Source organism: Equus quagga, chromosome 11 (assembly GCF_021613505.1).
Source record: "Equus quagga isolate Etosha38 chromosome 11, UCLA_HA_Equagga_1.0, whole genome shotgun sequence".
Lineage (NCBI taxonomy): Eukaryota > Metazoa > Chordata > Mammalia > Perissodactyla > Equidae > Equus > Equus quagga.
The window spans coordinates 21,260,262-21,332,350 of NC_060277.1; the positions used below are offsets into that span (position 1 = coordinate 21,260,262).

General features: G+C 39.2%; 1 long non-coding RNA gene across 1 annotated transcript; it reads left to right on the forward strand.

The window, feature by feature from the left end:
• The first annotated feature begins 16,262 nt into the window (after positions 1–16,262).
• LOC124246481 (uncharacterized) lies at positions 16,263–55,575 on the forward strand. Its single transcript, XR_006890503.1, has 3 exons — positions 16,263–16,342; positions 53,900–54,046; positions 54,884–55,575. It is a non-coding gene; the product is annotated as an uncharacterized LOC124246481 (long non-coding RNA).
• Positions 55,576–72,089: the final 16,514 nt, after the last annotated feature.

Consider the following 72,089-nt stretch of genomic DNA (forward strand, 5'->3'; position numbering starts at 1 on the left):
TGGCTCCAGACAGCTCACCTTCGTTTGTACCATTCCATGTGAGAGAATTCCCTCAGTTAGCTGAGAAAAGCAAGCAGTCTAGTGCAAAGTAAAAGCAAGAACCAAAGAAAATGTGATCTAAGGCAAGGAGAGTTTGAAACAAATACTAATAACAAAGGTCAGATTAATATTTTAAACTGTTATCAGGCCCCTCATGTCTAGGAAAGGTTTTCTCTTGGGGTTTTCTGAGAATTTCCCTATTTGTTTTCGAAAACTAAAGGTAATTTTATGTTTATGTACTAGTAAGTAATGTTTTATTCAGGAATTGGTTTAATCGTGGTTCGTTCCATTTACAGCTCTCCTAACTGCCCATTATCTTCTCATTTTGACATGGTCTTAATGTAGAAATGAAGAAAGAAAGGGTTAAAGTAACAGTTTTTACATAGACAGGAAAAATTGGGGCAGGTTCCTTAAAATTCCCTTTAGACTTTGTGGGAATGGTACAATCAACCACAAAGCCATTCCTGGCATATTTACTCTTGTCCAGCTCTGGTGGATTCTTGGTTGTCACATGGCCTTGGAGAAATGCATGGTCTTGTTTCCGCGCTAAGGCGCCCCTTCCCATGGTGCTGGCTGCAGCTTTCCGATGACCTTTGATGGAGAGTGACACTCACTTCCTGGCTGTCAGCTAACAACATCCTTGCTCCTTCTTTTAAGAAAGCAAATCTCAGGGAATGGACAGTCGGCCAAAGGAAGTCAGGAAGAAAGGCAGAGATTGTAACAAAATGAAAAAAATAAAGCGACTTTGGTAACTTTAGGAAGAATATCAAAAAGCTTCAGATTCTGATTCTTATTTACTACCAGATAAACTTTCACATACAGATATTGGTACAGAATGTATGATTAGCAAATCCGCCATTCATTTTCTTTAACACACAACGCCACATCACAACTGGCAAAGCGCTAGACCTACAATCATAGACTTGAATCTGAGTGTTTAGTAGTTGTTCAAATGATAGTACAGATGTCAATTCTGTGTAGGATAGTCTGTTCTCCCTCAGCTTCACACTCACTCTTCTTTATCCTCTCTTAGACTTGCACTATATCTGCCAGACTCTGCTGCAGGCGTTGATGGGAAATTAGAAGTTTAGAAAAGGGGATAGGAGGAGAAGCTGATCACCCATATTTTGCCCCAAACCATACATATGAGCGTGCATGTGCGTGTACAGACACACACACAGACACACACACACATAGAGACACACACAGCTTCCGGCAGCCCCTCCAGCGTGACTGGCTCACAACTGTGTTTAGAATAATGCCTGCAGCATAGAATGTTCTCAGTGGTTGTCAGCCATTATTATTATTGTTTTATGCACAAAAATGTCCCAGCATTAGATTAATTTTGGAAGGCTGCAACCTCCCTCTGTCTTTCTTATGAGATTTACAATAAAAGGGCTGGAGTTCTTTATTTAAAAACCTATTTAACTTTAGTTATTCCAGCATTCTCCAATCCTATCTGAACACTGAATTCCCCCCACCCCCACACTATGTCAGATACCATCTTGTAGAAGTGGGATTCTACAGAAGATATTCTGGAAAATACTGACCAAGTGGGACATCTGCGGAGTCCTCAGGCAGAACCAGATTTCATCCTGGGACTGCCTCTTTCCTTGTTGCCTGACCTGAGAGGACTGCTAAGCTTCACTGTCTCCCCTTTTGGTTTCTCTATAAGACTGTCAGTTGCTGTGGCAGACACACCTTAGGGTAATTTTGATGATCCCTGCCCTTGTATGATCCCCTCCCCTTGAGTGCGACTTGCTTCTAACCAACACAATATGGCAAAGGTGATGGCTGTCACTCTTGTAATTATGTTTCGTTACGTGAAACTCTGTCTTAGCAGACTGGAGAGACTCTCCCGCTGACCTTGTGGGAACAAGCCACTACAATGTGAACAGAAAGGAGAGGGTCACACGGCTGGGCACTGCGGGCAGCTTATAGCACCTGAGAGCCTCAATGCTACAGCAGCAAGAAAGTGAATTCTGCCAACAACCACGGGAGCTTAGAAGAGGACCTGGAGCTCCAAAAAGGAACACAGCCCATCTGACACCTTAATTGTGAGAGCTTGAGCAGAGAAGTCAGCAAAACCATATCCAAACTCCTGACCCATGGAAACTGAGATATAACACGTTTGTCGTTTTGAGCTGCTAAATTGTGGTAATTTGTTGCAGCAGCAACAGAAAACTAATACCGTTGCCTACTCACAATCCATTCCCTTTCTTTTTTCATTACCAGCAAAATCTAAATTTCATTCAGAATGTCAAGCTGCCCAGAAAAATACTTTATTTTCCTGAAATCTCTTTGTATAAAAGGGGACAAAGTGACAAATTCTAATCAATGAGTTCTAAGTGGAAGTCATGAGAATTCTCCAGGGTTCTCCTCTTCCTCATTTTCCCCTCTGAATATGGACCTGATGTAGGGAGTTTAGCAGCCATCCTGGGGCCAAGAGACTAATAATGATGACAGCCTTGACCTTGTTGAGCCACATAATCAATACCAGCATCCACCTACGTCTATATATCTTATTATGCAAGAAAAATAATACCCTATTTTTTTAGGCTACTGTTTGTTGGGTTTTCTGTTATGAGCAGATGAATACATTCTTTAATGGTTAATACATGTGATTGTTGTGAAAATTTAATGAGAAAATATAGAGAAAGCATCTATCACAGTGTCTTTGGCCAGGGTTGGCCATTCTCTCTCTCATAAATATGGACTTGTATGGCTCTCTTGCTTCTCTCTTTTTCACCCTCTTTCAGCCCTTCCTGTCTTTCTTGCCCTATTTTCATTTATTCATTAATTCATGCAACAAACATTTACAGAACACATGCTAATTCCCGGTGCTGTGCTATGCACTGAGGATACAAATACAAATAAAACACACGTCTCTATCTTAACATTTCAGTCCTTGCCTCACTAGAAAGAGAAGAGTTTAATGATGTATTATTGATTAATTTTGGTGTGATTGAGTTCCATTTGTGATCTCACCACATATTTGAATTAATGATCCTTTTTTTAAAATTTTTTTTTCTTTTTTTGCTGGGAAAGATTTACTCTGCACTAAAATCTGTTGCCAATTTTCCTCTCTTTCTCTTTTTTTCCTCCCCAAAGCCCCAGTACTTAGTTGTATATTTTAGTTGTAAGTCCTCCTAGTTCTTCTGTGTGAGCTGCCACCGCAGCATGGCTACTGACAGATGGGTGGTGGGGTTCTGAGACCGGGAAATGAACCTGGGCCACTGAAGCATAGTGTGCCAAACTTTAACCACTAGCCCATCAAGGCTGGCTCTAAATTAATGATTCTTAATCCAACTCTGTCAATTCCTCTATTTCCAGATAAAGAAATTCCAGGCATTAGCAAGCAGATGATGAAGCTTTTTCTGGTGTGGGGTTAGAGGGTGCATGTGAAAGCAGTTGGCTGATCATAGATAAAGGAAGCTGTGTTCTTTATTGTCAATAATTTCTAGAGCCTGACACATTTTCTGATAGCACCTTCCTACTCTCCACCTACTTGACCACACGTCATTCTCTCTCCTCTCTGTTAAGTCTACTCCAACTCCACCTCTTTCTGCCTCTCTTTGGCCTTAAAATTCTCAGAAACGTAACCTATGATTTCAAGTACATTTTATTTTCTTAATTGTATAATACCACTGTTGAACTATGAACTTCTTATCTGAGAACGCCACTGTTATGGTCACTATCATATGTCTACTTTTGATAATAATGATTCAAACCAGTAAGTGTAGCAATGGACTTCATTCTCTTTATTAAGAAGATATTTCTATGCCCTTAACTATTCAATATTTATTCTGTTTTCGTTTACTTTACTGTCATTTATGTGTTGATTTGACCTATCTCAGACCACAAGCCAACTGAAGACAGGGAGAGTCTGATGCAATTCATATCATGTTACGTTCCAGAAGGCGATGAATGGTGATAATGGTGGTGATGGACTCTCTTGAAGCTCTTGAGAATCAGGCCTAAGCACACTTAGGCTCTGACTAAAATATACCTAATTCTTCTTTCAAGTACCATCTACAGAGTAAAACAGAAGCAAACCCAAAAAGACATAAAATATGTTGAAGACTATCTTTAGTTTGTTTCAGGTGAACTTAAGATAATGAACATTTGAATGGCCCTACCACGATTTTCCTAAGAACAAATAAGAAAGAGTGAGTGAGGCACACCATTTGTCTGACCTGAGACCAGTTGTTAGCAGGGCTAGGAGAAGCATGTGCAGGAGTCCCAATATTCTGTTTTTGGATTTTAGAGGAATCAGTACCAACCACCCCTTTCCCCCTGCTTGAGTTCAGAATCTTTCGAGAGAGACACACAACCACAAGAGTCAGACAGCTGGAGAGCAAAATATTACCCCGTCACCTCCACTGCTGGGGGACCTGAGGCTTGGTCTCTCAGCGAGGGGGACCTGCAAATTCTTCAGAGTCCCCACAACCCTGACCAGCTGCAGGCCCTCCCTCATAGGACCTCGCCAGGGGAACACTGACAGCATAGAGGAACAAGGCAGGCTGGCGGATTTTGAAGGAAGGGCAGGCTCAGTTCCTTCTGTTAAACTCATAGAACACTCAACTTTTCCTCCCAAGTCAGGAGGCTGAGCAGGGCCAGGACCAAGGCAAAGCAAGTGAGGCAAAGTTGTGTTCATGGAGAGTCAGATTTTGGCTTTATGTAAAACTTTGTTTATCATAGATTTTTTTTTTTTTGGCATTCATTTCGATTTTTAAAAATACTGCATTAAAGTTTTATTTTTCTTGATTATTGAGTTTTTTGGTACCTCCTTAAATTTTGTACCTGAAGTGTACGTTAGCCTCACCCTAGTCCCAGCCCTGCAAGAAGCTCAAGGGGTAACATTAGTGGAGGCCTTTTCAGATGGGAATGTCGGGAGCAGGGGCTATATTCCTACCTGGCTGTTTCTTTAGTAGTCTAATCAACCATACCCTACCACCGCTCTGAAGATGCTCAAGCAGTCTGGGAAACTTTTCTTGCTTCAGTCAAAATGTTGGATCTCTGTTGTGATAAAGGGAAAAACAAAAAGTATTTTTTGATTCCTATGGTCCTCAGAACCAAGTTGTTTTTTAAAACAAGTACTTGCGATGCCTTGCTTCTTCCTTCGTTAAGATTCAGAAAATATCTGAATATATATAAAAACATTGTGAAATATGTCAACACAGATTTGGATTTGTGGAATTTAATGCACGAATGTATCCAAGTAAGTCTGCAGGCTATGTCCATCAGAAGGACGGCCTGTTCTTTGACAAGTGTGTGCCTGCCTTTGGAATTCAAAACACATTCCAGGAAAATCATATCCTAACTGGTTTGGTTGTTTACTCTGAAGAGGGCATTTTTGCACCTCATTTTTCAACTCTTGCGTTTGTTTACATTGAAGCAAAACATTCTCACACAGGAAGAGACGAGATACTCTTTCCCAATCGAGGGAGGCTTCTCTTTCCAGGGTCAGGAACTTCATGTCTGCAAAGCTAATTATCGTGAGATTGTAGACCAGTCCTTCAGGCTCCATGTCTGCGTCTCTGACCCTTGCCAAGGGCGCAGCGCCACCAGGCAGACCACAAGATATGCAGAGGGTGGAGTATAACTTGAATAGCCTCGTTAACTTGTTTTCTGATGCTGATTCTCATCAGAAATCATTTTGGTGCATTTGAGAGAGCTCAGTTCAAAAGGTGGAATAGCCTAGTATCAAAATCTTTACTCATTGAACTGTGATATCTTAAATTCTCCCAGCCAGGCCAGGAATGGAAAGCCTTTCACATTTAGACAAGATGTAAGCAAGCCATCGGACCAAGTGCGTCAATTTTGTAATTTTGTAAGCTTTGACAAATCAAAAACATTATTTCTGACCTATAGCTTACCTTTAAGCAAGATCTAATGGCACGGCTGCTGGACAAGTTTAGTCAATTACAAAAAGTTTAACAATTCAAATGAATTATTCTGAGTCTACAGCTTAATTCTGCATGGCTTTCACTAACTGAATACCGAGATCTGGGCTGTTCAATGATGTGGTGGCCGCTAGCCACATGTGCCTACTGAGCACTTGAAATGTGGCTTGTCTGAACTGAGATGTACTTAAGTATAAAATACACACAAGATTTTAAAGACTTTGTTGAAATGATAATATTTTGGATACAAAGGGTTAAATAAAAATATACTATCAAAATTTGTTTCACCTGTTTCTTTTTCCTTTATCAAAGGGTGCTGCTAGAAAATTAAAAATTACATATGTAGCTCACATTCTGATTCTGTTGGGCAGTGCTGGTCTAGATGCTTTGGAAGTAAACATCATGGAGAGAGAATCTGATAGACTTTGTGCATTTATACTTCCTTTGAAGGGCTCCAGAAGCAGCATTAATTTACACAAAACCCCTGTGAAGAGGAGAGGAAATGCCTCTTACTAATGTTTCAAGGAAAATAACTTCAAAGGATGTTGTCATCATGACTGATTCATAAGTCAGAGAAAACTTTGGGTTTGTGCTTCAGAGAGTAAAGCATTCAGGGTCAGCTGATTCCCTCATTACTAACTCTTCCTGAGGTCCAGATTGAAACCAGACAAATTTTAGGTGGCGGGGAGCGGTGTGGATTCGGGCAGTTAGGGCCAGGTAGTAGCTTTCACAGAATACCTAGCAGAGAGTAGGTCTTTAACAAATGCTTGTTAAATTGAGAAAAGGGGACTTGTGAATTTAGATTAAAAGCTTCATTTAGCCTAATTATAATTGGTGGTATGGAGGGCCATGGTGCAATATGATCATTCAATGACTCGTTGCAGTGACAATGGTTCCCGTTCCACCATGGCATGGTTAGGCTAGGTCCAGTGGCAGCCACAGAGTATGGGATCATTGAGCAAATGCCAGGCATGAGGAGTCTGGGAAATAGGATAGGGACGTAGAGTTCTGAGAGAGTAGAATAGGCCAGAGGTCAGAGGTCCAAATACATCAGGAAAGTATTAAACATACATACTGTGACAAGAATTTCAAAGTGTTGGGAGGTGAAGATTCAAGCACATGAGCTCCAGGTTAGTGGAAGAGCCACTCCCAGAGGTCAGTATAGGTACAATATCTTGAACCCTGAAAGAAGAGTAGGCAATGGTACCATGAGTTAAGCCCTGTGAAGCAAAGCTTGGCTCAGCCAGGTGCCTCTGATCTACTTCCTGCCTGAGCAGTGACTAGTTCCGGGTCATGGGTAGGTCTGAATGTCCCAATGCCAACAGGAGCCGACCGTACTTGATAGCGGATGGGATAGGATAGTAGCTGAACTTAGGTTCTGACAAACTTTCTCCGGGTTTGGAGTTTTGCCATCTAAAATGTGAGTCAAGCTTCTTTAGTTTCTCAGTTGTGGTTGTGGATTGGAGGAAAAGGTCCAGAAATGAGGGGCTTTGATACTGTTGTGGCTCTTCTCACCACTGATTAAGCGAGCAAAATTCTCCTCTGCCAACATGACCACAGATACTAGGCACAGCTACGAGGTGATTGAGATGTGTGGTTAAACCCTCCTTTTTCCTTTATGCTCTTTGCCTACTTGGAGGAGCAAAAACAAAATAAAATGTTTGGCATATAGGAAGTTATCATATGTAAGGACTATCTGCTTTCACTATAATCATCTCTCCAAAAAGCTTAACTGAAATGATCTTGTCTCAAAATGACTATAGGATGTCAAACTTGAAAGCTGCTCTTTTTAAACTTGATATTGTAATGTACAGATTATGCCCAGCAGAGTACATGTCTTTATGGACCTGATCCTGTGATTCTAATCTGGATTGAAATAATGGCTTTGGTGCTTTACTGATTTTGACTAAATGGCAAGATTAACAGTTTAAGCAGCAATTGCTTAAAAGATGTGATCACTCTGTTGCTCTGTGGGAACACATGGGGCCTGCGTGCTATTATTCTTGGTTCGAAATCAAATTGGTGACCCACTTCTAATCTAACAGCTATTCTGGGACCATCATCAATGATTTAGTCATGGAGTCCAAATCATAAGTGCAACTTTCTGTTTCCTCCAAGAATCTGAATCACGCCTTCTTCCTAAATCACTTCTGGACAGACTTGGTCTCTCTTAAAAGATGAGCTTGTCTTTCTCCCGTTACTAGAGATGCGACGAATCATAAAAATAGAAAGGGCTCTCAGATTTGACAATTTCACACTTTTCCTCAGTACTGGATTTGCTTAGCAAATGGACATCTTCAAATTCTTGGTTATGGAATATCTGAACAAGCAGAAATACTTCTACAACCCGTAATTGCCAGTTTGGACCATAAAAGAAAAAAAGCGTAACTTTTTGTGGATTAAAGACTTAGATTTCAAGCATCGACTCCTCCCAGCCCCCACTGCCCAATCCAGCAGTCTTCTAAATACAACATAAATTCGCAAGCACTATAATTACTGTGGTCAATTATGCTAAACCAAGCACATAGTTTTTCCTCAAACACAAGCAAGGAAAAAATTGCCTTCACAACTCATTTTTGGAGATAGGCTAACAAGTTTGGGTCATGTGAGAACTGACTCACTTTTTTGTTTTTGCTTCCACGTTTAAGATGAGTTCATGTTGAAAGGAATCTAACTAAATTAATCTAACTAAATCTTGATTGGGACCAGACGAAAAGAGACTAAAAAAAGTAGGTGATAGTTTTTAAATCCTTAAGATATCTTTATAATAAGTAGACCTCTTGTTTGATAAGTAGTTTATGTCCAGATACCTTTTAATGTAATGTAATTATTTTTCTCAAAACAGCTTTATGGGAGTATAATTTACATACCATAACATTCACTCATTGTAAGTATACAATTCAAAGATTAGTAAATTTATACAGCAGAGCAACCAGTACTGTATTTTAGTTTTAGAACATTCCCTTACCCCTAAATTTCCGTTTTACCCATTTACGGTTAACCCTGCTTCCACCTCCAGCTCTAGACAATCACTGATTTGCATTTTCTCTCTATAAATTGCTTTTTCTGGACACTTCATATAAATGAATTATACAGTAATTATGCCTCTCGTGTCTGACTTCTTTTTGGGAGATTCGTCCATGTTGTAGCATATGTCAGATGTGCTAGCCTTTGATTGCTGAATAATATTCCATTTTAAGGATATGCGACATTTTAAAAATCCATTTACCAGTTGATGGACATTTAAATTGTTTCTAGTTTTTGGCCATTATGAATAACGCCTCTATGAACATTTACCTATATGTCTTTGTGTGGACATATGTTTGCGTTTCTCTTGCATAGATTCCTAAGAAATGAATCTCTTTGTTGTACAGTAAATTTATGTTTAAATTTTTAAGAAGCTATCAAATGTTTTCCAAAGTAGCTGTGCCGTTTTACATTCCCACCAACATATGAGGGTTCCCGTTTCTCCACATCCTCGCCAACACTTGATGTTGTCTGTCTTTTTTTATTATGCAATTCTAGAGGCGTAGAGTGGCATGTCATTGTGGTTTTAATTTGCTTTTTTCTAAGACAAATGAAGTTTAACATCTCTTGATGGGCTTAATCAACTATTTGTATATCTTCTTTGGTGACATGGCTTAAAATCTTTTGCCCATTTTTAAGTTGGGGTGTTTTTTCTTATTATAGGTTATAAGTGTTCTTTGTACATTCCGGGTACAAGTCTTTTATCAAACACGTGATTTGCAAACATTTTCTTCCAGTCTGTGACTTGCCTTTTTATTTTCAAAAATAAAGTGCTGAGTCCAGCCCAGTGGCATATTTGTTAAGTTTGCCTGCTCCTCTTTGGCAGCCTGGGGTTAGTGGGTTTAGACCCTGGGCACAGACCTACATACTGCTCATCAAGCCATGCTGTGGTGGCGTCTCACATACAAAAATAGAGGAAGATTGGCATGGATGTTAGCTCAGGGTCAATCTTCCTCACCTACTCCCCCCAAAAATAAATAAATAAAGCACAAGTGTTTTTAATTTTTATGAGCTTAAAACATTTTAAATTTTGATGAAGTCCAATTTATCAGTTTATCAGCTTAAAGTTGTTCCTGGGCTCTCCATAAACCATAAGGACATGGTCCAAAATCCACAGCAGGACATGCAAAGTTCTCTCAGATCTGTCTTGTGCTCATCACTGCACAGCTTCAGCTCTTGACCTGATTTCGTTTCTCATTCCACATCCCAATCCAAACATATCACCTGCACTCTCTTAATTGACCCTGTCATTTCTGTTCCCTGTTCTTTTGCTCAGCCTGCTCCTTCCACACAGAATCAGCTCCCGCCTCCCTTCCACTCTCCGGCTAAGTTCTTCTCTCTCTGTCTAACTCCTTTGTAACTCATACCCTCTGGAAAATTTCTTCTAATTTCTTCTAATCTTCTCCCCTCCTGGGCTGGGTTGGGTGCTTTTATTAAATGCTCCCTTTGCCTATCTCTATCTTAATACACATCACTTTGTTTTGTAATTTTTCATTATATTGTCTATTTTCCTTATCTGAGAATAAAGCTCTTTAGATAAAGGATGGTGTTTTAATTTTTCTTTGTATTTCTAGCACCTAGCATAACAACATGTTCATTATTAAGTACTTAATAAATATTTATTCAGTATATCCTGTGTTTCAAAAAGTCATCAAGAGCCTGACTTTTAAGAAAGCCAGTCTACTTGGTATATTATGCACAATCAGAGATAAGCATTTTTCAAACCTACATGTTCAGAGAAATAAGGTTATCAGATGGATTCTGGATTCAGCATCAAACTATTTATTCAGTTTATATTCTGGAAAGACACCAAAACATATGCCTTCCACACATTTTCTCTAATACTCAAAACATCCCTGTGCAAGTGAGGTAACTGTTGATGTTTCTGTTTTGGAGGAAAGAAAACTCACACTTAGACCAAGTGACTTGACTGAGGCCATATAGCCATTTGCAATGGGAAAAAGATCAGGTCATACCTAAACTTAGCATGAAAATAAATCATAGCTTTGAAGAATACACTTAACAAATGTTTAGTGAGCATATACTATATCACAGAGAATATTCTAGAAGCTATGAATATAGAAGGGAAAGGAGACAAAATGTTCTGCTGTCATGGAGTTCATATTCCACGTAGTTATATCATTTCCACTAACACAACAGATGATACTCTAACCAACATTTAAAAAAAATTTTTTTTGAGCATTCAACTCACTTAAGACAGTGAAGACAGGAAAAGATAAGAATTTTGAGCCATACAGACATGGGAATACTTATTTATCCTTTAATATTTTCTAGGTAGTACTTGGGAAACAGGAAGAGATTCTCACGTACACGTGGCTTTGCATGCAATGTAGAGATCAAGACCTGTACCGGGATCTGGAGCTGGAATCACCGACTGTTTGGCCATATTTGTCAGAGAGACTAAGCAATGCCTATACGTGTAATGGCATGCTTAGGGAGGAGTCAGAGCGGGAAGAAAAATTGGAAAGATGCCAGAAGGGGCTAGGAAAACAGAAAATGGTGTGGGAGGAGAGGGAACAAGGACAGTCATGGACAAAAGCACCATCTGAGAATCCTCTCCCTGTGCGTCTGATCACTATTATGTGATTTAGGACCTAGCCGAAGGCCTGTCACTGAGTTGGTATTCACTAAGTGTCTTGGGAATATGACTTATTGAAAGAAGTCTATTCATTAATTCAAAAAACATCGGCTGATTGCTCTGATATCCTAGTCATAGTGTGAGGTCTTGTTCCCCGCCCTCAAGGGATACATAGAATATTTGGAGAGAGAAACAGAATCAAACTATTGAAAGGAAAATAGGGTAAATACTGTAACAGAGAGATGAACAAAGTGCTATGGAAATGTTAGAAGGAGCTACTTGCTCTCTCTCAGAACTCGGGGAAGGCTTCACGGAGAGTGTGGCATTTGAGTTGGAAGGGATATTTAAGGCAGGTTCTGGACAGAGTCTGGCCCATTCAGGGGATGGTGAGAATGTCACAGTAGTTAGACAGAGTACACATGGACAGAAGAGGCTGGGGACACATGTGGACCTTGCAGGCCAATCTTGAAGTTTGTATTATAGGCTGGGGCACCTGGGAGGCGGTAGGACCCACATTAATTCACCCTCTGCTCTGCCATCAGAGCTATCTTCTTACGAATGTAAGTTTTATGATGTTAGTACCCTTCTTCAAAGCCACAAAGCCGCTCAACCATCACATTGTATTATGAAATATGGGTTTCCACGTGCTGATGAGGGCTTTGGATAGACACCAACATGAAAGTCTTATTGCAGAAGCACTAATATACATAGGTCATTGAGCTTCTAAGGTGGACTCAGCCCCAGCTCCTGGTATAGTCCCCTGGTGTAGTCCCCTCCCAGACTGTATCGGAGTAGGTCTATGTGACCAATGGAACATAAAAGAAGCGATGGTATGTCACTTCCAAGGCTAGGTCATGAATACTTTGTAGCATATGTCTTTCTCTCTCTCTTGGATTATTTGCTCTGGGGAAGCCATATTTGCCGTGTTATAAGGACACTTAAGTAGCCCATGGGTTGCCCCATGTGGCAAGAAACTGAGTCCTCTTTCCAACAGCCATGTGAGTAAGCCATCATGGTGGCAGACTGTCCAGATTCAGTCAAGTCTTCAGACAACGTAGCCCTAACTGGCATCTTGACTGCAACCTCATGAGGGACCCTGAATCAGAGCCACCAGCTAAGCCACTCCCAAATTCCAGACCCAAAGAAATTTTGAGATAATAAATGTTCATTGTTCTAAGCTGCTAAATTTTAGGGAACTTTGTTATGGAGCAATTGATAATTAATACAGTTAGTGTTCATAAAAGTCAGAGTTAAAAGAAACTCTAGAGATTAAGTAGGGCAGGCGCTGATAATTGGGTTCAACATTTTCCAAGAAGCTTGAAGAGATTTGTGGAGCCCTTCCCCACTTCTCTTGATCAGAGATGGCACACATGTTGAGACCTCTATCATCCCTGATCCCAAGAGATGCAGTGTCGGGTCCAACCTTGCATGTCTAGTTATTGATAAGAACTCCATTTCCTGGCTGCAAGTCCAGGGCTCTTGCCACTATATTGTGCTACCATCCATAAAAATGACTTAATTTAACCTCTTTAATTTATAGGAGATATCCACCCACTTGCTGAAGATAAGTCATTCAGCTTGTTAAGAATTACTCATCTAGCAAGCAGATATTATACTGCTTAAGAAAATGGGAGATAGTTTGAATGCTAATTATGATATGCTGAATGATGGCCCCCAAAGATATCCAGGTTCTAATCCCTAGTATCTATGAATACTACTTTATATGGTACAAAGGATTATGCAGAAGTAATTCAGTTAAGGATCTTGAGACAGGGAGATTATCCTGGATTATCTAGGTAGGACCTAAATGTAGTCACAATGTCCTCATAAGAGGGAGGCAGAAGGAAATTTGTTAAAGAAGAGGAGAAGACAATGTGATGAGGAACAGGGAGAGAAAAGATGATGTGATGCAGGGCCATGACCAAGGAATGAGGCCAGCATCCATCCTGGAAAAGGTAAAGAAACAGATTTCCCTACAGCCTCCAGAAAGAATCAGCCCTGCTGACCCTTTGATTTAGTTCTGTTGTGCAAGGCAATTAATCTTTCTAGGACTCTGTTTTCTCATCTGTAAAATGGGAATAATAAAATACTTATTTCATGGGGTGGTTGTAAGATCGAATAAGATCATTTGTATAAAATGCTCAGCATAGGACTTGGTACATGGAAACTTCTCCATAAACTTGGCTATTGATTTGGCTTAGACAGTAAGACTGCATCAGTTTTTTTTTTACCACCTTTTGAAAACTCAAGTAGAGTACTAAGTAGCTGTTGGCAAACAGAAGGAATTGAATATTTATTAACTATTGTATTGTTACCATTTTATCAGGAATCCTGAAGTCTATTTGCTTCGTCCTCTCTCATTGTCCTTTCCTCAAGGGTATTGACTACAAGATGGCGAGGAAGCAAATAGAGAGAATGATTGGAAAATAACCCCTTGAATGAGAAACCTAAAGAAGATTTTGAAAGGACTTCTTTGCCTGTTATCTGTTTTTGGAGAAAGCCACACAAAACAGGTGAAAAGTTAACCTATTTATAAAGATCTCCGGAGAGGGAGTGCCCACACGCTCTCCTAGTAATTTCCCCAGGTACGTAGGAAGACCGTTCTTGGTTTTCAAAGAAGACTGCACTGACAGCTGTATGTTTTTCTTCACACGCACAGAAAAGGGAATGGTTTTGTTTTGGAAAGCTGCTTGATACACAATGCTACCTGTAAGAGTCTGTTATAAAAGCAGCCATGTGTTAGGTAGCAGGCCACGTTTCTTGAGCAATTTCAGGACCAAGGAAGTTATGGAACAACATAGCTGTATAAACCTTTTCTTTTCCTTATCCTGGGTTAAATTTTAAAATTTCACTAATTAAAAAAAAACATTGTAATAATCATATACACTTATATTTTTCTGTCTTACAACTCAGTTCTCTGTAGATGATTCTATTTTCTATTTTCCAAGGATTTAGCAGTTGTTTTCTGTTGTTAATTTGTGCTGAACACACTTGCACAGATGAAGTGCTCTGCAGTTTCTGTTATGAGCCCTAGTGGCCAGGAACAACATCTACAGCATTCTCTTGTATATCGCGTGGTGGAACTTCTTGTGCCTTGTGATTGTTTTATAATCATACAGATGACACTATAAAATGAAGCCAAAGGAACATTCTTAAAATAGGATCTGATGCAGTTGAGTCTTCATTGGATGTCTCTCCACTTACAGAATAAAGATTGAGGAATAACTGTTGTATCATCATGACAAACAACTGACGTAGTCGAAGCCAGTGATCTTCTAAAGCCCTACAAAATCCTGGGCCTGTAAGTCAGAGATGACTGTGGAAATAAATGATTCTGGCTCACTGACTTTTCATTGGCTTCTAAAGCCGGAATAAGGTTCACCCAAAAGGTTAAAGATCAAGGTCTCTTCTATCTCTGAACATGCCTCAAACCTGGACATTGGATCCCAGTCATTGAATCCCAGGTTTGCCTGCCACCATGGTTAGCAGTACAATAGAGAAGGGAGTGCATTTCTCCTAATTCGGCCTGGATGGATTGATACTTGAGCTAGAAAGGTATTGCACCTGGCACAGGAACACAGTCAGTCTGAAGTCAGCTGACCAGGAGGTCATTCTTGCTAATGCAGATGCTCAACTACCTAAATTGGTAATGGAAGCAGACATCTCCTAATTGAAGTGTTGCTTGGCCAACAGAGATTGACAACTGAGGTAGCGCTCACCCCTACATTAGGGATTTACTGCCTCACTAGTGCCATCTAATGGTGGCAGTTTAACAGTAACCTTAGTAGGTCTTCTGTGACAGCTTTAAAGTCCCTAAGTATAAGCCCTGTAAAAAAATTGCTTTCCCTCATTTAGCTGATCTCATTGTCCGACAAACAAAGGCACATCCGGAAGGTGGTGTTCAACCTCTCTCCAGGTAAGTGGCTCATACCAGCTTTTTGTTTTCGTGGGGAGTCGAAATTTAGTAAATAGCCTGAAATCCTCCCAGCTCACTGAACTCAGTTCACAGGTTCTAGGAAAGAAGATGAAACTTTCATTTATCTTCTCTGTACACATGGATAGATACTGTGCAAAATTGCTTCAGACAAAATCTTGTAGATTTTGATGCATTTTATCTGTTTATACAAGATCAACAATGCTTTCCTACTCTCACAGTAAACACTGAATCCTGTTTATAATAGAAAGGCGGTATCTGCGGGGAGCATACGCAGAGCGCTCCAGGCTCTTTTTTCCCTTTTCTCAGAGACGCCAGAGGAATGTGCCTTTGCATCGTTTTCCCAGCATCCTTAAATCATGATTAATTTAAGGTCCTTTCTCTCCTTGGTTAGGCCTGACACAAGCAACTGCTTTTCTATCACATTGATTTTTCTGTCCTTGCGGATTCAAAGCCAGGGTTGCATCCTAACGGGGTGAGTTCTCTGACAAGGAAGTTTTGCAACCTAATTTACAGCTGCAGTCAAGACTGTCAGCGAGTGCCAGAGGGGAACTGTCACAATCCACTGGTTAAGTATGCCTTTAATAGTGTTTATCCAAGAGAGTTTGTGATTTCTTCACTCTCCCCAACAAATATGTTATTTGTAATACCTATCTTCTCTAATCCACGTGTTTAAAAAATGTCTCAAACGTGTGTGGGCTAGAATACATTTTGTTTTTCTGTGGGTATATTCATTTAACAAGGGCAGTCTCTGAGGAGCTATCAAAAACTGCCTGCCATCTTTCCAAATCATGTCTCTCCTGCAGTGACCAGGACTTAATCCTGAAGGAAAACAAGGTAATCTTTTCAAATAAACATTCTCAAGGATGTTTAGAGGGAACCCAATCACCAGTATGCAGAGCCCTCCCAGTGATTGAAAATTGTTTTATTGAGAGAGTACAATTATAGTAAGATGGAGTTTTTGTAAGCATTTGCTATTTTCAGATGATTAACAATAATAAGCTAAATCGTAAGCAAAGATGTGTGTGTGTGTATGTGTGTGTGTGTGTTCAAAGTGTCACTCGGGATCTTGTTTCTCAATGCTGTTCGAGGAAAATGAGGCACAGAGGGATTAAAACCTTTCAATAGATGGGGGGTTGGTGAGGAACATTGGCAATATTTGAACCTAAGCCCATTAGGTTTTCACAGGGCTAAGCTGCTTCTGGTGAGAGTAAATAAGAGACAAAGAAATATTTGATCATTAAGTAAACAGGGGGCATTGAAACCAATGCAACTGGTCATATACAACTTAGTACATTCTTTCTAGTCTCAAGGAACTCGGCATGCAACAGAAAGAGAAAATGTAGAGTATGGATTGAATAAACAAAAAATTACTTGGATGACATAATTAAATCAATAAAGACCATGTGTGCTGGAGTCTGTCATATTACTTATAACATTATTTTGCATTTAAAAAAATTTTTTTACCTATCTCTTTCCCTCTCTGGTCAGTGGGCTTCTGAAGGACAAACCTCTCTTCTTCTTTGGGTCTGAAGCCCCAGGACTTAAAGCTGATCCTGCCACAAATGACAGCAGGAATGGTTGAGTGAATAAATTTGGTCTTGAGTTTGATATTTTTCTCTTTCATTGTTTGTAAGCCTGATGTTCTTTACCTATTTATCATTTGTTGTTTAAGCTGCCTGTACATTCGAAGCATCTTTTTAATATGCTTTCACCTATACATGACATAAATACCTCACTACCTTGTTAAAAAATCCTACAGGAGGGCTGTTCAACAGAAATACAACGTGAGCAATGTGTGTCATTTTAAATTTTCTAATAGCCACATTCAACAGGTAAAAAGGCTAACAGATTTGATTTAACTCAATATATCTAGAACATTGCCTTTTTTCAGGTAAATTTTTGAAATCTGGTGTGGATTTTACACTTAATGGGCATCTCAGTTCAGACCCAACTTCAGGTTACAATGCAAACTACAGCATTTGGAGTGATCAGTGAGCGTATGTGGCTGCTGTGTTGGTCAGCACAGCTCTGTAGTTCAGATGAGGTGTGGGGGACATTTCCCTGATGTGGTATGCAACCCTTGCTATTATATCCACTCTCGACCCTTTACGTTAGAAACAATCCATCAGTATTCTACATGAAAAATGAGGTCACCAATCATCCTGATTTGCCCAGGGGTCTCCTGGGATACAGGACTTGCAATGCTAAAATCAGGACAGTCCTGAGCAAACCAGAATGGCTGGTCATCCCACATGTAACCCATGCCTGTACAATCAACGTATTTTATCCTCCTGGCCAGAGTGACTGGATCAGACATAGAAGACAGAAACCTGATTACCGATCATGGGATTTTTGTGGGAACCATTGGGAAAAAGAACCTCACTCTCTACTGTGGCTATTGTCTAGAGCTTCAGCTAACCTTCTTTGCACCATGAGGGGAGAGCCTGATAAACAGTAATTTCTACTTTGGAGGAAATCAGAAATAGAGAGAAACTGAGTCTTGGTGACTTTTTTGGGGGGAGGGGGGCGGTTCCTGGATCCAGCCTTGCCTGAACCTACTCTGCCCTTGGACTTCTCAGTAAGCCAAGAAATTCTTTAAACCTACTTCTATTTTTTTTTTCTTGTTCATTTAAACCATTCAGTTTGGATTTCCATCACTTGAAACTAGGACAGTCCTAACTAATAAAATAGGTACCAAAAAAGGGGTGGAGGGAAGGAGTGTAAGAAATCTAGCTGGAATTCTTCAGGCTCATAAGAAACATAATTAGAGGTTGTCTATTTTTCTTTTACACGGTCTTCTAGAGCTATTATGGGGGGTGTGTGTTCTTTTTTTTGCTGCCCAGGAACAGTGGGTACCTTTGTGGCAAAAGGGGTTGAAGGCAGTGCATAGCTGCATGCTGGCAACAACCTAGGAATTAGTGGGGATTTTTGAAAGTGGAAAGCATCAGAGAGCTGCTATTTGTGTCTTCTCCTGTCTGTTCCTCTCTTGCTCTCAGACCTTTGTGCTTTGCTTGTGTTGCGGGTATTTTGCTCCATTGTAATGACTCTCCTGATGAATCATAAGCCTCATTCTAGGTATTGGAAAAATCTAAAGGGAACGAGATTTCCAACCTGTGGGGTGAGGACCCTTGGGAGGGTGTAGAGCTGAAAATCCATCCATCCATTTATCTGTTCTTAATCAATGGATGCTAAAAGTGCAATCATTAGCATGTGGAAGGATTCTAACATTTTTTGACAACTCCAAGAGAAGAGTGAGCAAGCATTCGGTAGATGTATTGAGCTACTAGTATGTAACGTAACAAGATCAAGGGCCCTATATAAAGCACTGGACATATGTTATAGGATAGCATTTAGACTTCACAGCAATCCTACAGGGCTGGCACTATTATCTTTGTTGTTTTGAAATAGAAAAATACAACCATACATATAATTTTCTTCATTCACTATTCATTTAGCAGTCTTCTTTTCTCAACTGTTATGTTCTCAATGGATTTAACATCCAGGGGAGAAAACTGCCTTACAAATATCTGGCGATTATACCATGCATGAGTATATTAAGAAATACTGCTGGACAGAAGAGGAAGAGCTCCTGACAGCAGAGGTGGGGGCGGGCATGGGGCACAGGGGCCAGCAGAGAAGCTCCCAGGAGCATGAGGCCTGACACATTAAAGTTATTTTGCTCTATTGCAAATTTTTTATGTTTTTCAGGAGTGAGTTCCATTATTTTATGAGGACAAATTTTTAGTTTGTTGTTCTGCATCGTAATGATATAAGTAACAGAACTCTGAATCATGCCACGAAAGAGCTGGGTTCTTAACTAGACTTGTTGGATTTACTTCTGATGAGGCCTGTGGGCAAAGTCTCTGAAACATTTGGGGTGAGAGTTTCCTCACCTGTGAAGCAAGGCAGATGAGCCCACTCATCCATAATAATAGCCCTTCCACACTTGAGATGCTCGGAAGCCTTCACATGGTGCCCTCCGTTGCCACCTTTCCTGTCCTTCTGTTGAGTCATTACCTGGAAACTGCAGTTCAGAAGCAAGGCGTTGCAGCTAAGATTAAAGGGAACTCAGTTTACAAGGAAAAATTTCATCTCATTTTACTTTTACCGAAGTCAAAAGATGACCCCATGATAGCTGCTGGGTTTCTTCACTTAAGTATAGGCTAGGACAGACTAGTGAAGATCTGGCAAATCGGGTTAATGACGGCAGAGAGACAAAATTTCACCACAGGTCTTCATCTAGGATTATCGGATTAGGAATTGACAAATAGTGAGTTTCATCCAATATTTACTTAATATCCTGAAAGTTCCCTATACAGAAGCAAAACAAAACAATAACAAAAAAAACCTCACATTTTCCTATGGATATACTTTGGAAGCAGATCAAATTCTTGATCTTTGAACCTGGATTTTCCAAGAAATCAGCTTTCTTCTAGTGTTTTCATTTTGTGGTGCCTGGGAGTGCATTCATGTATGTAGTTATGAAATCAGGTACAGAGAGAGAGAGAGAGAGGGAGAGAGAGAGACTGTTGCATTGTATTCCTGAAGTTAGTGTAATCCCCAATTAAAGATAGAAATCATTTTTAAGACTCTATGAAAAAATGAGAGGATGGAAAGGGAAAAACTGTTTATTAACCATACAGGTGTACTTAGCCTCTCACACTGGATTTTTTTGGTTTCAAAAAATTTCTTAGTATGTTTCATTTTTTGATTTAAGTGAAAATATCTCATCGTTTTATGAACAAACGTGCCAGTTAGTACATATATAGAGTATATTATATTAATATGCAAAGCAATATACAGAATACACAGTATTACACAGTAATATACAGAAGACTCGATTTGGCTTTCACAAAATGGATATTTTTCCTCACTGCAGGTTAAACTTGATATTTTACTCCTCTATAGCTAAGCATGCAATAGTGTTGGCCACATGGTCGCCCAGCAGAGGGGTCCATATACTGACAGTGTCATGATGCTCTTCTAGACCCAACTATTTCTTAAAAGGACGCTGCTGCGAGGAAGTCGTCCGACTCATCCCACTCAGTGTATCAGAGTCCCGGACTTCGTGCACACTCATCTGAAGTCAACGCAGCCAACATCTGTTTTCACTAATTATTGCCTAACAGTAATATAAAAGTCTCTGGTGTTTTCCACCTAACCTTTGCTACTTTAAATGTGGCCAGCCCACCTTCACACTGCCTTGTGATTGGCATATAAAAGCCAATGGAAGATATCATCAAGCATTAACAACAGTCGTCACCAACATCTTCCTGTTTAGCATAACTGTAACTCCTGGTACTGCTACTACCACTACCACGTATCAGCTCAAAGGCTCCACTGCACCAGAAACAGGTGGATCTGGAAGGCTTGCCTTCCTCTCCACATCTTGCCTCCCCCCTTCTGTCTCTTCTCATCCCCCCCCACCCCCACAGCTTAGACTTCTCTTTGCTCATGTGTTTTAGGCTCTTCCTGTTTGGAATCGATCTATATATCAACAACTTGCAAAGCCTTTGAAGGCAAGCTTTTGCACAAAGCTGCACCCAGACTAGATGCACTGTGCCACACCACTGTCACCCACCCTGTCTCCCAGCCCACAATGCAACAGATAACCTGCAGTTAGAAATTTAGGCTGCCTTCTTCCTCCATCTAAAGGAAAATATCAGATTGGTGTGCAAAAAAGGTGGCTAGGAGGTATGGCAGTATGAGCCAGGGGACTATTGACTATGGAGATCTCATTGCAAATCCTTTAAAACATTTGCCTCTTACCGTTGTCTGTTTCCTTCTGAACACTTCCTGCCCTTTAGCACACTATTTCTGTATAACATGAGAAGGGATGATATTTGACCCCACGAAAGGCCATGCTGTTCAGTTCACTTACCTGGAGGCTGGTACAGAGGAAGAGGCAAGCTTTCCCTGAGCTCTGTTCTGTCGGTTCCTGTCCCCTTCACCAACTGTTCCCATGACTTACCCAGACCCATTCCTTAAGGAACTTGACAAGAGAGAGCAGAAAATTCTCCTTTGTTTGTCTTCCGTTCATTCATTAGAGGTAAACTGCAGACCTACTAGGTGAAAAGCACTGAGCTTCACCATGAGGGTCCCAGAGGAATACAACATCTGGTTCCTCTTCCGAGAGAGTCACCTCTGTTCACACATTTCCTGCCCTCTGGACTCACAATCTCATAGGCAAGCTGCAGAAGGGGCTTCCTTCTTCTGGAAACCTTTACTGAATTATCAAAGCTGGGGGAATTGGAATTCAGCACCTTTTCTAGATTTGCTTTCTTTCATTCCCCTAAGCACATCTTATGTGGCAACCCAACTGCCCCACTTAGCATGCCCTGAACCCACCCTGCCTTTTCCTGCCTGCAAAATGAATGGAAGGGTTGCCCTCCACACCCAGCACCCCACTCTCCCTCCATCACTGGGAAATGCACTCCTTCTATTTCAAATATGTCTTCCTTTCATCTTGATAGAATTCTTTTTTGCCTGGAGACCCAGAGAAAGTGACAAAAAACCCAACAAACTTTGGAGTCTAATGGAGCTCATTCTGCAGACTTGGGATCTGCTGCTTGCTAATCAAGTCCTATTGGAAAAGTTACTGGGACTCTCTGGCCTCAGTTTCCTCATCTGCAAAATGGAGATGATAATACTGCAAAAGAGTTATGTCCTTTCGATGAGGTCGTTTACATAAATGGCCTAGCGCAGTATCTGGTGCCCAGTGGGTACTTCTGAAATGCTGGTTAGCCACCCTTCTTGGCAACCTCCATTGTGAAATTCTGTCTTATAACTCTTTGCAGGATTACCTCCTGTGGTAGACTCCGAGTTGCTTCGTAATAGACACTACAGTTTATTCACATGGGGTCCCCTGCGGCCGTGCACAGTGCTTTGTACCCAGCAGATGCTCAGGCATGTTGGATACATCAGTGTGTTCCTGTCAAAATACAAATGGCCATAGGTCTGTGAAGTGCTGGGCTCAGTGGGGTGACAAACGGGCCCGGGTACAAAGCCCAGGTTCTTTAAAGCCTTTGCTGAGCTCAGCAAGATTCTTGAGGGTAGGGTAGTTGCACAGAGAAAGTGGCAGGCTCTATGTGCAGGCTCATGTAATTTAGGGCCCCAGGGTGACCTCTCCCTGGGGTCACACGCAAGATGAATCAGGAAAAGAGAGAACAGAGATGGGGCCAGCTGTTCTCAGATCCTTAGACATTCCAAACACGGGGGAGAAACTCGGTCTTTCCTGACTAATCTTTGCTGATTTATTCTTTGGACATCATTTAAAAAGAACATTTTAAAGTAAATTAATTGAACTCCCATGACCTTTTACCCTACTTATATCATCAAAAGAAACTGGATCTTAAATTTTAAAAAATGCTTGATTTATTTTCTGTCACTTACAAACTACTGAGGAGTCTCAGTTGGTTTTGGGTTTTTTTTTTTTTAAATTATAAATAAAAACTCCAGCCTTTTTAGCAGTAAGTTGAAACATCTCAAGTTTGAAGCCCCCCAATTTTAGAAAATGGGCGTTGAGTGAGGGGTGTCATAGGCATGGATAAATGATAAATGTATAATCTAAGACACACAAAAATGGGGACATATCGGTTGTTTTCAAAACAGCCATTTCCCCTTCTACCATACTGGCCTGATACTATTCCTGAGTTCGCCTCTCTCCAACATGATCTGGGTAAATTCTCATTAGTATAAGGTGATGTTTTTCAAAGTGCAGGTAGTAGTCTATTAACGAGTCGTAAAATCACTTTAGTGCTGGAATCATGATTTTTTTAATTAATGGAATAGAGTAGCATGGAAAATAAAATAGAATAAAAAATATCTAAATGTATTGCATAGTAAGGATGAATTTTATTTTAGGAAATTTTCATTTGTTTTATATATGCATTATGAAATGTATTTATGCCTGTGCTGAGTTGGAGTATATGATGTATTTTTCACTGTGGTCATATTTCAAAAACTTTGGAACAGCTGGATCTGTCTGGCCTCATGGTGCTTTGTTTACAAATTGCCCGGAAATGGTGATATAGTTCTGACCAGTGGGTGGGGGGTTGGGAAAAGATTCTCCACTCAAAAGCATGACACATCGTGGAGCTCCCATCCTTTCTTTCACTGGATGTCGTCGATCTGTACATGCTTCCTGGAACGGTGGCCCCATCTTGCAACCACAAAAGGAGCTCACGGGAGGTCATGTTGAACATAGCAGAGGGGGAAGATGGAAGGATTCTGGGTCCTAGGTTCCTTGTTAAGCTGTGATCTTAAATACCTCTGCAACTATCCTACCTCTGGGCTTGTTATCCTTGTTATATGAGAGAATAAATCCCTTTACTGTTTAAGCAACTTGAGTTGGTTTTTTTATTACTCACCACTGAAAAAATCCTAAAGGATGAAGAAAGCTTACTTTAGGAAAGGTAAGTAAATCAAACCCTGGTTTACAGGTCTGGTAGAAGGAAAGCTTGGACAGGTACTGTGGGTCAGAGGATGAAGGATGTAGAATCCCAGGCCCAAGCACTGATACTGAGACTGCAGGAAAGAGTTGTGAGCACTGACTCAGGAGTTGACTCTCTGGGCCCAAGTCTCTGTTTTCTACTTGTTAGCTGGGTTACCTGGGGAAAATAATTACTTTAGATTGAATGATGGGATATTAATTTGGTCTCATTGTGCTGGGTGGGTTGAAAGTTGAGAGAAATTAGAGGCAGTGAAACTAGTCAGAAGACTGTTGCGACACAATCCAGTAGTGAGTAATGAGGGCTTGTGCTCTGGAGACGGTACAGGAAGTCCATAGGAAGGGAAGGATGCAGGAGATCCTAAGAAGGTGGACTGAGGAAAGACTAGACATGGGAGATGGGACTGAGGAAGGAATAAAATCTAGCTGTATGATTTCAGTGCTGGAAGTCTGGAGCGGGGTGAGGATGATGTGGTGGTGGGGTGGGAATAGGGAGTGAGCAAGGGAAATAATTTCCCGTGATCCCCTTTATGGGATGGGACTGTATTTACTTGTAATTTCCTCATCGAATCTCCCATTTTATGGATGGTATGCCAGAGTTCAAGGAAGTTAAGGAGCTTCTCCTGAGTGACAGTAAATGACAAGGCCAAAATTTAATCCCAGGCCATTTTTATTTCAAATCTCTTGAGAGCCACCCATGACCAGGACAGGAAATAGGGAAATCATGAGGAAGTGAAAAGGTTTTAGTGATAAGACAGAGAGTTCAAACTGTAGATCCATAACAGATAGGAAAAAAAGGATGGACAACGTATATGGCTTAAAGATAGATATTTTTAGAATAATAGTTTTTTTAATTTAAAAAAATATGGGGTGAGAAAATAAAGGCAAGAATTAGCAGAGACAGAAATATGAAGAAGGGCTGGGAGGAAAATTAGGATGGTACAGATGTAGTGAATTCCAAGGGAAGAGTGTGCAGCAAGAGGTGGGGGTCCATCCTGTCACTGCTTGAGAGATTACGGAGTTAGAAGTGAGAAAAGGGCACCGACTACAATAATAAGTGGCTTTCTGGTGACTTTCAAGCAAGAAATCCCAATAAGCTTGGCAAACACATGTGCTAGATTATAGGATATAAAGTGAGCGAAGGGGACTGTGGGCCATTAATGAAAACTCACAGTGGAAAATAAAGATTTGACGAGAAAGGGAAGATCTTTTCTTGTTCAAAGTTGAAAGAAAAATAATTTGAAGATACTTTAGAAAAGGAGAATAATTAAGGGAACAGGAGTCTAGAAAAAATTAGAGTTGGGGAAAGAGAGAGAAGGAAGGAAGGACGAGAAGCAAAGAGAGGAGAGGAAAGAGAGAGCTCCCAGAAGATAGGGAGGGACTCATTTTGGCAAAAAGAGAGAGAGAGAGACAGAATGGAGATAATCTGTGTATAAACTGGTTTGTAATCCAGAAGGGGTAAGTAAAAGCCTAGTGAGTAACATCTAGGGATGGGGGAAGTTACAGCCAGTGACTTCTTCTGGCAACAGCTGATACCTTGAGGAGAAAATAGACTTTGGAAGGAATATGGAATTTGCAGCCAGTGACTCAGGAAAATGATGCGGAGGTATTCATGAAAGCAGCCTCGAAGTGCTGTTGGGATCCCTGCTCCTGCAGTGAGTTCTCAGTGGCACTGTCAGTGGAAAGAGCTCAGAATTCTAGTCACGGCTCTGCTGTCATTAGTTGGAAAGTCTTAAATTTTTTTGCCATAAGGACCTTAGTTTCTTTTATCTATATTATGGGACAGGTTGGCCGTGGCTCCTTACAGTTTTGTTGTGGAAATTCAATAAGATGAGACAGATGATGATGATGATGATAAATAACAGTAATAGTAATGGCAACAGCATCTAAAAATTATTTGGCTCTTGCCATGGTGGGCCTGATACGGTTCCAGCCTTCCACATACATGATTTATTTAACCCTCTCCTCTCATCAGTTCTGTGAGATTCCTATACTTTCTGCTCAGTTTGCAGAAGAAACTCAGATAGAGTGGATTTGGTTGACTAAATTTAATGACTAACAAGTGACAGAGCCAGGATTCAACCCAAGTAGCCTGGCTCCAGATAAAGAATTTCAAAAATATAAAGCCTTATATTTTGCCAAGTATGATTACAGGATAAATAAAGCATTCTACTCTTAAAACAGGGTCGAAAATCAACAGAGGATATTTTTTTAGTTTACTTATTTACTTTGATTATTTAAGGTATCTGTTTTTCTAATCCCCTTAACTCTTTTTTTTTTTTTTTTTTTTGAGGAAGATTAGCCATGAGCTAACTTCTGCCAGTCCTCCACTTTTTGCTGAGGAAGCCTGGTTGTGAGCTAACATCCATGCCCATTTTCCTCTACTCTATTTGTGGGACACCTACCACAGCATGGTGTGCCAAGCTGTGCCATGTCTGCACCGGGGATCCGAACCGGGGAACATTGGGCCGCCGAGAAGTGGAACACGTGCACTTAACCGCTGCGCCACCAGGTCGGCCCCTAATCCCATTAACTCTTTGTGATATTGTACTTCCATAGCTTTCTTTGTTTTTCCGCTTAGAAAATAGCACCTCCCATCTTCACGCAGTTTCCTAAGGAAGATAAACCTCAGGTGTTGTTTTGTGGTATTTATTTCTGTGAGCAGCAGCGTCATTGCTCTGGGAAGGATGTATCTCCTCTGACAGATTGCTCCTAAGAAGCAGGGATGGCAGCTGCTGCCTTGAGCTTCCTGGCCAGCCCTGAGCCAATTGATGGATCAGGCAAAAATGACTGAATTGAAAGGCAGAGAGCTATTTAAAGGGTAGAGAAAATTTTTTACCATATCATAAAAATGTGGAATCAAATTTTGAATGGGTTTCCCTCAGAGTGTCACTTTAACGACTTCTGCCTCAAGGAGTCGTTGAGCTAGATTCCAAGCAAATTGTATTGGGTGAGTGATATTTTTACACCAAGAGCTCTACAGCACCAGCGCTGCTCATCAAAGGCTTGTCAGGCTGTTCCAAACATCCCACCGTGCCTGGGAGGAAATCATTGCTTTCGGTACTGCAACAGCTGTAGAAGCTTATTTGTAATATCTTCAAACTCAGTTGTCTGCTGTTTGGAATTGCTGTAGCTACCTGGGAATTTGATCAAAAGGAAAGTTAAAGAAGTTAAGTCAGGGTGATATCCTCTGTTAGCATCATGAAGAAAAAGCAGCCAAAACACAGCTTAACCACTGCAGTGTACCTGCCTCCCTAAGGGACAGTGCTGCGGGCTCTGCTACAATGACAGCAGGCAGACTTGGAACTGGCCACGAGAGAGTCAACAACTGATAAGTCGGTGCTCTGTATTCATTGGTTTTGAAACCGGTGTAAGGTGTTGTCAGAAGAATTTCTTTTCGGTTTCCACACATCCTATCGTCCACAGCCCCAGTGCCAGATCAATGTTCTGCAGGGTGAACAAGAGAATTCGGAGCCTCTGAAAAAGTACACTTTCTCTTTCTAACCTTGTTTATCTGTTTTCAAGAGAAGCTTGGGTGCAAAAACGGAGTTACTGATTCAGAGCACAGGAACTAGAGGGTAAACAGTAAAAACCACATAGAATCCAGGCAGCGAGGCCAGCGATGTTGACATCAGCCACACGGCAGTCTCACAGACCGTTAGGCACCTCGTGTCACGTCTTCAGTGATACAACAATTCGGGCCCAACTGAAAGAAAATCGATTGCGACTTCGAAGGTCCTCAGCGATCTGAAAACACAGCCGACTCTTCCCGTGGCAATGCTGCCTCCTGCTTAGAGTTTAACTTGCTTCTAGAATACGTTTTTTTAAAATTTATTTCTGCACTTTTTTCCTAGGGTCTACTCCACATTTTTGTCAAAATATGGAATATTATGTCAGACTTAAAAAAAAGCGTCTCTAATGTTAGGCTGTAAACATCCAGCGGACTTGGTCTAGCTCTCGCGGATTGTACTCAGAGCTGGTGGGAATGCTGAGGCTTGCTCTTTTTGATATTTCAGGGGTTCTGCTGACTTTTCTTAGATAGTAGATTTTCTTAGATATTAGCTAGTTTTATGTGTGGAATTTAGTTGGGAATACCATGTATTTTCAGATTCTGAAACTCAGGCTATGCTTGCTTAATAACACATTTTGCGATTTACATTATATTTCTGTCCCCATTCCCCAGACTCTTACAATAGATTTGGGCACAAAGAATTGTAGCTGTGACTGAGAACTCTGACTCCCACCTTGCCTCCATATACTCTATGCCAGACCATAGATCCAGGCTAGACAGTCTTGAGATTGTTCCAATCCTAAAATGGGCCTTTCAAAATTTTCCAGTCTTATTTTTTGTTAGCAGAAAATCTGCAATAACCACATAGTTGTACAACATGCTATATCTTTTTTCATACATCAGTACTTTTGATTTCCAACATTATTACTATTATACATTTTTTATTTTACTGAGGAAGATTCACCCTGAGCTAACATCTATGCCAATCTTCCTCTATTTTGTATGTGAGCTGCCGTCATAGCATGGCCACTGATAGATGAGTGGTGTAGGTCCATGCCCAGGAACCAAACCCTGGGCCACTGAAGCAGAGCATGCTGAATTTAACCACTAGGCCACTGGGGCTGGCCCATGTTACTATTATATTTTAAGTTCCCTATGAAGGCAGAGGCTTATCTTGGTTATCAATGTCTCCTTGATTTTTAAAAAATGTTAATCAGATTGTGGCACTTCCCTGCTTAAAACTCTTTATTGGTTTCCCATGACATTGGTTAAAAAAGCAAATTCTCTCCATGGGTCTAAGAACCTGCCTGATGTGGACTCTGCCTCATTGAAGCCAGCATCCTGGCCCCTTGCTCTCTACTCAAGCAGCCCCCTTCCCTTTTTGCAAGCTCATTCCCACCTCAGGCTCTTCACACATGCTGGTCCCTCAATCTGGAATGCTATGTTGCAGGGATGACTTCCTTTTATTTAAATATCACATCTTCAGCTAAGCCTTCATCAATCATCCTATTTAGCTAGATCCCTTCCTCTCTTCCCCAAGCCCAATCCCCATTTTCCGTATTTCAGCAACCACGTTGTTTCCACAGGAGTACTTACCATAGTTCACTTATCTTCTTGTTTATTGCCTGTATTCTCCACCTGGCCATAAGCTCTACGAGGTCAGGGGCTACGTGACTGTGATATTCCTAGAGCTTAGAAGAGTACGTGGCACATCATAGATACTCAACAACTGTTTGTTGAATGAATACATGAGCCTGGGAAGGATGTGATGATAAATGTACCAAGTATTTGTCATCCTCAGTGTAGAGGAATAGAAAGAGATAAAACTGAAGATGTGACTTGAGTCCAGATTATAAAAGCCCTCAGTTGTATTCACTATCAGTAAAGCATTTTCAAGTGGGATACTAACGTCACCTGGCCTGAGTTTTAGAAAGATTGATCTGACAAAAATATAGCAGGCTTGGTTATAGTAAAAGAATAGCCTTAGGGAAACCAGTGTTAGGTAAAGAGGACTAAAACCAAGGGAAGTGTTTAGATAGGAAGCAGTGTTAATTAAAAACTTTGATAGAATAAAGCAGGTAGACAATAGAAACCTCCTTTTGATAACTAACTCACTCAAAATACATGTTTTTGGGAGTTTGTTATAGAAAATGGAATAAAAAATTACTCTCTGTCCCAACTCTCCACTCTGAGGGAGTTAATTTCAAAGATACAGCTTGATATAGCTCAGCATCATTTCAGTACTTTGTTCTATAGATGGTCTTCTTGTCACATCTGGGATAAGAAAGTTAAACAGTTGTTATTTTGTTCAGATCCTCTAATATCTCCCAATACAGAGTCACATTAATTGAGATGTATTTGATTTTGGAACCCTTTTTTATGAAGTGTTGCAGGAAAGGAGGACCAAGCTGCATCCCTTTGGGAAAGGTCATCTCAGTTGGTGGAGTACAGGATTTTGTGTTGCATCGTGTAGGCTTGAGTCCTGGCTCTGTCCTGGACTAGCTGGGTAAAACTGGACAAGTCATTTAATCACTCAAAACCCCATTTTATGATCTATACAATGGAAATGAATCCCACCCTAACTCACAGTAAATACTCTTGAACTATAAGCTGGTTTACAAACCCTAGTGACCACGATTCACAGACACTCGGCGTCTCCATCTTGCCCCACATAGTTATACGTCAGTATTTTAACTACTGTTTATTCAGAAATGAATGGAAGGGGATTTACAGGTACGGAGGATGGAGGAGGAAGAAAAGGAGAAATAGAATACCTCGACCAGGCTAGTGTGTCCAGGCAATGGTAGACCCGTGGTACAGGGCTCATGGGCTGCACACTTTCCTATAGATCAAAATCATCAGGAAATTAAAAGCACCAGATATAAATTATCAAATATTGTAATTCTTAAAGCTTTTTTTCACTTTTTGGTGAGTTTGTGAGAGTCTGGTGGGTAGGGAAGGAGGGAAAGAATCTTCCTGTCGTACTGTCATTGTTATTGACAACAGTATTTTCACTGTGAGGCAATGCTTTCTAACTCTCTTGGGTCAGGGACTTTTTGGGGTCCCTGATGAGAGGGATGGACTCCAGAAAAGTTCCCATGTACATCTTCACCCCCAATTTTGCTGACAAATCATCTGAAACCTGTCTAGAGAGGTGGTGAACCGTGGACCCCAGAGACCTAACCATAAGGCAGCCACTGAATTTTCCCTGTTTAAACTTCAGTCTGTCTTCTGTTTTGTTTTAATTTAATTTTCAATGAGATTGTTCCCCTGGGTCATAATCAGTCATGAAGGGCTTGACATCATGCAAGGAACTTCTTCAAATCTTAACTCTTCACTCTTCTACTCCTTTCAGTCATTCTACTGGGTAATGGGGTTTGTTGTTGGTGTGACACTGACTAAACGATCAAGTCAAATGTTTTGGATTCCTCCTGGATAACCTGAGGAGCCCGGCTATGTACAGGTTCTATCAGGAGACCATTAGCTTCTCTATGCCTTTCACCACAGAGCAAAATGCATCCCTTTGAGCAAGGCTGCTCTTTTCTATCAGGTGCACCCCTCAGCACCACCCCTGGAGGGGTCCACATAGCACAGAGGAGGGGAGATTACTTCTAGAGTGCTCTCCCATCTGGAGTACCTTGCAATACGTCAGACACCACCAAACCCAAAGAGTGTGTGTACACGTATTTTAAAAAATACAAAGAGTTTTGCTATCCAAAACTCAAGTCAGAAGAATAACAAAAAAAATGCCTAAGTTTTATTGAAATCAGACAAATTTCTCAAAGATTCTCTTGTCTCAGTCATTAGAGTTTTCATTCCTGAGCTAGAAAAGAGATGCATATATCTATGTTTATTCTGGTACCTTTTACATTAATAGATGTTTAACTTTAATAACACCTGTAATCAATTCCCAGGAAGCAAGCTGTTTCCAGAACATCAAAAAGTGCACAGATATTCTTTAAATAAGCTAAGTGTATGAATGGTTGAAATGCTAAAATTGCGGGATTCTGTGTATATGATTATGCTGATATTTGAAGCAACTTTACAGAAGTGCACATAATTGGAAGAGCAGGTTTATTTGGATAAAATCAAAGTATTTATCAGTACAGTCCTCTGAGATGCTCAGATGAAAGGCACTGTAGAGGAATAAAGTATCATTATTATCATCATCATTATTAATAGTTAGCCTGGTACTCTAATGATTTTCTTGAAGTTGCTTTATTGGTATCATTGGCATTAACTTTTCTGTCTTGATTGCAGTTAAGGAATTACAAACTGCTGATTTGTATTAACTTGGGGAACAAAAAGCAAACAAACCAAGCATCACCAAGCCAAAAATCTCTTTAAAAGGAGCAAATTTTCCATGCCCCAAGGATCTTTCATGTTCATTTATAAACATACTCTTTCATATAAATTGACATCCCAGAAAGGAAGGTTGGTCATATCAGAGAAAAACAGAAATTATGCTAGATCTCATAATACAAGATAACACTACATAGTTAGGGTAATGGCCATAGTTCAGGTTGCATTAAATTTGAAATTCAGCAAATTATGTCAAAAGAAATGACATTATCTTGTCCAAATTCAGAAAATCCAGCAGTGACTCTGAAATTGGGTCTTTGGAATGGGGCCATATGGTTAGTTAATCGGATTTGATGCTATCTGTGTGGTGTTCTGGAAAGCAGACTTGCTTTTCCTGCAAAAACCAGGTTCCAAATACTCACATAATTCTTGTACTGAATACTGATATTTTGCTCGACTTTCTATCTTTTGTGGACGTAGACATTTTGAATGATGACGTGTTCAGATAAAGTGATAGTTTCCCTGAAAGAATGATTATACCTCCAAGTGAAAAATCCAACATGGAAAAAAGAAAATGGACAGTAATAGAAAACAGAGAATAAGACTTTTAAAAGAAAATTTTTAATCAATAAAAAAAAGAACATGAAAGAAATCCTCTTAATTACAAACTGATAAGACAAAAACTATGGTAGGAGAAGTACAGAGTAATTGTAGAAAATATTACAAACTGTCTTTCATGAACTTCCTTGTTACTATATGTTGAATGGATGATTTTACTACTCAGAAGCTGAATGACAAGTCTTGGCCGCTGAAACCCAATAGAAAAAAGCTCCTGGTGAGTGAAGCATACTGATAAACTAAAATTTCAAATTAAACCATGTTTTAAGGAAAAAAAAAAACACCTTTAGTTAAGAAATTATTTTATTAAAATTTTCAAAAATAAACCAAAATCTTTTCCTACCTTAGAAAATAAAGTCAGCCTAGTCAAGAGTTTCTTTGATAGTTTCAATACCTAAAAACACCTAATGATCAGTATTTTAAAAATAAGTTTAATGTTCAAGACTGTGGATCTATAACAGCGGTGTTTTTTCAGATTGGAATAATCTGATGCATTCTTCAGTGTGTGCAATTCTGTGAGAACTTATTTTCTTATTTTATGTTTCCATTTCACTAAGTTAAAAAATGTATAGGTATTGTGCTGTCTAGACTCAGGGTCTATTGTATCAATGCTGAAAGATCACCTAAGGAGTTAGTATTTAACTCTTAATGTCCTTGGTCCAGCCGAATGTCGAAATAGCATTTGTCCCAAGATAGCCATTGAGATGAATTCCTTTTGCCAGTTGTAACAAAAGAACTTTTCTTTTGCAATGATAATTTGCAACAGAAAAACCTCTTTATTGACTGAGACTTTAATTTCTTAGGTTATTTAAGAAACTGAGATTTTAATTTGATGTCATAAAAATGAAATTGGGTACCTAGCATTATGGAGTAATGAAGAAAATAATGAGTGGACTTACTACATAAATAAACTACGCTTTTGCTATGTGAAGACCAAAAGATGTCATGGCGTGCTATGCAAAAGATGACTTTACTATAATTGATTAGAGAGAACTAGTGGGAGTTTGGGGACTTCTCTTGGCACAAGGAAGTACAGCCATGTTCAACTGAAACGAGCCTCAGCAGAAGCAGTCGGCGCCACCCTCGCAACAGCCGGCCTGTGAGCAAACACGTCAGGTGTGGATCTTTCTTGCCTTAGTATGGTGAGGCGCCTTGTCAAATGCAACAGCAATAAATGCAGAAGCAAACATAAGAAAAAGATTCTTAAAAGGCAGAGATATTCTTTTGTTTTTTGCATTATTATATTTGGGGGTCACTGTTAAATTTTAGTGACAATGGATTGATGAAAAGATAAGTTCACTATCAAAATTTTCCCTTTTGAAGGCTGGCTGTACAATACCGAGGTTTGAGAAAAGCTGATTGGAGTAATTTGATTTAATTTTTGGACAAACGGTCAAAGTTGTTTGAAAAAAATAAACAAGCAAACCTTGATAACATCTTCCTTCCTCTCATCCTTCTTTGCCTCCTCCCTCCCTTCCTCCTTCTCTCTCTCTCCATCTCCTCCCCTCACCCCCTTTCTTCTTTCTTCCTCTCCTCCCCACTCCTTTCTCCTGAACGTTGAGAACAGCAAGATAACACTCAGTTGTTAATTCTGGATAATCAAGATGTTATTTACCAAACGAAGAGAATTTCTAACACAAATATAAAATATATTTTATTTTTCCTTGGCTGCTTAAGTATCAAGAATAGTTTGAGTTTCAGGACACTTGGGTCACATTTCTTTTCTACTGATGTACTCAGATCCTACTCATGTGAAGACTCAGCAAGTTGATACTCAATTAGAGGTCATTACTCTTCAAAGTTCCAGATATTCCTGGAAACAAATCCAGCTGGAAAACTTAACTCTTTAAAGAGAGAAATTCAGTTCCATTTAATAAACAATATTTGAGAGCACACTGTGCATAAGACATTACACTAAGCCCTGGGGGTAAAAAGATGCGTTAGATCTTATTTCAGCTACTGAGGAACTTAGAATCTAGCGCGGGACACTAACACATGAAAGTGGAACATAAAAATATTTTCCATTAAAATTTTTTTAAAACCTATTTGTATATTTTATGTTATGCTACTAGTGTTTTTTACTACTTTGGAGAGAAGCTGTCTGGCATTCTTTTACTAGAGTTCTGACTTCTGAAAGAGACGTTTCTATTTTACTAGTTTCACAATGTGAGAGAAAGGGTGTCATTATTATATATGATGTTTTTCTCAAGATGAAAATATCCTCAGGCTGGGACTAATGGATAATAGTGAAAGTAAAATCAGTAAAAAGTGAAACTGTGATGAAAGAGAACTGAATCCCACGTGGACACATGAGCTAGTGCTGAACGACAAATGATGACAAACGTCGTTTTCCGTGCTGGTGGCAGAGGGTAGGTCTGAGGAGCTCAGAGAGCCAAGGGTGGTATGAGTCATCAAGGAGATTTTCCTGGAATATTTTTTTTTGTTATCTCTGCATTAAAAATAAATGAATAAACCCAAATAGTTTGGATTAAAAAAATTTAAAAAGACAAAACTATAAACTAAACCTTAAAATAACATGGCCTTTAATTATTTTGCTTTGACTTTTAAAAAATCCTCAACATTAACGGAAGGAGTATTTAAAGCATAGTTAAGAAAACAAGACACATGATGTAGTAAGACAGCTGTGCAGAGCCAGAAAAACAAAACAAAACAAAAAATTACCTTCTTGCTCTCTCTACTCATGCACTAGATGTGCATAAGGGCAGGAATATTTGTGGGGTGGGTGGTAGAATGAAAGTGACGGGCCCAGAATGTCCTCTTTAGATATGAGCTCATAAACTATGTCTTGATGGGTGCTAGTATGATGGGGAAAAACTATGCGATCAAATAAGTTTGAAGAACTTATGGAGAGAAGTGAAGTAAACTGACTTGCTTACTGCAGGACTTCTCTGTGCCTTTAACATGCTGATGTGCTGTGAGAGGACCATGGTCCATAGCATTCCCCAAATACAGTCAACTATGGAATGCTTTTGAAGAGCTCACAGGGGTAACAGGTCCTTGGGACACAGTTTTAGAAATTTCTATGTTAGTGTGGAGCACATGGAAAACACAATTACTGCTCTTTAAGAGAAGAGATATGAAGCCAAATTAATCACCCGAGTCCAAAATGGAGTTAGGCACTTGATATATGTTGTCTCAGTTTATCCCGATCTCTGTGATGTCCTATTATTCCTCCCCTGACATACCCCCAGCCCCCAATTTCCAATTTGTAGATTAGGAAACTGAGGATCTAAGAGATTAAATATAGCATCCTGGTAAACTAGTAAGATTCAGGCTGAGATTAAAATTTATAGACTCTTAAAAGCGTGAACTTGGGAAAGTGTGAATGCAACTGGAATAAGTTAAATAAGGAATGGAGGGCACCACATGATAGAGTCATTGCTGGATTCAGGGGACACCTGAGTGATGAAGAAGATGTGTCCCCTTCTCCAGACCTTAAGGTTTGCTGGGAAAGGCAGAGCCATGAGTGAGTAATTTCAATGTAATGTAAGTGATTAAAACAAGCGCACCCCTCGCTCTGCCTTCGTCTGTGGTATCCTCTGTCCTTGAAGTACGGGGAACCTGGGCCCTCATCTCTACCTTTTTACTCACATCAGGAGTTTTAAGACTGAATTCCAATGCATGTTCCCAGTGAAACGTTTTCTAGCAGTCTGCTTCCTTCCTTGTTTGGAATTAATTGCTTTCTATACTATGTTCCCATAGCGCTTTGCTTTTCCGCCATCAAAACCCTTATTTTCAGGGCCGGCCCAGTGGCATAGTGGTTAAAACTGAGTGACCCGCTCTGGTGGTTCGGATCCTGGGTGTGGACCTACACTCCGCTCATCAAGCCATGCAGTGGTGGCATTCCACATAGAAGAACAAAAGGGACTTACAACTAGCACATACAACTATGTACTGGGGCTTTGAGGAGAAGAAAAGAAAACAAGGAAGATTGGCAACAAAAGTTAACTCAGGGCCAATCTTCCTCACCAGAAAAAAGAAAAAGAAAACATATCTTTAAAAAAAAGAAAAAAAACCTCTTATTTCAAAGTGTGATTTGCATTGTATCTGTTTATCTTTCTCCTAGATTGGGAGTTTCTTGAGGGATGTTGTTGTCTTAGACAGCCTTATAACCACCACTGTGTCAAAGGGCACTTTACTTGAATATAGCGACCCCTAGTAAATGATTTTGTTTGGTTGCTTGGTTGTTTTTGAAATAAAATTAACCTTTTTCAAAGTCAAATTTTACCATTGTTTAAAAATCATTAATAACCTGAACTATAGCATCAAGAAAATTCTGAGAGGCAGAAAAGGGTAGCATGTTCTTCCTATTTTGTTCTTTACCTCCCTCTGTTTTGTCTTTAAGTCATAGGATATAAGGAAAAGTCAGAGGAAATAGGGCATGGACTGTCTAGCTCATTAGGAAATGCACAAGAGCCTATTCATGAACTAGCAATCCAGTTCGATTACCAGGCAATTTCAGTAACTACACGGACAGAAAATGAAGACTAGAAGGAAGTCCCTTACAGAGCCTCCAGCACCAGGCTTCTTCGAAATCTTGAGTTGTAGAAAGTCCCAGGAGGCCCTAAGTCAAGCCTGGGGAAAATGTGATTATTTTAATCAGTAATAATTAAATCAGCAAGAGTATAGGTATTTACTTTTGTCAAATCTTGTCCAGCCTTTGTAGACTTTGTAAGAGATTTGAATATACGAAAGGATTTTTCTTATCTGTTTGTGATTTGAAATTAGTTGGGTATTTTTTAAAAAACAGTTGAAGTGGGGCATCATAACCATAAGACATGTGATTCTTCCACATTCAGGATGATGGTAAGGCTAGTTATTTGTTCATAAATTATTAAACCTACGTAATGCAAGGCAGGTTTAAAAATGTGAATATATTGCCTCATATATTTTAGCCTTTAAAAAGAGGAGGTATAAACAACTAAATATCATGGGTAAGTACAGGAATAAATACACAACCAATTTTCTTTTATTTTGTTAATTTTTATATTTTGGGGGGAAGATTAGCCCTCAGCTAACATCTGCTGCCAATCCTCCTCTTTTCGCTAAGGAAGACTGACCCTGAGCTAATATCTGTGCCCATCTTCCTCTACTTTGTATGTGGGTTGCCCGCCACAGCACAGCTTGATGAGCAGTGTGCACGTCTGCACCCAGGATCTGAACCGGCGAACCCCGGGCCGCTGAAGCAGAGCGCGCGAACTTAACTACCACACCACTGGGCAGGCCCCCCAATTTTCTTTTAAAGAAAAGATTTAGGGACTAGAAGGTTTTGTTAAACTTGTGGCCATTATAGATTTACTTAAGGGCCAGGTTTTAAATCTAGATATTCTGTGAGAGAATTATTTAAAGCTGGGGTCAGCACATTTTTTCTATGAAGAGCCAGATAGTAGATACAGGCTTTTCAGGCCCCACAGTCTTTATAGCAACTATTTAACTCTGCCATTGCAGGACAAGAACAGCCATAGATTACACATAAATGAATGGTCCTGGCTGTATCCAGTAAAACTTTATTTATGAAAGCAGGCAGTGGGCCTGATTTAAAGCATTGATATTGCTATACTTCAAGATTATCTGTGGGAGATGACTAAATGTAGGAGTGGACATCTAGAGTTTTCTATGCCCAGATCAGCAGTCCCCTTCTGGGAAGTGCTCACCCTACCCTCACACTGTGATGTAGGAGGTTGAGTTTGTACTTTTTCCTTTGATTGAGAGTCTTCTTTTCCTGAATCAACGCTTCCTTTCACTGAGTCAATAAATTTGTCTTTGGCTTCAGCTGGTGTGAGCTGTATTTCTGTTTCTTGCTCCTGGGGGGATCTTGCCGGTACAAATGAGTAAGCACCACTAAGCTGAAGATGAGGCTGGAAGGGAGGCGGGGATGGTGGTTACCTCTTTGGCTTAGCTGGTTACACCGAGCTGAAGGCCCACAACATTTTCCTCAGGTGAGGTTGCACAGCTGGTTGAAGCAGAGACTCTCCCAAGTGGAGGTGACCGTAGATGAGCAATCATCTTCCCTTGTGGAATCCCCCAAGAGCTCTCCAGGGACCGCCCCTCTTGGGGAGCTATTAGGCACGCTTGCCCTATGTACGGACCATGGGTTGTAAACTTGAACACTTCACGCTGTGCTGGAATTTACGCTGCCTTGGCCATCCTCCAAGTATTGTAAGCATCCTGACCCCTCTGGGAAGCTTTTGTAAAGAAGAATATTTTGTTTCTCATAGTAGTCATTGATCTTCTTTCACAATCCTGAACAGCATGGTCTTTGGGAAAATTTCAGCAGAAATGAGCAGAAGACACTCCAGCTGGGCCTGCTTCTTCTTGTCACTTGAATCACTGTCTGCTGTGAGGGTCCTTCCCATCCTCTATCCCCTGGCTGGTGCATGTCTGTTCGCTGTGAAGCTTTGAGCAATCTGAATCCCTCCATGATTTCAGGGGTACACTTTGACTGCCTTATGGTGATTGGCTGGGCCCCCAAATAGGACATTCTTGGTCAACATTCACCCGTTCCTAAATGCACACAGCTCAGCATGTTATGTGTTTATTAAAACAACCCTGTGGTTTGTCAAACTGCAGTTAAGTCGACATTGACTATTTTATGGGGCTCTCCCACTGAAAACAAAAACTGTAGGCTGATGGCAGAGAAACAAAGACTAATGTGCGTCCAACATGAGGGTAACTAAAGGCAAGTCAAAATAAAAGCTGGAAAGAGCTCTATTTGTAGGTTCTAACTGTGTGATTATTTAAACTTGTCCCATTTAATGAGCTCTGTCAGTCCTGATTGAGTTAGTGGTTTAAAAAAAAGGACGACATACCTGCTTCACCGAACCTGAATGTGAATTGCACCATATAATAACAAATGATGATTTATTAGGGGATTTCCAAGTGTGAATATTAAGATATGCTATTCTATTTGATCCTTACAACAATCTTCTGAGGTAGGTATTGACCCCATTTTGTGATAAGGAAAACTGAGGTTTGGAGAGGTCAAATAACATACCCTTGATCACTCCAGTGGCAAGTGATGGAGCCAGGACCAAAATCTGTGGGAGCACCAGAATCAGTGCCTATAACCTGAGAGAAATTGGAGGATCATCAATTTACTAGCCTTTTTTAGTGAGGTCCATCTAAGACCAGGGTGGTTTTGTCCCGGCCCCACGAAGTCTGCATCTTTGCTGAATACATTTGCAAACATACAATACACAGTTTATCTGAGAACCCTAAATCAAGGTTTTACCCCCCAGAGCAGCAGATTTCAATTAGAGGTAATTCCCCCCATCCCCCCACCCCCCTGGGCACATTTGGAAATTTTTGGTTGTCACAAGTGGGTAGGAACTTCTACTGGTGTCTCATGTATAGAGGCCAGGGTTGTGGGACGCTGCTAAACCTCCTCAAATGTACAGGTCAGCCTTCTCTCAATAAAGAATTAGCCTGCAAAAAGTCAATAATGCCAAGTTTGAGAAACCCTATTCTAGGATGCTCTGGAAATGAATAGCAAAATGTTGGAAAGATTGAGAACTTAGTCAAGCAGAGCTATATATTTCCTATCCATAGAGAATTCTGTGCTATCTCCAGCAGGTCTCACATCCCAGCCCCTTTAGCACATGTCTCCAGCAGGACTGGTTTGTGATGTCACGGAATATCATAAAAAAGATAAACTGATACCAAAGTGGAACTCCAACATTTCGGAAAACATAACTTTGGCATCCAGGTTCCTTGTTTCTTGTTCCATGTTCCTTGGCAGCCATGTTCTTTTTTTCGCTCTTATACTGAACATTTTTTCCAAAAAATGGCAACTTCTGAAACTATGCCTCTTCTTTTGAAACACAGCATATGCTTGTTCAAACGCTCCATGTGGCCAGAGTTCCAAACACAGGGCTTTTCACATTTGTTTCTCATCATTTTTGACAATTAGCCTCCCTTATTTCAATAAACATCTCACTCTTAAAGAGTAGTTTTTAAGTATCATTTATCTTTTCCTGGGTGGAGTAAAGATTTCCCATGAACAAGCGTTTCACGTTTTTTTTTTTTTTGGCAAAATGTTTTTCCAAGTGTTTAACTCTGTGGGCAAACCTACAGGGCAGACGAAAAAAAGGATGTTTTGAGAGCTGAAAGTCTCCTCTAAGCTCCTAATGCTAATTTTTGAGTTTCCACATTAAGGAAAGACCCCTGCTGCTGAAAACAGTCATGACTTAACACTGGGGATATGGTTTCACTTCCATGCAAGCAAATAACATTCTTGTTGGGCAGTCATCCAGGAAGTTGAATGATATTCTAACCTAACATATTTCAACGGATACTTGAGTTCAATAATCTTTTGCTCTATTGACAATTTCCAAAATTGAAGAAAAAAAGAGAGAAAGTTAAAATCACTAACTGGTAAATTTTATTAGAAGCAAACAAACAAACATTGACCGGGATACTGTTCCTTTAAGTGACCAAACAATTTAATCAAATAACATCATTTTTAAGTTCTGTAAAAGTATGGAAATGGTTGATTATTATAATTGAGTTTTAAAAGTTATGTCTGAGATCACCCCTAGATTATGGCATTACCATGGGCACTCCAACATTGGTGTTTGAGAGCCTGCTTATAAAGCAGACGGAAATTGGTTTACCAAGAGACATTTATAATACTAAGACCCACACACAGAAGATGAAGCCATAGTCACGTCACTTCATCTTAACTTCATCAAAACCAGACAAAACCATAAAAATGAGTCTTTCTTCTTCCCAGTTCTTCACTGTCCCATCTTAGAGGCATCCTTTATGTCTACATTCCTTTTCAAGAGAAAGGACTTCTAAAATTCAAAAAATTGTATTAACTTGCCCTCATTATGAATGGGCACACAGAGCAATACTTGCCTAGTGCCTTGTCCCCACGGTTGGCCCTGACGATGTCACAGGAAGGAAATGCCTATGAGCTTAGGAGATTGGTTTAAGTTGAGTGGTAATGTTTTTTGGCCCTATTGCCCTGACAATTGAGAAAGAAAGTTCCTAATTTACATTGTTTTTCTCACTAAATCAAGGGTGTGTGCATGTGAATGTGTGTCTATAAGATGTGTAATTAATTATGTGGCATATAGGCAAACCCAGGCAAGAAGTAATGATATGTACGGACATAGCATTTATTTGTTCTCCAAGGAACTTCTAAATCGGAAACTGATTTTAACTTTCTCAGTCTACCTTACAAAGGTGCTTCTTCATCTTTTTCTTTTTGTTCATCTGCAATTGAAACGAGATTGAAGGATGGATCGAATCCTTTACTTCCATCACAGTGTGAATTTTATGAAGAGGTATTTTATAGTCTAAATTTGTTGGTTTGTGATTTTATTGGTTTGTATAGCAGCTCGTTCCTCCCTGGAGAAATTAAGTCTTCAGACTTCTGGTTGGCAAAGTCTTTGAGTCCCTCTGCTGTGCTCCCCTTGGGGGATGGAAGTGTCTCAGGTTGGTCTACACTGACTTCTCTCATTGAGCAGTGTACTACTGTTCCAGGGGAAACTGCCAATTGGCAGCCAGACATGAGCAGTCTGGACAATTAGCAGGCTTCTGTTCAGTCTTTAGTCTTATTGACTACTGTGACCGCAGAGCAAGTATGTCACTTGGATGAGATGGGAATTCAGGCATGTGAAGTAACTGGCCAGGATCCAGTGGCAACACCAAAGGTGGCTGGGGGCAGTGCTTTAGTCCCCTACTCCCATCTCCATAAGCCCTCCAAATATACCAAATACATAACAATCTAACTCAAAACAAACAGTGGGCTTGCTATGCATGCAAATTCAAAACAAATACATAGTGCTTCTTTGCCAAAATAGATTTTTGCCTATAAGCCCTTCTTACGTAGGAAGCTGAAACTGTCCACGCCGATAGTTTAGGAAAGAATATTTCCCAGATTAAAAAAAAAAAGACTTATGGTGGATGTTAAGCTCATTCACTGATATTTCCATGACCGCACAGAGCCTCCTTGGATTATATAGCTTCTGAGCAAAAAAGTTTACAAAAGTGAAAAATCGACAGAAGTCTTTTAGTTTCTGGCATTTTAAGAAGCTGAGCAAACACTCTGACTAGAGGCGTCTCGAATAACCAGAAGAGATATTTAGGATTAAACTAGATTATTAACAGATGGTTGGTAAGCATGTAGAAAAAGAAGCCGTGATTGCTCAGAATTTCCATTGATTCACTGAAAACAAATCATACCAAAGCAACACCATTTCCTATTTAAACGAGCTCTGTTGAGTGGTAGATAAGAAAAATGTGACAGTACAGTGTTTCATTTTAGTAGGACATTCGATAGGGTCTCATTTGGCGGGGTTGTGTAGTGAAACGATCATTGGACTTAGAACCCAAAAATTGACTTGAATCTCCCACTTAGCAGTTCTATATGCTTTCATAAGTCATGTAGCTTTTCTGAAACTAAGCTTCTTAATCTGTAAAATAGGCATATTTATTTATATATTTTCAATATCATTCCAAAATTACTGAGTGCTGGAGAGCAAGGTTAACAATTGTGGTTTGGATGAAACACCAGGTAGATGGATTCACAGTGAGATAAAGAAATAGGCTCAAAGACTATTGGTTAATGAATCAATGTCACCTTTATATAAGGGTTTTAGCAGAGACCCTTACAACTCTAAATTTTATCCTGTTCAGCATATTATCAATACATTTTGTAGAAATGCAGACGTGATTGTTATTAAAGGTATACATAAATACAGGAGGGTAGACAGCTTCCAATTCTAGAATCAAATTATCAAAGTATTTTATAGCCATACAGCTGAACTAAAACACAATGCCAGATTGTTTATATATAGACACAAATTTCTCCCTTTAAATTATAAAATATCAGTTACGTTATTACAGGATGGGAGCCGACTATAATAGCAGTTCAAGGAAAAAGCACTGGGGAATTTAATTAAATGTAAGCCAAGTGGGAGAAAAATTCAGATGATTTTAGGAGTTCCTTTCTTCCTCTACTTGTGCAAATATTTCACTTATTTCAATTAAATAAATACTTACTGAATATTCTTAGTCCCTGCCCTTGTGGGACTCACACTTGGCTAGGAGTAATTATATTGTGATGTGATCTACACTGTGATAAAGGCGTGTCAAAGAGACTTGAGCCAGCCCTCATGGCCTAGCGATTGAAGTTTGGCCCTCTCACCACTTGGGCTGGCTGGCTTTGTTTCCCGGTCATCGAACCACACCACCCACCTGTCAGTTGCCATGCTCTGGTGGTGGCTTGCATAGAAGACCTAGAAGGACTTACAACTTGTGCTGAGGCTTTGGGGAGAAAAAAAAAAAAATGGAAGATTGGCCACGGATATTAGCTCAGGGCGAATCTTTCCCTGCAAAGAAAAAGCTGCAGTTGAAGCCGAGAAGAGGACTTGAGCGAGACATTTTCCAGGGGTGTATATGTATAGGTGTGAGTATCCCTACGCAGGGCAGAGGAAGCTATAAAGGCACATTATGCCAAGTTGGGTCCTGAGGAAGTAATTGGAGTTATCTACAGGACTATATGGTGAAGGGCATCCCAGATAAAGGAGATCATGGCATGGAAGTTCATGGCACGTTGTAGAAGTACTATAAGTTTTGTATGGCCAGGGGACCAGCCTGGTGGCATAGTGGTTAACTTTGCATGCTTGGCTTCAGTGGCCCGGGGTTCACGGGTTCAGATCTTGGGTGCAGACTTACGCACCGCTCATCGAGCCATGCTATGGAGGCATTCCAAGTACAAAATAGAGGAAGATTGGCACAGACGTTAGCTCAGGGACAATATTCCTCACATACACACACAAATGTTTTATACAGCCAAAGCATAGACTTGTATGTGGTGTCTGAGTCAGGTTATGAAAAGCTTTTAATATAATAAACCTTTTGAATTTCACCTTGCAAATGATGAGAAAAGCATCCCAGATTTTAAATTGATGGCATCACTGGATGTGTGTTTGAGGAAAACAACTCTAAGGGCTCGGGGCTACACTGACAGATGGGAGAAGAGGCTGCAAGCAGGGAAACATGTTAAGAAATAGGTTAGTCAGGAGTCTTTGGCTGAAGGGATAGAAATCTAAATTGATCTGGTTTGAGCATAATAGAGAATATATTGGATCCTATAACCAAGGGTACATGTAAAACCAGCCTTAACAGTGGCTCTATAAGGATCAGTGACCTGAATGCCATTTGGATTTTATTTTTCTATTCCTTGTCTTTACTTCTTTCTATGTCAGCTTCCTTCTCCCATAAAAGATTCATTATCTTAATCTGTGAATACAGGCAGCTGTCTCGCCGGAAAGTTTCAACAATCCTGTGTCACGGCTCTGTCGGCAACGTTTGGATCATGTGCTCATCCATGGAAAAATCACTGAGGTCACGGGATGGGATGTCTTGACAGGCTCAGGGCTCACGTGCCTGTCCAATATCCACTCTCAGCTTCTTAACTGAAAATAGAGCCTGGAGTTTGTTTAGGGATGTAGTGGGCCCAATCCTGTGCGACTGATCACGCTTAGTTTAAGCCAAGCATTGCAATCTTATTCTGTTTTTCTAACTTGCTTTTTTTTAAACTGGAGATGTCCTTGAAATTCACTTCATTCCAATGAGATTCCAAGGAAAGCATGCTGCAGGGGTTTCTAAGAACCCATTCACTCTCTTGATAAAAGAGATTGGACTCGATTGGGGCCTGCTTTTTTCCTTCCGCTTTTTTTCTTGCCGTTAGAACAGACATAATGCTTTAAGCTGCAGTAGCCAACTAGTGACCATGAGTTAATATGTACGTGGTAATTGCCAAAGGAATTGCAAAGACATAGGCCCTAACTTTTTGAGCCACTATAACAAATGTGAGCAACTACCTACCTCCAGCATTCTTCCTTTCTTTTAAACCTCTTTTTTCCCTTTTTGCTGGAAAAGATTCACCCTGAGCTAACATCTGTTGCCAATCTACCTGTCTATTTTTTTTCCTCCCCAAAGCCCCAGTACATAGTTGTGTATTCTATTTGTAAGTCCTTCTAGTTCTTCTATGTGAGTTGCTCCCACAGCATGGCTATCAACAGACAAGTGGTGTGGTTCTGCACCCAGGAACCAAACCTGGGCCACCAAAGCAGAGCACTCTGAACTTTAACCACTAAGCCATCGGGGCTGGCTCCTCCAGCATTCTTATTATGTGAGAAAAACAAACCTTTATTGCCTAAGCTACTGTTAATTAGTTTTGGTTACTTGCAGCCAAACACCTTCCTAAGTGTTATATTACTTCTAGTAAAATGCTGTGGCCATGCAGATGATGTCAAGCAAAAAATTGGCAGCTATATTTAGAACACATGTCCAATATGATGGGGGACAGGGACCAGTTTCCCCCAAGGGAGAGAGTGGGTGTAGCATAGAGACAGTCACTGTGAGAATCACTGTAAATGGGATAGAAACCCAATTTGAATTTGCTACAGGGATATTTGTAAGAGTCACTGACTTAGCCTGGCTGTGGGATCTGGACAAGGACAGTGGAAATGGGACTGGAGAGAAAAGAGAGGCATGTGAGAGGGAAAAATCAAAGGGACTTAATTCAGTTTAGGTTTATAGTGGATTAGTGCTAAAGATCACACTTAAGTAGAGGACAGTAATGGCTAAAAACTATGAACAGGTGAAATTTTAGTCAATGGTCATAGAAGCATAGTATCAAATTCAAGCAATTTTACAGGACCTAGTTGCCTGCCTGCTATCTATCTATCTACCTGTCTGTTTATCTATGTATGTATGTATGTATCTATCTATCTATCTATCATTGTCACCTATTGTCTATCTATCATCTAGCTTGCTAGATATTGAGTTATTTCTCCTCCAAATCTTACTTTTAACAAGATATAAGTAACTTATAAAGAACAGTACATTATCACAAGATAAAATGAGGGCAAAATAAATCAGAATTGAAACACAGAGAAAGTCAGCACAAAACAACAAAAGGACTGTGCTCAAAAACTGCCTGGGATGATGTCCTATACACACACTTGGCTGGACCAGTAGAGGTAATTGAATAAGGCATGGGAGAAGAGGTTCCTAAATACTGATTTATACAGTCTAGCAGCTAACTTGGAATAGAATCACTTACAATGATCACAGTGTCCATGCTGTCAAAGCCAACCAGATACCTATAAGAAGCACAACTATTCCTGATGTGCAACTAGAGAGAGGTTTCTCCTAGGCATCCCCAGAAAGGCTTTCATGCAGATATGCTTACAGCAAATCTGGGGACAGGCTTTACAGAAGTACTTATCGTAATATCCCTCACTATAGGATGATGGCACAATATCAAGTACAGTCCAATATAAGCTGTCCTCTGGGTTTGGAGCCAGGTAGACCAACGGTCCTGTGCTCCACGATGGTCAGGCATGTCTGGAATGCTAGGTTCAGTTCCGGGGACGTATTTTTACAAAAGACAGTTACCAATTGCACAGCACGCTGTATATATTATATTCTTAATAGATGCTTGCTGAATGAATAAATGTTTGAATGGTTGCATGAATGATTATAGGAAATGGACATATCTTACTCATATGAGAGAGGCCTCTGTTTTCCCTCCCTGTGCAATTATATGTTGATTATCTATCTTTTGATTAAACTGTCAATTCCATGAGGGAAGCAATTTTGTATTGTTTTTATTTGTAGCCCCAATCATATGGAGTGTCTGGCATAGAAAGGTGGTTGAATGATGGTTTTTTGAAGGAATGAATGACTGAGTGAGCCCGTCTCAGATATACGAACAACTATGTATGAAAGAGGAATTGGACTGATCTACAACCTTATCTTGGTGTAATCTTGTCTCAGAGTAAGGCAGAAACATAAAGTGACCTCCAGTTTGGAGGCAAGATGTTTATTACTGAATAACCACAGGGAGATAAGATGTTTAAAGGGAATTTGTGCTTATTTTTACGGGATGTAGAACTATGCTGTCAGGTGCAGGAAGGAGAGCTCAGCAGCCTGTAGTCTCTCACTGTCTCTAATACTATTCTTAGGGCACTTGCAACGCTCCCCTCCATCTAGTGCTGTCTGCCTGTGTGCTAGAGGAGAGGATGCTTGTTTGGAGGTGGTGTTACAGAGGAAGGGACTTCCTCAATTTCCTCACCATCTTTGACTATCTGATCCACCAGATGAAGATTTTATGAGCGCAAAGCAAAGGAAAAATACAAAGAAAAATGTGCATTTTCCAAGTCTTTCAACTTGTTCTCCATCTTTGGAGACAGCATACATTTGTGGTTAGAAGGCTAGACCCTGGAGCCAGAAGATCTGAGTTCAAATTCTGACTTCGCCACTTGCTTACTGTGTGGCCCTGGGCCAGTTACTCAACTTTTTGTTTTCTCATCAGGAAAGGAGAAATAATAAAAATAATACTCATGTCAAAGGTTTGTTGTGAGCATTAAATAAGTTAATTCATGTAAAACATTTAAAAGTGAGTGGCACATAGCACTCAACAGAAACTGGCTAATATTAGTATTATATTATTATTGCTTACTGATAGTTTCCTTTCTTTGATTTTTGCCGTGTTTAGCATAAAAATAGTCATAGTTAAAAATGAAATCAGAAAATATTATCACATATCTAGTATGTTCCAGGCATTATTCAACTATATGGGGAACATTAACTTTGCTTTCAAAGAGCTTATAAGCCACTTATGGAGGAAAATACAAAACTCACAAGAAACAAGAACACACGCAAATAAAAGTAGGAACATGTACAACAATCAAGCAATATCGTATTGTGGTGACAGTGTTTGGCAAATTATCTATCTATCTATCTATCTATCTATCTATATATATATGAACAATGGGTTTTTAAAACAAACGTTTGCTGAATCAATTTGTGAAAAAAATTGGTAAAATTTAAGAGTGTTTATTTTGATATTTCATTATAGTATATGCCGGAAGAGGGGATAACTTAAAAGAAAAACTAAATGTGAAAAGCGGAACAGGCAGAGATTAAGCTAGACCTGAAGTCTTCAAAGGTATAAAAAACTATAGATTATGTGGGTCATTAATAAATGAGTAAAACGTAAAGCAGGCTTCCAGCATTTGTGAAGAATTACTCTTGGAAACAGATAGGATGAAAATGTGGTATGAGTTTATGAGGAGTTTGTATATGTATCTGATCCTGGGCCAGGAACGGATTCCAAGCATATCCTCAGAGCTGGTCACACATGTGAATGTCCTGGAAAACCCGGCCATAATTCTATCTCCCCAAGTTGCTCAGCCCCCCAGTGAAATGTTCTTGGAAACATAAATATGCAGAACACTGAAGAAATCAGAACAATTTATATGATTGTTTTTCTACAGAGAAATGTTTTAATCTTTGTAGTGAATTTGATTAAGATTCCCTAAGATTTGTTCAACCATATTCTGATTAAAATTCTAATAGTATTAAGAATCATTTACTTTTCCTGTAAAACATTTTAATAACTTCTACCTTACTCAAAACCACATTTTAGTTTACATACAAAGGAAAGAGAAGGAAAACGGAAAGAGCCAGGCATTAAGAGAGTTAGACTAGAGTCCAGCCACAAAATTCCAAGTATTTTAATAGTTATTCTTGGTTTTCCCCGGTTTTAAAGAAAAATTTGCTACCTTTGCAATCTGAAATCACATTCGCGTGTGAAGGCTATTCTATTTAGAATCAGAGGTTCACAAAGCCTTTAGGTGAGAGGTGCAGAAATCTTTTCTACAGTGTGTTTGACAGTTGCTAAGCCAACCTCTAGCCAAGTCCCTCCAGCGACAAGTACCTTATTAGTGCTCAAGTCAGCCCGTTCTGGTATTGAATACATCTGACAGCAAAAAAAGTTCCTCCTTATATAATTCAAATGCCATCCACCTTTTCAGCCTCTGAAAATGTGTAAGATTATGTTTCCATTAAAACCCAAATTATGATTTTGAGTCCTTATGGGCCCTTGTAAGAAATCGAGTCTTTAGAACACTTCTCCGGTATTTTTCATTCCACCAGAGTGTTGTTTCACATGCGCTGTCATACAGATCTAGCCCAGTTCTTCACTCTGGCTTTCTTGTCAATCTTCCATGCTGCTGCCTTGAACCCAGATGGTTCTTATAAGGTGGCAACTCTGCCAGGCACAGTCGGCTGTTACTGGTGGTTACTACTTTGTAGCTACAGTTCTTTCTTCGGCCATCCATCTCAAGTGTAGGACAAAATCTTCATGTAATTCTCTGTAGGCTATAATTCTCATCAAGATTTATCAAAGATTTGGGATTATCTGCTATTAGATATAGTTGCCTTGAAGCCTGTAGGCCATGGAGCTTTCACAAAGCACATCCTATATAGCCTCTGGTTTTCTTCTCTGTAGCATGCTCAGTTCACCACCAAACAGAGTGTCCTTCAGCCTTAAATTCACTAGACCAAGGGAAAATATTTACCCTCACACAAATCCCAGGTCTACATGACTCTATCCCAACATCTGCTTTTTTCTAGGTAATTATCCTGTGAGGTTCAAGGACAATTATGTTAATATGTAATAATTCAACATCAGAAATTTCCCAAAGTGAGGGTTTTTCAGTTTTAGGAAATGCTAAGTAAAGGACCTCCTATCAGGAAAGGTTCTTGTTGGAACTAACAGAAAACAACTGTGGTTAACTTAAACAGGAGAGAAATTTGTTAGAAGAAAATTGGGTGGCCCCCAGAATCAGGCTTAGAAAACAAACCGCATCGTGTAGAGGTCAGGCTGTTGGAGCAGGTCAGGCCCAGCTGCAGCTGGGGTCTGCTTAGGAAGCTGCCCTTCCTGCAGCCACCTCTGAACGCTGTGTCAGCCATCACTGCCAGACTCTATGTCCTTTTCACCTTTAGACCCTAAACTAGTGCTCTCCAGTGGCAATTTCCATGACATTGAAAGTGTATCTTCGCTGTCCAACAAGTAACCACTAGCCACATGTGGCTACTGAGCATTTGAAATGTGTCTGAAGAACTGAATTTTTAATTTTATTTGATGTTAATTAAAATGAATTTAAATAGCCACATGTGGTTACTTGTTACCACATTGGACTGCACAGCTCTAATCTATCTCGGAATTGTCAGTCAAAATTTTTCCAGGAGCCACTTTTCCGACACCATATGGGTCATCACATCAGTATAGACAGCATCCTCTCAATAAGCTTTGTCCCTCAACCATTGCACTAGGATGGCTTCAATAGGCCTTTTCATCATTTGACAAGGCCAGGAGCACCTAATGATGGGGTAACAAGGTCAGGGGATCTATCCATGCCCATAGAGTCTTAGTTAAGTGTTATGGCTCTAAAGCCAGACTTTATAGGTTAGAATTCTGGCTCTGCCACTTGCCATCTCTGTGACCTTAAGTAAGTTATTTAAATGAGGTATTTGTGCCTCAGTTTCCTCGTGGATATGAGAGTACCTAACTCAAATAGTAGATAAATAAACTCAGATAAAGCACAGAAGAGTAACTGGTACCTAGTACGCTCTCAATGAATATCGGCTGTTATTTTCATGAATGCTACAAACACACAAATGATTTGCAAAAAACATTCAGTGGATACGCAACAGTTTTCCTATGAAAACTTGAATAAGTATGTCTACCAAAGTACTATGAGTCATAATATAACTCAAAAAGTTGAAAATGCCAAGACATTATTAACTGTAAGGGCCTAACTTCCAGAAGGGCCACTCTTACCTTCTTATTTGAGAATCTATCTTGTATTGTAAAATATCACCTTCGAAAAACAAGTAGTAAATTGTTTGATGATGAAACTTCTACTGTGCTTGTCAAAAGATTAAAAAAGAAACTTGTCTGCAGATTTAGGGTACAGAGTGTGGAACACACAATGAAGGAAACAATGACAATGCGACTAATCTGTGCTGACTCTGAAAAACTCATTAGTGGCTTCAGAAATTATTTCTGTCATTATACTGAGGGTTTTTATTTTTATAAAAACAGAAACCAAAAATGCAGAAAAGAACTCCAGCACTCCGATTCATACATGGAACATTGCAGTGGTGAAAGAAACTATGCTTGCCTTGCTTTCAGACATTTATTTCAGTCTGGAACTCTGCTTAGATCTCACTGTGGGCCTCCAGCAGCCAGCTTTTAGCACCATACAGTCCTGTTTTATGCAAGCTTTTTCTTTTTCCTCTGAAAAAAGGGAGAAAGAAAAAAATACACAGTAATCCTAATCCCTCAGAAAGAATTTCATTTCTTTCTAAAAAGATTAAAACAAGATAGAAGAAAGGATCTTGCTATATTTTTTGTGCATCCTTAGAAGACATTGTATTATCTAGCCAGCACAATTTTCCATCTGGTTTTAAAAACAAACATAACATATTTTAGTTGTCTACCATGTTATAGGGAGCAAATGGAAGAGTTATAATATAAATTTTTCCACAGAAAAATCCAACCTGGGGATTCTATTTTCTCATATGAGATCAATAAAAGTACCCCCACGTGCATGTGTATATAAATTTTGCAAGTCTTTTACCCATGTGTTTCTCAAATGCCACCAGCTCATAGAAAATAACAAACCCCATAGTTTTCTAGAAACCAAATCAGTAAGACATGGGATCTTCATCAGTCAAGAACTAAGTACTTTGAAGTATTCATACATACCAGCTGGAAGAAATACACCATTGCTGTACTTAAACCTAAACACGTGTATGTATTACTACTAAATTGGATATATTAAAGTTCACGGTTTCCTGGATGCAATTATGTGTATTTACGCGTTTCTCAACTGATAGTAAAAAAAAGAGAAATGTTATCTAAATTAATGCTTTATTTTTTTTGTAATTGATTTCCTAAAAGAATATGACACATTATGTGTATTTTAAAACTAGGATGTGTGTTTTGAGTTGATTTTCCAATAGCGGAGATGTGCCTAATGGTTCCTCAGCACATGTGCCTAACGGTTCCATGAATGACAGCATGAGTTTGTGAGACAGCTGGCCAAGGAGAGAAGAACTTTATTTATGCAAACGTAACACGTTCATATGAAAAGTTCACACTAGCGCCACGTTTTACCCAACCATATGACTAAATCTGAATCTGGAATACTGACATCTACTTGCACTTTTGACAAAGCTCTTTTGAGATGAAAATCCAGAAAAATTTACCCTTACTCATGGAATTTTCTGTTTTGAAATAGAAACTACTAGAGCTAACAAAGAGTGCTCTAATAGGGGGTCAACTTGTCCTGTCCAGGAGGACAAAGAGACAAGGCAAGTAGTGGAGAAGAAATGAAGTAGCCTTCGTCCCTCTATCCTCTTCCACTGAGCAGCAACGAGGTCGTTTCCTATTCCACTTTGTGTTAGAGACATGGGGCTGTTTATCTCATTAGGGAATTTTTTTTGGAAATTTGTTTATTTATTTATTTTATTGAGGTAACATTGGTTTATAACATTATATAAATTTCAAGTGTACATCATCATATTTCAATTTCTGTGTTGACTACGTCATGTTCACCACCCAATGACTAGGAATCTTAAAAGACAATGGGCAATGCCCTAAGACCATAGCAGCTGATGGTCCTTCTTCCCCTAAATTTCTCTAGACATAAACCCCAAGCATGAAACTTCCAAAGAAAAATAATCCTCCATGAAATTGCCTCTTCAATTTACTCACAAATCTCTTCTTCTTCCCTCTGCTGTCCCATTTCTTCCAAAGGCTACATTGCTAGAACAGTCTCTTGTTACTGAAGCAGGGGATTGGAATGTAATTCAAATGAGTAATATTCTTTGATGAATGAGAAAGAAAATCTCAGAGATTAATGAAGGCTTCTGGGGCCATTTCCTCTTGTTTTGGAAATAAATTAATAAGGACCCATTATCAAGAAGAATTAAATAAGTGTATGTCTTATTAAAACATCAGGGACCTGGTAGAAACCCAATCAACAGAGTATCTTCTGAGTAAACAACAACATTGGGGGCTGGGAGGACCAAGTCAAAACAGCTTTTGAAAGCACACACTCAGACTGTCTTCATAAGATATGTTTATACAACGCTTTCACACTTATTTGGAGAGTAAAAGTTTTAGCTGGTTAGCTATTTTCTTTATAAAACCACAAATAGATTTTTTGCTTGAATGTCTAATTGACTAATTCCTCTCCTTGCATAATTCATGTTTTTACACACACGTGCAAACACAAACACACACCACACACACAATTTGGTATGGTATCAATGTGACATGCGTGTAAATAGCTAATTTTGGCAATTGTTTTATAATCTGATCATGAGTGATGTCTTAATCTAGAATTTTGTTTTTGTTTTTTGCTTTTTTTGAACAGAGGCGTTTAATCTCTGGTTTAATCATTACCTATTCTTGAGTAGGAATGGAATGCCACGTAGTCCTTCCAAACACGCTTCTAAGTATCTGACCTACCCTAGGAATAGCCTCCCACTCCAAAGGAAAGTATAATCAAAATATTAAATCCACTCTTTAAAAGGTCGCTGGAGGTTCATTCTCTATCTTTTCCTCCCATGAAAATCTCTGCTGCCTGCTGCCCCATGCTGGGACCAGGAAACAAAAGCATGGTGGTGAATCAATGTTGCAGTTCAAGCTCTGAAAGAGAATTTCTATTAAAATGGACAACAGATGTGAACAAAGAAAAGAAGTGGATCAAAGATGTGAACCCCATTCGTGAGATTATTTGCAAACACAAAGCATGTAGGTTTTTGTTATTTTTAACTTTCATCAATGCAACCGTCTGGGTGGAGGAGGAAATAACACTAAAAAATAAAATAAAGGGAGTGGGCAGTTATGGAATAGAAAGACTTGTAACTGTGAAAGGGAACAGGACTTAAAAGCAAGCAATTCCACACACGTTTTTGGGCACTTATTTAGGAAGGCACTGTTGGGGACGCTAAGGGCACAGGCAGTACAACATGCCGTGACTTTGACCTTGAGCAGCCAAGAGTCCAGTGGAGAAATCCAACTTACAAAATAACTTTAATAGAAGAGAAATATGAGAATTCCAGAGGATATAAAGTCAAGTTATTCATTATATATGTGGATGCAAACCATTGATATGCTTTTCAAGAAATTGTTTTCATAATCAAATAAGGATCTGAGCAATGGTTAGCTGTTGCATAAGAATTGGAACAGTTCGCAAACACCAGTAATTGTTGGCTCTTATGATTTATTCTCCCCGTGTGCTGGAGAGTCTGAAGTAGTTCTGTAGAAGAAGCAGTGGAGGGAAAGGAGAGCGAATGTGGAGCCTGTAATTTTCAGCACTTTGCTGGATTGTTACTCGTGGTTAGTAATTTCCTGCAACTTTGAACTTCACTGTCTCTCTCATTCCTTACTGGCCAATTACCATTCACACCACAAGTCACAACACCTTTGATTTGCTACTTGGCATCCCCAACCCCAAGTACATACTCACAAATTAGCACTCCTTAGTCCAGACTTTACAACTCTTCAAGAGCAATTTGAAGGTTTCTTTTGAAAGCATGGAGTAGTTATTGGATACTCGCTTATATAGCTCTCATTTTTCTAATGAAGTGTTAAAGCCAGTGACAACTGTCAACTAAGTCTCAAAATGGCCCTATGGCAATGAAGGATGAAGAGAATAACAGGACTTATTGTTCGCTGATGATCATTAAGCAGATATCAGGAAAGTTCAGGTGAGAAACTTTACCTGAGGTCGTAGAAGAAAATGGGGAAAAGTGTTGGGTTTGTCCTTACTTTAAAAGCTGGCTTTTCATTCTAAGAAACATGAACTAGATCAACAATAAAGATACTAAGCACTTATTTTAGGACTCTGAAAATGTTCTAAGGTCTATGGAACAACTTTGAAAGGCTCTCTTTTGATAAGGATATTTGTGTAAGGAAAAGAAAGATTGTAGTTCAAATTTTCCTGGTCAATGATCTCAAATGGCAGGGGTACTCAAATCAAGTCCAAAAGCTGTTCCAAATTCTAAATCAGAAAACAAATTAATTATTCTTAAATGTTTAGGTAACATATACATTACAGTTAGCCTGGTTAGTATAGTCATAAAATAGTATTTTTATGTGCTAATTTCTTTTTTTATGGTGGGCATTCATATCAGTTTTATTCAGTGAGGAGCATTGTCTTAGGAATTTAAATGATTGTAGAGGCTGCCTGTAACATTTTATTTGCTCAAAGTTAATCATCAAAATGGAAATAATATTTTTTTCCTTTTTTTTGAGGAAGATTAACCCTGAGCTAACGTCTGTCGCCAATCTTCTTCTTTTTTCCTGAGGAATACTGGCCCTGAGCTGTCATCCCAGCCCGTCTTCCTCTGCTTTTATATGTGGGACACCTGCCACAGCATGGCTTGACGAGCGGTGCTATGTCTGCACCCGGGATCCGAACCGGCGAACCCCGGGCCACTGAAGAGGAACGTTTGAGCTTAACCGCTGCACCACCGGGCAAGCCCCCTGATGAATTTATTTTTGATTTCTCTTATTCTGAGTAGCTAGGGCTAGTAAAAACAGAGAAGCCTAAACAAATGGAAGGAATCAAAAAACAATAGTTTCTGATTTTAATTTATTTCTATGAAAAAGTAGGTTTCATTCTGAAACAATTTGTTTTGTGACAGCTTCCAGAAATGTATTGTGGTAGAAGATATGTTTGCTCCTTTAAGTAACAACTTCACAAATAAACACATTAATTAATTGGAAAGGGTAACATCCAGCTTCCTACCCTAATGAAATGAAAAAAGGCATGAAGTAAAAACAAATCAATAGCACTTTAAAGTGGTCAAATTATTTTCACAGTGAGTGATGGATTCATGGACAAAGAGAATTTTAAAAAGAGAGTCAGAACACAAGAAACAGCCAGCTATTCAAGGTCTGTAGGCTTATGAAAGGAAGTTAGAACGGGAATTTAACCTAACAGCATAGTGATTTTGATTATTTATGATAATGAAGGATGCAGTGAAGAAGGGCCATATATTAATAAAAAACGTAGCAAAGAACCGTTTCTTTTTCTAGTGACTTTCAGCTTACATCTTCCTGCCATATTTTAAAGAAAGTCCTCTTGGCCTACACATAATGAAATTGTCCCAAGTCAGTGTAACCTGTTCTTTTCATCCTCTTGATCAGATGAATATAACAATGTATCAGAGAGAAGGATCTAGTTTGAGAGAGAGAAGGAACATTCTGGAATCATACCTAACTGGAAGATCAATTCTCGAGAAATTAAAGACTAATTGTGCATAGTTACAAAGGGGGATTTGAAGTCATAAGAGTAACAGAAAATTTTAAAGACCATAGAAAAGGCAGATGTATAACAGCTGAGTGTTTCGTACTAGATTGGATATCACTGAAATGGGGTGGTTTGTTCCTGACTCCCGTATGTTCACAAATGAAGCAGAGCACACACACACACGCGCGCGCACACACACACACACACACGAGTAAATCACTTTTCCTCTTAGGAGATCTCATGGGTCCAATTCCTGGGTTCCACAAAGCAGACTTGCTTTCTCTCTAGTCCCATTTTCTCTCATGTCCTGCCTCGCACTTCACCCTTCAGAAGCACCAAAGTGTTCCTTGTGTCCACACTTCCCTCTACTTCCTCCAACACGCACTTATGCCATGCTCTTCCTTAAGAAGGCTCTCTCCATGAAAAACTTTCCCATATTTCATTGCCGCTCATTCATAATATATGCAGGTCAGGCATTATCTTCTCTAGGAAAATTTTCCTAGTCCCTTATTTGAATTAATTGTATGTCTGGGCACTCTAAGTAAAATCCTGGGCAAATACACATGTAAATATACCATGCATTTCCTTGTCTGTCTCCCTAAGGAGACTTTTAGCATCTCCAGTGTAGGTACGTGCTTTAATCACCTCCAGCTCATTGCACAGCACAGTGCTCAGTACATACCTAGTGAAATAAACCCAGCAGAACTGAAAGCCAGACTAGGTCAGTGCTAGTCAACGTGTGATCCACCAACTGGCACCAGACTGCAAATAGTGTTTCTGGTGCTCTGCAATGAGATATGTACAGAAATTGAAAGGAGGCATTTAGAAGCTTTTATTGCAATTTAACATTGTTGTTATATTTAAGCTCCTGACTTGTGTCTGTGAACAGAGTATAGACTAGTTTTATACTGTCAAACTTATACGGTGAGTCCTATGTGGCATGAGATGCATAATAATTATGCACAGTAAGAATATATTGCAACATGTGACATTTTCAGGTTAGTCAATTGCAACTCCAAAATATATAGAAATATGAGAAAATGCAAGCATTTGTTTATTCTTATAACTTGTAATTTTCAAATCATTCCATATTAATCAAATTAAATTTATGGTTTAATATTATCAGCTAAGTAACAGACATAAAAATGCACTATTTATTTGCATTTTTAATTAATGTATGGTAAAATAGCTTCATTGGATTATTTTTGGCTAGAAAAGGAAGCATTTCTCTAAGTATGAACATACAAGTAAATGAAATGATCATGATGACTATGACAGTCATTCGAAGAAAGTAAAGACCAAATGAATTTGTACTTCTTTTACTTGGAATTATGATCCTCACACCCTGAGTTCTACTTTGTAGTCATAATTGGTGGCGGAATGCTAAAATCGCAGTTGGTTATTAGTAAAGATGTATTGGCTAATGAAGTAAAGAAACTATTAAAAGTTGAGGGTCATTTACATACAAATCATAAACCACAGGTTTAAAACCAAAATGATTCTGAAAGAAAGACTGTTAAACTCAAAAGCCAATAGAAGCAGGTGCTTAATATTTAGTAATTAATTAATATTAGTGATTTTCAGTCTTTTTGTAAAGTAGCACTTTGGGGTGCTAAGAATCAGAAATCATAGACAACTGCTGAAGCGCTAGTGAAAGACTGAATCAAAGATGCTGTCTTAGAAATACTGGGAAAATCTGCAGAGAAGAGGTCAGATTATGTGTGTTTCCAATGACATCATAGTTGGATGTTTTCAGAAACTGCTCAGTTCTGTGGAAGACCTATGCAAAGAATAAGCAAAACCAGCAGAGTATTTTTTTTATTGCACTTGACAAATGCACATGTATTATTAACATAGCAATTCTTTTAGCCTATGTGCAATCTGTACATGATGATGATGTGAAGGAAGAATTATTTTTTTGACCTTCAGTGATGACAATGAATGCTAACTCTGAAACTGTATAAAAGTAAGAAAACGATGAAGTATTACATTATCAACAAATTTGGTTTGGAGTCTAAGTTTTGCACGGGACAGCGTTCTGATGGTGGGCCAGCTGTGACAGAAGAATGTTCTGGAGTTGTTATGTAGCTTGAGGAGCTTGGGTTAGAATGAAAGTAACGCACTGCTTCCTTCATCAAGGAAATTTTTCTATTAAAATGAAAAGGCAGCTGTAATAAGCAGTACCCCAACAACATAGTAAAAATTTGTATTATGTAAAGGCTAATGCGTTAAATTAGAGATTATTTTCTTTATCATGAGATAATACGGAAACGGATTATAAACTACTGATATTGCACGCTGAGGTGAGAGGCTGAAAGAGAGGACAATTTCTGTCGAGCAGGTTTACACTATGATATACATTCTTTGTGCATCTGCAAGATAAGAAATAATTTGGTCCCAACTGTTTAAAGATAGGAATTGGCCCACCAGAATTTCTTGTCTCTGTAATGTGTTTGCTTTTCTTTTTCAAGTGATTTTAATACTTGTATGTATGCAAGGAAGGCATGCAACCTGATTTTCAGTGGCAGATAAAATTGAAGAGCTAATATGAAATTAGAAGCTTGAAAGAATAGAGCTTCTATAAATGATGATAGATTTCATAATAAAACAACAATTATCAATAAACTCGGTGACGATCTAGATATTGCACATCTGTGGAAAGTTATCCCCAAACACCTTATAAATTTGATAGAATATTATTTTGTCTGTGATTCTAATAAAAGAAAAATTGAAGTTGTAGTTTGTATGCCTCTGTTTCTTTCATTTCATTATTCTAGTAATTTAGTTTTATTGTAGTTTACAAAAGTATAGATTGTAAATAAATTACTAATAAAAAACAGTTCCTTCACCACAGATAGTTTGAGAAAAACTGTTCTAGAGCTGTGCTTCTCGGATTTTATTGTTGACATGAATTACCCCAGGATCTTGTGAAAATCCAGATTCTGGTTCGTCAGATCTACAGAGGGCACAGAGATTCTGTTTTTCTAACAGCTCCTGAGTGATGCTGACATTGCTGGTCTGGGGACTACACTTCGAACAGCAAGTTTCCTGATAGCAGCTCCTGTCATTCTTTAGATAACATTTTTAGCTGTTAAAGTCACTACACACTCTTGTTTTGTGAGAAAACGGTCTTCAATTTTTGATAAAGTGTTTAAAGAGTACATGGAAGTACATAAGGAAACTCAGAGGGACGAGGCCATTTCCCTGCTGAGATCACTGTGCCTGGTGGACGGGGTTTGCTCCAGCAACGGGTATTAGCGCCTTCTGGTAATTTCCAAGCCTGGTGGGACTGGACCCTGGTCTCAGTGGTGAGTAACCTCAAAGGTTGCTGAAAAGGGAAAGGAAGCCAGTGTAAGTTTGCAATTTGTCAATAACACTTCCCTGGGAACATGAGCCAGGCTATTTCTAAGTGGAGAACATTCTCCTTGATTTTTTGATGTCATTCGAGTCAACAGGGTACAAATCCCTCCACCCTGCATTTCCACTGGGCCCGGGGCTCTCTATAGAATCATTAGTATAAAATAATAAGCATTGGTGCAAAATGTGAAAATTTAAGGCCCTGTTTTCTGATGTGTTACTCACTCTTTGAGGCTAATGTACGATCAAAGCCAGAAACATAATGGTTTCTTCACGAACAGTAGCATCCTCTAAGGAGTGTGGGTGAGACCACGGTATTGAACTAACTTCAGCGTGGCCCTTCAGTTCTAGGTAGTTTGCAGGCTACGCAACGTCCCTGTTAAGTACGCTCAGTTAAATGTAAAAATGCAACCAAGAGCCTTTGAAATGGAAGGAAATGAAATGAAAGCCGAAGGCTACAAGTCTGCAAACTGATAGTTTAAAGAATAGTGTTTATCGATTGCAAACACAGTACAATGCATTTGAGCAGAAAGCTGTGTGGATAGATCGTGACTTTGAATATAAACAAAGAAATAAATGCAAATACAAAAATTATCCGAACATAGCCTCATTCTGATTTTTCCAAAGAAGTATAATTTCTCAGTGTTATGCTGATTTCCTAAGTTATCTTGTTCTATAGAACACATCACTATCATTCTGCCTTCACAGTGATTTTCAATAGTTAGAGAAAGAAAACTATATGGCAATCCCAGACAGTGTACACAGAGAGAAAAAAAACCCCATCATTTAAAAATTTTTAATCTCGTTTAGACTATTTGAAGAAAAAATGTTGCTATTGTGAAGTAAAAAGGCTTTTCTTTTTACTTATCTTTCCCAAATAGCTTTCTTCACATTTGTATGTGTCATAAAGCTAACCTTAAATAGTCTTATGAGGACCAGCTCTGGTGGCTTAGTGGTTGAAGTTCAGTGCGCTCCCCTTTGGTGGCCCAGGTTTGGTGCCCGGGCGCAGAGCCACATCACTCGTCTGTCAGCAGCCATGCTGTGGCAGCGGCTCATGTAGAAGAAATAGAGGGACCTACAACTAGAATATACAACTCAGTACTGTGGCTTTGGGGAGAGGGTGAAAAAAAATGGGAAAAAAGAGGAAGATTGGCAATAGATGTTAGCTCAGGGCAAATCTTACCCATCAAAAAAAAAAAAGTTTTAGGAATGAATTGCGGGACATCATAATAATTACCAATTCTCAAAGCAAATTTAAGAATAAATTATGGCATGAAAATTCATATAAGTATGTGTAAGTATTGGAAAAACTTACTTGATTTACAGAAATTATGTGCTGTCCTTTGAAGAAAACTTTTAAAATAAACAACAATAATAGTAATGATCAAGAGCTTCTAGGACTTTTATTGATCTGTTGACTATAAAGTATATCAAGAATCCCCATTCAGCATGTAAAACATTAACATTTCCAAGATGGACACATGGCATTATTTTTCCAGCTCTCTCAAAATGTCATTTGAAATATTTTTTTTTTTTCCAAATGTCTAGGATGAAATTTTTTTTTTTTCTGTGGTGTGGAAGATTCGCCCTGAACTAACATCTGCTCAAATCCTCCTCTACTTTGCATGTGGGATGCTGCCACAGCATGGCTGATGAGTCGAGTAGGTCCACTTCTGGGATCCGAACCCACAAACCCAGGCCACTGACGCAGATTATGCAGAACTTTAACCACTCGACCATGGGGTCAGCCTCTGAAATCTCTTTTTAATTTGCATCATTTCCTATTTGCAATGACAGCAAAATCTGATTATTAGCAAAATGATAGATTGTTTTCTGGCCACCAGCTGTCACAGATTCTGGGAATTAGAGAAAAAGGAAGATTAGCACATAAAGCAGATAAAACAACCAACCTCTTGCCCACGTCAGATATATTCATAGGATGTTTTGAAATAGAGGAGGCCAGAACAAAATTGAGTAGTGAACAGGTGAAAAGAGTATCTTTTAAACCTTTTACTTGGGTAATGATCTGAAGTGATATACAAAGCAAAGTAAAATCCAGAAATGTTACAGTAACTTTGATCTAGGATTTAAAAATCTCAGAATAAAAGAGTAATTTGTTGCATTGAGTGAATACTCATGGTAGGTTATTTTCAGATAACAACTGTACATGTCTTTTGTGTATGTGTGTTTTTTCATATAGTTGAGTAATTACATCCCTTGTTTTTAGATAGCCTATAGATATTTTCATGATTCAATATTAAAATATGGCTTTTGGACATCTCTCTTTTTTCTTTCTTTTTTTTTTTTGAGGAAGGTTAACCCTGAGCTAACATCCATGCCAATCTTCCTCTACTTCATATGTGGGACACCTACCACAGCATGGCTTGCCAAGTGGTGCCATGTATGCACCCGGGATCCCAACTGGCGAACCCCGGGCCACTGAGAAGTGGAACCTGTGCACTTAACCGCTGCTCCACCAGGCTGGCCCCTGGAGATCACTATTTTTATCAAGATTTATTCTTCTGAAAAGAACTGCTTCTATTTGCACTTATCCAATTCAGGTGGTTGTGCTTATATCAGTTTATTCTGTGGGGATCCACTGTTGGACTTTTAAGTCACTGCAAATGCATAATATTTTTAGGAAATGATGGGGTATCTTTGTAAGAATGCCATTCTGGGGTGACAAAGCTTGGTGATGTTCTCCCTTGACTCTTTTTCCAAGCTGACCTTAAAGCCTCCATTCTTATTAACCTAATGCCTTGAGTGTTATAATTGCTCTAAAAAGATAGTAGGGGAAAAGACCACCATGCATAATTAAGACAGATAATAACATGGAGAAATCAGTGTCTCCTACAAAGTTTGAAAATGCCAATGAATGTTTTATTCACCAGTTAACTGACCCTTTGTATATTAAGATTTCTAAAAGTGGAACTGAGGTTAATTGAGAATATACTTTTAGATACAAATTTGGTGAAAATGATTCTTAAGTCCCAACTCTCAGCTAATTTCATGAATTTTTTTTTTTTGGTGTGGAGGGTTGGCCCTGAGCTAACATCTGTCGCCAATCCACCTCTTTTTACTTGAGGAAGATTGTCACTGAGATAACATCTGTGCCAATCTTCCTCTATTTTGTATGTGGGATGCCGCCACAGCATGGCTTGATGAGCGGTATGTGGGTCTGCACCCGGGATCTGAACCCATGAACCCTGGGCTGCTGAAGTAGAGCATACAAATTAACCACTATGCCACAGGGTTGGCCGTTAACTTCATGATTTTGAATGGTATTTGTGCCATGTGGGGATAATTCGAGTCTACAGTTTATGAGTATTTGTCATAAAACATGTGCTAAATGAGTAAATCGAACCAACCATTACTATGCGTTGGGATTTTTCTCTATGATTTAATTTTTTAAGCCACTGTGGTGTGTGCTCTTACTTTGAATGAAATAATAAACATGGATAGGCATTCCACTTACACAAGGCTGCCTTAATTCGAGACTTGGTATCCACCTGCAGTAAACATTTACATTGTTAAACAGGACTTCCTCAACATTTGAGAAGCAATAACAAGAATAAAATTGCACATTAGACACACACCGTATATCTGAATATTTCAAAGTCATAAACTGAAGCATCAAACTTTCTACTAAATTTGTTCAACCCTGCTACTTTGTCAAACATACTTTCATACTACAAGAGAATTTATGCAAAGCTATAATTTTTATTTATTAAAAGTTGAGAAGATATCAAAGACAACTGAATTTAATTATTATTGCACATTTTGGGTATTCTGCTTATGAACCAGGTATGTTTGATGTGTAATAATAATAATACATGTTATTTATTTCAGAGCATTTCTGCTCTAATTAATGTTGCTATAAGCTAAATTCTTACATTATTTTTGTATTGAGAGTAATCTAAAGAATTAAAAGTATACACATTGAATACATTTTTATCAAGATATAAATTGAAGTAAATATAAAATATTAAAAGTGGTTTTCAAGAAAGACTATTTTTCTTCTCAAATATTAAATTTATCTATTAAAATTACAGGCAAAATGCCAATTTTAATTTATATACACCAAACATTTTAATAAAATTACTTATTTTTAAAATTTATTTTTAAATAATTTTTAAAATTTCATTGAAACTTGTTAAATATTTTGTGTTAAAATATTATTCTAGCATTTTGTGTCCATCTAGTTGCCAATGTAAAGGAATCATTATCATGCCTTAGGCATGTTACTTGACCACATATATAGAAATTTAAGAGTAATCGGAATTGCTTAATATTACGAAATGTTTGTCAGTTTCCACTTGCAACTTTTGTGAATACCTAGCTAATCTGCAAGTACTTTCAGAATGACCAACTCAGACACAAATGGAAGCATAAAAATGGATGCTCTCAGCAGTACTGGGAAATCATATTTCATTATGCAAAAATGTATTGCACCATGCTATCTGAGAGGAAAGATTTGGCAAGTTAAGTCATTTGTCTTTTTTCTTATTTAATGTGTCTGCCTCCCAAATCTTCTCTGCTCTTGGAAGTGGTGTCCGTCTCCAACATTGGCAATGGCACAACTTGCAGACTTTTGAGGACTGTGGCCTTTCGTTTTGAGAATATAAGGCAAAAGATGTGATAAAGTGTTTCCCTGGGGCTTGCATGCTACTGGGCAGCAAAGCAGATGTGAAAGGTTTCAGGTGTTGCTCAGGGTCTTGAACTGAGCTCTGCACCCTAAGTGACGTAGGCACCCATTTTGTCATTAATGCATTTTTTTTTCTGTTTGTGATATGCAGAGTCCTTTAAAACACAGGGCCCAAGGCAGGTGCCATTCTTGCCCAGGTTTCAGGGCAGATTTTGTATTTGTTTTCTTTTGTTTTTTAAAATATGATACAGAGGGCTTAAGAAGTCAGTCTGAGGGGCTGGCCCCGTGGCCGAGTGCTTAAGTTCTCATGTCTGGCTTCAGCGGCCCAGGGTTTCGCCGGTTCGGATCCTGGGCGTGGACCTAGCACCGCTCATCAGGCCATGCTGAGGCCGCGTCCCACATACCGCATAGCAGAGCCAGAAGGACCTACAACTAGAATATACAACTATGTACTGGGGGGCTTTGGGGAGAAGAAACAAAAAGAGAAAGACTGGCAAAGATGTTTGCTCAGGGCCAATCTTAAAAAAGAAAAAAGAAATCAGTTTGGGAATTCAACACACATATTCAGTCAAGAAATATTTCAATAATGGAAAAGTTCAAACTGACTTAAATTAGAATTCCTTTAAAGGAAAAAAAGAAATTTTGGCCTGCTTCAAGGGTAAATATTATATGATTTGCACTTACGTAAAGTATAGTTTACATGTTTTGGAGGTAAATAGGGCTTCTGCATAGAACATGGATATTTACAATTGATATTTCTACGTCAATACCCGTCACCTTCCCATTAGAGATTTTCCTATGTGATCTCGAGAAAATTCTCCGGAAAGAATTCCACGTGTTTCGCAAAATATTTTGTAAAGTCATTGTTTCAATTTAATTATTAATAGCTAACATGATGCTAATTATATCTATGAATTATAGGTTTGCTGAGAAGAATATATATTTTTACATAAAGGACCAAAAAGAAAAAAGGAAAGCAAAAAGAAAAAAAAGAGAAACATGCTAGCAAGTCAAATGGCAAAAGTCTGGCAATTTATAATATAAATCTGCCAGGGTGAATCCATTCTGCTGCTTTACAGGGTGGCCACCTGCCAAATCACTCTGCGTCGCATCCTCAATGGGTTTGACGAAAGGAAGTGGAAAAGGGCCTCTGCTGTAACGCTATGGCTCAGTTAATAAACACTCATTCACAACACCTTTAATTGTTTAAATTGAGTATTCTGTCTGCGAGAACGTGCAGGCTTGTAGCTAATAAGAACCGAGCCAATTCTGATTCGACATTTTAAAATACCTGTTTTGAGAACATCTCATTTATTAATGATGTGCTTAGGATCCATATTTTAGACAAAGGGCAAATAAAGTCCACGTCCTAGAGGGTTGCGTTAATAATAAATAGAGCATAAATATAAACTCCTCCTCTGTTCCACATTTAAAAATTTATGATTTGGGTTTTAACCAAGTGAATTTCCCAGGAGTAATGCTTCCATCAGACTCTAGCGTTCCCATTGTTGCTTAAATCAGTTATACATAAGGTTGTCTAAATGTCCAAAGTAAAACATTCCATTCTTTTGGTTTTTTTCATATTCATTAGTTAAGAGAAATGCTAAGCGAGGGGGAATAAAAGCTTTACAGAATTAGGCATTGGAGGAAAAAACCACAAGAATAATAGAAAGCGTCCAAAGGAAATACAACAAGACAATAGAAATATTTAATCTAGAATCATGGAACATTTTTGGTGGATGTTATCTTAGAGATGATCTAATCCAGCTCTTCATTTTAGATAGGAAGTAAAGGGGGGCTTAGTCATTCTAGTCTAGTGTCATTCTTCAGTGCAGTTTTTGAACTTTGATGTTCACTGGAAACACCCAGAGAGCATGTTAAAATGCAGCTTAGAGTCCCACTGATTCATTCGTTTGGAGTGGAGTAACAGAAAGCCATATTTTCAACAGACGTCTTAGGTGAATCTCAGGCATGTGGTCCACGGACCTCACTTATAGAAACCCTTTATGACCCCATGTAACTCCTCTGCATAGAAGATAGCACTGAAGGTCATGAAGGCTAGGAGGAAGATGACTGACTAGTAAAATGATAGAAAGGCAAGAAAATAAGCATATTGAGATTTCTCACCCGTCACAACCCTGGGAAACAGGAGTGAAGAGCAGTAACTGCAAATAGGACACCAGTGTATCCATTTTGACACTTGAGGTGGGGTACCTCCATTTCCAATTTGCACCCAGCATCATTCCCCATTCTTCCCTTTATTTACCATGTTGTTTGTGTGTTTGTGAGCATGTGTTAGTATCTATCTCTCCCTCCACACCATGAAGTCCTCTGAAGCAAGGAACTGTCATACTTTTTCTCCCGCTCTCCACCTCTCTCCCTTCACTCCTAGAACTGTTCACATAAAAATGCGGCATAAATAAAGTACTGTGGAGAAAACATGCTCCCAGAATTTGGCTCTGAAAATGTCTTTTTATCAAAAGAATTTTGACATATCCAGCTATCAGATACATTTTATGCTGGAATTCAGCGGAACTAAACACACCCACATTCTGGTGGGAGAGAGTTCTAAAAACAAGGATTCATACTTGAGAAGGCATCAGTGAATCCTGAGGGTAGATGGCCAAGGCTGGAATTATTTGTAGATGGAGTAAATGCTGCCAGGCAGAACCCAAGGGCAGCTGGTGAGGGCTTCTGTCCAAATGTGCAGCCTCTTGCTTATTCGTCAATGCTTAACGTTCATTACTTTGATCTAAGGCAGTTGTTAAAATCCAAATATGTAGTCTTGGGAGAGAACATATTAAGTCACACTAGTATCACCAGTGATAGCAAGATGCCTGCTAGTTCATCAATATAGGTAGACAATAAATATATGCCAAATAAATAAGTGAATAAACAAAAAAATAGTTGCTGAGGGCAATTGAACTTACCCAATTTATAGAAGACTAAGGGTTAAATCCAATGTGCTGGTAAGTTCTTTTGACTCTATCCCATAGCCTAAGGGAGTAGATGTTTCAGGAGGGAGGAGAGAGAGACGGCTTAGCAAGGTGGCACAGAGGAGGGGGCGCTGCTCTCAGCACTTGTTCTGCTGGCAAAGAATGAATGGCATTGACCCAGTTAAGGATATGGATAGACAAATGAAGTCAATTTTGGCTCTATATACATTGTTGTTAGCAAAATGTCACCCAGACGGCAGTGGACCACACAGTCGTTCCACGGCGTCTAGCAGGAGCCCCAGGTGAGTGTAATTAATGGGAATGGGTGGTTTTCAATGAAAGCAACTCTGCATCCATTTGAATATCTGCTGCTGCAATTTATTTATAGCACCACAACGCTCTCTTATCAGGGGGAAAAGAGCTAACTTAATACTATTACTTTTTAGGGTAACAGAGAGAGGCAACAACAAGGGCAGATATGTTTATACCTTCCTTTTTATGAAAGTATTCCATTGATGGAATGACCACAATAAATGATCTCTCTTTACCCGGTTACTACCAAAAATCAATTCTTCATGTATAAAATGTGGGTAATGAAACTCCCCTAACAGGATTCTTGAGAGAGTTAAATGAGGTGCTATCTGTAATATTAGTACATTTCCTGGTCAAGGTAAGGACTTAATTCATAGTCCCCAAGTTTACAATATATGTGGATTGTTAAGAAACAATGGTGGCAATAGCAATATGGTTGCCCAGATTCCATGATGCGTTACTGAGTTCTCCATATGGACAGGATTCTTAGGATTTTCAAATATGCAGGTAATTAAAATATTTGCATTTTAAGCAAACAAAGAATAGAACACACAAGTATTTGTGTATTTTAAGAAAGTGCTATCTAATTAATAGCCGTACTGGGAAAGTTGAAGACTAGGTAAAGAATTCAAACAGCCTTCAGGTGGAATTGCATCTTAAAATCCACTGGTCATAAGGTGAATGTGAACTCTGCTTTTGGTGGGCAATGAGAACAATTTCTGTTCATCTCTGGGACTTGTAATATGCAAATGGTCATACATAAAGTAGACATTTGAAATTTTTTTAAAAACTTAAAAAATCTATAGTTAAAATATATATATATAAATATATATATAAAAAATATATAGTTAAAATAATTATTATGCAAACCAAAAGAATTATGTCTTACTTTTAGCTGTTTGGTTTTTTCCTTTTTTTTTTTTTTTTGAGGAAGATTAGCCCTGAGCTAACATCTGCCACCAATCGTCCTCTTTTTGCTGAGGAAGACTGGCCCTGAGCTAACATCCATGCCCATCTTCCTCTACTTTGTATGTGGGATGCCTGACACAGCATGGCTTGCCGCTGCGCCACCAGGCCAGGCCCTAGCTGTTTGCTTTTTCCCCCTGCAATCTGTAATTAGAAATTTTACAAATCAATCTCAGAAATACACTTAGTCTTTTCCATAAGCCTTACCTCTATGGAACAGATCCATGGAAAATCATTACTGTATGATTTCTGACTGGGAAGTTTTTTATTGCATTTGCGAGGGTGGGAAGCGCTCTGAGCTTGGGATCACAAGGCCTGTGTTTTCATTATCATTCTGCATCTAATACCAGAAGGCACCAGATAAGATTCTTACACTGAGACTCAATTTCCTTATTTTTAAAAAGAAATATATGGTTCCTATCTGCTTTACAGAGTCAAATAAGACGATAAATGTGGAACGCTTTGAAAAACCTGTAAAGTGTGGTAAAATGGGAAGTTTACATGAGTGTCGCTATGCTCTCGCTCAGCTCTTGCTGTTTCAACTACTGTTCCAAAAAAACCTAATTAGGCGGAATCATTGCTACCTAATATTCAGGAATCAGTTCCTCCGAGCCTAACGAATGTGCCACAAAGCACAATGCATATTGGGATTCTCTTGCTTTGCATTCCACTGAGCAGAATATTATTTGGTCCACAGGCTGATTACCATCTTCCTCTTATGTATCAAAATTTGACCCAGCCCATGGAGTTTTCAATGTGTATTCCAGATTTAATTATCCTATTTTTCTCTAAATTCTCTTCACATGACTTAGTGCAACTTGAGGACTAAATTGTTTATCCACTGCTTTGTGTCCAAACCAACTTTGGATCCTGAGGATAAAGTCTGTATCTGATCTATAATTTTATAGCCAACAGAATCTAGCAGGGCGCTGGAGTAGCCACAGAGTAGGCAGTCAACGGTGGTGAGCAGTCATTTATTAATTGGTGAGGACATGCTCCTGGATTGAAATCTTCCCCGGAATACAACTTTTGGTGACAGCTAGGGAAGCAAGGGATTGTTGGGGCAATTAGAAGACAGGAGATGAGCAAAAGGTCCTTTGAGAAAACTACGTTTAGACAAGATGAATGAGAGAGAACTGAAATGGAGGATTAAGGCAAATCCACAGGTCAAATTCACAGAAACACATTTAACAGGAGATTTTTGACAAAGAAATAATGATTAATTTTATTAAACTACAATTTAAATCAGTTATCTAGCAATAATGGATCAAAGACGTAGCAAGATGTGTGAAAAGGTTGAAAGGAAGGGAATTATTATTTCACTTGCCTCTTATGTATCAGGGTCTGGAAAAATGCTGTATGTAAACTGCAGTTTAAGAGAAAGGATGTGGTTTTCTGTTAAGCTATAGATAGCGTAAGGGTGAAAACAACTCTAACGATGATAGTCAGATTAAAAAAGATGGGACAATTCAGGGATTTAAGTTTTGTGGTTTTTCCCTCTCTCAATATTAGGAGTTAGAGTGGAGGACAAACATATTTGCCAACATCCATTGAAAGAAAGTGACATTGAGAGTGCTGGAAAGAATGGGCAGTGACAGATACCTGGACAGATTTCCTATGATATTGCTGTAAAATTTCCAAGCCATGTGCACAATTTCTGCAATTCGTAAGCAAACAGCATGCAGATTCTTGTACTTTCCATTAAGTTCAGCAAAGAAAGCAGAACAAAAGGAATTGCAAAGACATATTTTGGAGGAGAGGTGTTTGAACAATATAGTAAGAAAACAGAATAAAGTGAAGTTAATAGCCATGATTTTTTTAAGGAAGAAGGGAGTCAAATAAATAGTCTTTTGTTTTGCTTCTAGGAAAAATTGGAATCCTAATGGATCTGAGACTACACATCACCTTTTGGGGGCTATTATTTTTTGTATGGAGTGGATGATAGAACAACATTTCCCTACTGAATCTAGATAAGAATGGGCCAAAACTGTAATTGTTTTCAGAAGTTCAAAGTCACCAAAAACATATTTCAGTAAAGAATACAAAAGAAAAAGAATATTCAAGTCGTGGGAAAGAAGTTACAGAAGTCGTTAAATGTTGATTCATAATAGAGGAAAATTCCATCGGCTTTGTTTCTTATAGCATATTTCTCTTTGGTACCAAAGTCAGTATTATCATTGGGTTAAATAATAGCCAGGTAAATTCTTGCTGTTTTCATACTGGAGCTCCAAACAATCTCAGGATTTGTTTTTACATGTACTATAAATCAGCAGAATAAAAGACACACATTAATAAATAACTTGAACTTTCTTCTACACTTGGAGATTTGAGCCAGCTTAAAAAATGCATAAGCCAGTCCAAACTTGGTGGATATTTCTTTTATTTCCTTAAGTAAATTTTGTCAACTGCCAAATAAAAAAGTTCTAATTTATTAATACTTGAATGAATAATTCACTCTCAGATACTGAATGATCCAAAACAAATAGGCCCGTTTGTATATTTAGTTATATGAACTCATGAACGTATTGCCTCATAAATCTAACAGTTTACTGAACTAAAAAAAAAAAAAGTGTTGACTCTTAAGGGCCCCACGATTATCTCCCACTGCAGACATCATGGTTCCCTTTACGCTTTAGGATTTGTTTCCTCTTTATGGTACTGTAAATATTTTACCTATTTTTTTCTCCATTATGTCTGTGGTGCTCCTCAGTAGGCATTTAATGGACCTTTAGTATGGTCTCAGTAAGTTTTCCTAAGATATCCTGCTGTTTCTGTAAAGATGTTAGTTAGTTACTTTCTAATGTAAATCTGGGGTTGGTATTTACATATTCAACTCTACTAATGAGAAGATTGAGCTTCAGGTGGCTTGATTCATGGACAAGATCATTTCGATCCCTAGTGATACACTATTTTTCCCAGGGGTGGGGTTGGGGGGGGGGGGGGGGGGGTTGCTGTAAGCCCTGTTCTTTGACTCTGATCTCTCCTTTGCTCCGTGATCATCTGGCAGGCCTGACGATATTCACTCTGGCTTCTGCCTTACAGATGCCTCGCCTGACTCCAGTCCAAACTGGAACCTCCTTTCACTGTTTTCTTCCCCCAAACTTTTCCCTTAGTGTTCATAAAATTTGGGATTTTACATTTGTGTGATTACTAATGTATGTGTCCCTCTAAGAGGGGAAGGATTGTTTCTCTTTTACTCTCACTGCTTCACCACCATTGTCCATTGCAGACACCGATGCAGAGTGGGCACTCAGTAAATACTGTTGAAAAAATGACTTAAGGTGAGATTCCAACCCAAGTCTGTATGACTCTAGAGTCACG